General features: G+C 36.1%; 4 protein-coding genes across 9 annotated transcripts; 2 read left to right on the forward strand and 2 right to left on the reverse strand.

Moving 5' to 3' along the window:
- The first annotated feature begins 411 nt into the window (after positions 1–411).
- LOC129872893 (protein SWEETIE) lies at positions 412–34,970 on the forward strand. Of its 2 annotated transcripts, none has more exons than XM_055947842.1 (48): positions 412–773; positions 2,194–2,401; positions 2,902–3,008; positions 4,544–4,780; positions 4,884–4,976; positions 5,189–5,273; positions 6,042–6,106; positions 6,615–6,719; positions 7,631–7,720; positions 7,836–7,916; positions 9,589–9,657; positions 10,289–10,414; positions 12,397–12,500; positions 13,906–14,038; positions 14,110–14,216; positions 17,301–17,411; positions 17,510–17,677; positions 17,829–17,915; positions 18,096–18,189; positions 18,331–18,399; positions 18,484–18,606; positions 18,693–18,761; positions 18,851–18,955; positions 19,121–19,209; positions 19,567–19,723; positions 20,427–20,576; positions 21,422–21,471; positions 21,678–21,777; positions 21,884–21,940; positions 23,789–23,856; positions 24,414–24,507; positions 24,884–25,107; positions 26,364–26,508; positions 26,604–26,672; positions 27,487–27,540; positions 27,695–27,781; positions 27,865–27,993; positions 28,100–28,303; positions 29,075–29,530; positions 30,169–30,234; positions 30,584–30,681; positions 30,772–30,862; positions 30,989–31,124; positions 31,631–31,941; positions 32,009–32,143; positions 32,277–32,435; positions 32,508–32,633; positions 33,192–34,970. In XM_055947842.1, the coding sequence occupies exons 1-48, from the start codon at positions 609–611 to the stop codon at positions 34,662–34,664; spliced, it is 7,329 nt and encodes a 2,442-aa protein (XP_055803817.1). In that variant the 5' UTR covers positions 412–608; the 3' UTR covers positions 34,665–34,970. The 2 variants fall into 2 exon arrangements, with proteins under 2 accessions (XP_055803817.1, XP_055803818.1); XM_055947843.1 differs by having other exon boundaries at positions 4,884–4,973.
- A 557-nt stretch (positions 34,971–35,527) lies between these two features.
- LOC129872320 (NADPH-dependent diflavin oxidoreductase 1) lies at positions 35,528–44,767 on the forward strand. 3 transcript variants are annotated; one of them, XM_055947269.1, is made up of 12 exons: positions 35,528–35,799; positions 35,945–36,022; positions 36,171–36,275; positions 37,998–38,089; positions 39,273–39,457; positions 40,153–40,247; positions 40,765–40,839; positions 40,920–41,030; positions 42,345–42,482; positions 42,702–42,821; positions 43,514–43,730; positions 43,822–44,767. In XM_055947269.1, the coding sequence occupies exons 1-12, from the start codon at positions 35,659–35,661 to the stop codon at positions 44,349–44,351; spliced, it is 1,887 nt and encodes a 628-aa protein (XP_055803244.1). In that variant the 5' UTR covers positions 35,528–35,658; the 3' UTR covers positions 44,352–44,767. The 3 variants fall into 3 exon arrangements, with proteins under 3 accessions (XP_055803244.1, XP_055803246.1, XP_055803245.1); XM_055947271.1 differs by lacking the exons at positions 35,528–35,799; positions 35,945–36,022; positions 36,171–36,275; ... (4 more) ...; positions 40,920–41,030; positions 42,345–42,482 and adding an exon at positions 42,959–43,026 and having other exon boundaries at positions 42,803–42,821; XM_055947270.1 differs by lacking the exons at positions 35,528–35,799; positions 35,945–36,022; positions 36,171–36,275; ... (5 more) ...; positions 42,345–42,482; positions 42,702–42,821 and adding an exon at positions 42,948–43,026.
- A 303-nt stretch (positions 44,768–45,070) lies between these two features.
- Positions 45,071–47,138, reverse strand: LOC129872321 (uncharacterized). The gene is made up of 5 exons (XM_055947272.1): positions 46,688–47,138; positions 46,475–46,578; positions 46,207–46,378; positions 45,956–46,118; positions 45,071–45,838 (listed from the first exon to the last, which is right to left on the reverse strand). Exons 1-5 carry the CDS (start codon positions 46,856–46,858, stop codon positions 45,822–45,824), a joined length of 627 nt encoding a protein of 208 aa, XP_055803247.1. The 5' UTR covers positions 46,859–47,138; the 3' UTR covers positions 45,071–45,821.
- A 739-nt stretch (positions 47,139–47,877) lies between these two features.
- On the reverse strand, positions 47,878–53,560 carry LOC129873235 (ubiquitin receptor RAD23d-like). 3 transcript variants are annotated; one of them, XM_055948284.1, is made up of 13 exons: positions 53,317–53,417; positions 52,816–52,872; positions 52,560–52,721; positions 52,381–52,434; positions 51,907–51,983; positions 51,757–51,813; positions 51,482–51,659; positions 49,212–49,379; positions 49,066–49,131; positions 48,946–48,993; positions 48,755–48,861; positions 48,492–48,570; positions 47,878–48,195 (listed from the first exon to the last, which is right to left on the reverse strand). In XM_055948284.1, exons 2-13 carry the CDS (start codon positions 52,816–52,818, stop codon positions 48,079–48,081), a joined length of 1,116 nt encoding a protein of 371 aa, XP_055804259.1. In that variant the 5' UTR covers positions 52,819–52,872; positions 53,317–53,417; the 3' UTR covers positions 47,878–48,078. The 3 variants fall into 3 exon arrangements, with proteins under 3 accessions (XP_055804259.1, XP_055804258.1, XP_055804260.1); XM_055948283.1 differs by lacking the exon at positions 52,816–52,872 and having other exon boundaries at positions 53,317–53,553; XM_055948285.1 differs by lacking the exon at positions 52,816–52,872 and having other exon boundaries at positions 48,132–48,249; positions 53,317–53,560.
- Between the last annotated feature and the right edge of the window lie 1,852 nt (positions 53,561–55,412).

Below are 55,412 nucleotides of genomic sequence, written 5' to 3' on the forward strand. Positions count from 1 at the left end.
GGTTCAATTTGAGTAAATAGTTTCACAATTGATCTATTTTGTGTAATTTTTCCTTTTTAAAAAATATTAGAATAATAAAAACATTCTTGAAAAAATTATAGAAATAAAAAAATAAATTAAAATAAATATATATATAAATATAAATAAAAGAAGAATTTTAAAAAGTTTCATGTTATTAATTACACCAATTCCTTATCCTCCATTATGAATTGAAGAGTGTAATTACTCTCCTTCAATTACACCAAATTCATCTCTTACCAATTAATAAATTGATCTATCAAATATTTCAAAAAATATAACTATATCCAATTACACAAAATCTCAATTACATTGTGATTCTTTAAACCGGCCTAAATAAAAAAATTGAATCGACTTAGCACACTATAAATTACAATTTCTATATGCGTGTGTGGGGTATAGCACTCTATAAATTACCTCTTACAGAGACGCTTTGAAAACCCGATCGACCGGACCGCTGTTGAAATATCACTTTCTCCTCCCTTCGCCATAGCCTTTCCCTTTCCATCTCTTTGCTACTAAAAATTTAATTTTTCCGATTCAAATGAGGAGAACTGTGTGCTTTCTAAAACCCTAAAGATTTGCTTACAATGGCGAAGAATTTTGTGAGAGATGACGTGCCACTATCAAGATTTGGAGTCTTGGTGGCGCAGTTGGAATCAATAGTCGCCTCAGCTGCTCACAAGTCTCCCGACCCTCTCCTCTGTTTTGATCTTCTTTCTGATCTCATCTCCGCCATTGCCGAAGAGTCCAAGGTTACTCTCCTTTAGATCTTGATTGACTGTCGTAAAACTCACGCTAGTTCTATTGAGAAATCTTTTAACTAATCTTGTCTTGAATTCTATATATAAAAGGTTTGTAAGAAAACCCATCAATCTTGTCTTAACTAATAACAGAATTTTCTTGGTTGAGAAAATGCGAAGCACTCGGGGTATTAGGATATCCTAGCCAATCTTAGTCAGTGTATTTCTCACTTCGCCTTTAGATCTTGATGGACTGGATACAGTTCATATTGTCGTAAAACTCACGCTAGTTCTATTAAGAAGTCTTTTAACTTCTCTTTTATGTTCCTAGTCTCAGCCCACTAATCTTGTCTTGAATTCTATATATAAAAGGTTTGTGAAAAAACCTATCATTCTTGTCTTAACTAAATAACAGAATTTTCTTGGTTGAGAAAATGCGAAGCACTTGGGGCATTAGGACATCCTAGCCAATCTTAGTCAGTGTATTTCTCAATTCGCCCTTAGATCTTGATTGACTGGATAGTGGATACAGTTCACATTGTCGTATTCACAGTTCTGTTAATCTTATGTTTACTTACAACAGAAATATTTTAACTTCTCTGTACTTACCTAGTCTCAGCCCACTAATCTTGTCTTAAACTCTCCATATAAAAGGTTTTTGAAAAAACCTATTAATCTTATCTTAACTAATAACAGAATTTTCCTAGGTGATTGTATTGCTTATCGAGGTTGACAATTCTGGGAAAATGCTAACCACTTGGGGCTGTTTGGTTGGGGGTGCTGCGTTCTATTTCGTACTTGAAGTGAAATTAGAATATCCTTGCCAATCTTAGTGTTTTCATCAAAGAAGCACATGTAATGTTTCCCCTTTCAAAGATGACGTAGAACTAAATTTTGAAAGGGCAGCAGTAGATGTTTCCATATATTTGGCCTTTTCCTGAGTACTATGTAAATCTGCTATTTATCTGTCAAATAGCAATACGTGAAATAATCAATCTATCAAGTAGGTACTGATTTGATATGTATGTAATATATATCTTTGGCATACGTATTTATATATCTCACTTATCAAAATTTTCTCTCCTTCTTGGTTGTTGATTGGAGAAAGTATTGAAAAACACGAAAATGGTGATTTACTTGTAGAAGTATAGAAAGAAGGGAGTACGTACAAAGGGTTTAATCTGTATTAATCCATTGTTGACCAATATGGAGGGAATGGGTTTCTTCTTGATTTTTCGCTCAAATTTCCTCCACAAGATGTAATGAATGTATAACTTGGTCTAATTTGAACTCATTGTTTAATTAATTTCAAAATTTCTTTGAATCGTTGTTGATCCAGTTTAACATGATATAGATTTGGTTTTGTGAGATGGGGCGTGTGTGAAGGGGGGGGGGGTTGGATTAATGGATACCTAAAGTTGTAAAATTTCAGGATTCTATACTGCTTTGTCAAAGGAAATGTGAGGATGCACTTTACTCTCTACTTGTGCTAGGCGCAAGGAAACCGGTGCGTCATTTGGCCTCAGTGGCAATGGCAAGGATTATACAAAAGGGTGATAGTATTTCAATATATTCCAGGGCTAGCAGTTTGCAGGGATTTCTCTCTGATGGAAAGAAGAGTGAGCCTCAACGAATCGCGGGTGCGTCAATAGTCACTAAAACTTTGATTTCAATTGTTTATGCTTTAGTTCATTAATATTTTGCACTTTGAAATTGGGATCATTTATTGCAATACAAATTCTCTTTTTATTTATTATCTGGTGGTTGTAGTTTCATAGCATTGAATAGTTTATCTTTGTATCAAAAAAAAGCATTGAATAGTTTATCCAGAATTCCATATTAGTTTTGTTGTAACTAGTCACCCAAATATGCCCATGTTATCTTGTGCTGGTGAAGTCGAGTTTTATTAAGTCAACAATCCAATAACTACTATCTTATATGGAATAGGATCGATTTTTCTGTGTCTTTGTTTTCAGATTGCATCTTGATTTCCTTGTTTTAATTAATATGTAGGATCTATGCCTTGTGATGTTATTTTCTTGATATGCATTATGAGATTTCCTTAGTTATTTTTCTTGATTTGCATTATGAGATTTCCTTCAGTATGTAAGAGTTGCTATACTGAGTCACTGTATTTTAGGTGCTGCCGAGTGCTTGGGAGAATTGTATCACTTTTTTGGGAGACGAATCACTTCAGGATTGCTTGAAACAACCACAATTGTCTCAAAACTACTGAAGTTCAATGAGGTACTGACATTTCCTTATAATTCATTGTCCATCCAAAGTACGTGCTCATGCATGAATCTCTTTGTTTAGGGATAGAAATTTGCTAGCTTATTTTTCAATACAATCTAGTTAACTTCCTCAGAATGTGTGAGTAACGCATTTTAATTAATGTTGTTCCGTTGGTTGTGTACCTTGATTTGGGTCCTTTCAGAGAGATACTGGTGAAATTGGGTTTTGAAATTGCTGTCCCTTTAAAACAATTGGGTACGAAAGAAAAGCTGACCACCTCCCAAAAGTTGTTTTTTGCTTTTGATAAATCCAGCTTCAATCAAATTATAATTTCCATTGCAGATCGTTGAGTAAATGAGTAGTTGAAAGTTAGTATATACGGTAAAGATATGGCACATGGGCCTAACTCAACCCCAAAAGCTAGCTCATGAGGGAAGAATTGTCCAAGTCCATATAAGGAGTCCAATTTTCCATCCCTCGAGAATTCTTAACACTTCCCCGCACGCCCAGACCTTAACCGAAGCGTGGACACTATAATATGTGGGCCCAATATCGGTTAATAAAGAATTGGGATGGATCTGACTCTGAAACTATGTGAGAAATATAGGAGAAAAATATTATTGAATTATGTATCTACATTATTATACAAAGACCCTATTTATAGAAACTACAATACAATCCTTACCAAATAGGATACTATTTACTATTTCTATTCCTATTACTGTTCCTATTCCTATTCCTATAATAAGTAGGATTATATATACCTATTCCTATTCTAACATATACTATTACTGTAATGGGCTTGAGACATGAGTTGATCAGGTACGATACACAGTAGATGAGCTTCCTATGGTTTCTGGAGTTGACATCAGTGGGCATTTTGTGTAACGAATGCACTAGATTATGAAGTCCAGTAATGTTGCAGATTTTGCTATTTAAAGTTTTATTGTATTTGTCCTAACTGTTATACTTTGGGCTTGTCATCAAATTTAGAGCCTGTGGTTATGATTACTTTGAAGTCTTACTATATCCTTAATATTATGACCTGCATGGACCACTTAAAAACACCATTTCTCCTTCTCAAACAAAAAAGAATATAAATAAATCCTTAGGTTATGGCTATGATGCACTTTATAATGTCCAACCTAGGATTAGTTTTAGGACTGGTGACTGGTGTGCCCTTGTGGGAGATTGAGATATGTGAACTGTCATTATAGGCTAAGGGAGCTGAAAAGAGTTTGGTTGATTTATGGAGAGCTCTTGGGTATTTTGCTTTGGTGCGTAATAGGTGCTGTATGCCTTTTACTTTTTTAATCAGTTGATATTATCAAAGTTTTTGAATAATAATTTAATTGACACACTAAAGAATTTCTGGCTGAACCTCTGAAGGTCTGTCCATATGTTGCACAAAATCTTCTATTCTTTTTCCTTCAAGTTCACGTTTAGCTTTTCAAACGTTTGACTTAGAAAAAAAACCAACGTATGAAGAGAAATCGGTTGAGCATTTCAAACTTGGTGTTATCTTATATAACCACTTGCTCATTCAGGACTTTGTTAGAGAAGAAGCTTTACAGATGCTTCAAAATGCTTTGGAAGGCTCTGGTGGAGGTGCTGCTGCCTCAGCATATACTGATGCATTTCGTATCATTATGCGAACTGGGATCGTGGACAAATCATCTATCGTTAGAGTAGCTGCAGCTAGATGTCTAAAAGCATTTGCGAGCATCGGAGGGCCAGGATTAGGGGTTGGAGAACTTGATAATGCTTCTTCTTCTTGTGTCAAGGTTGCTGAATTTCTCTTCTCCTTTGAATTTCCCATTTTAATTGGAATGCTTCTTCTCACCCTATTGGAAGTAAAAACTGAATCTCTAACTTTGTATTTTGCAGGCCCTTGAAGATCCTATATCGTCTGTAAGGGATGCATTTGCCGAAGCTTTGGGAGCATTGCTTGGTCTTGGGATGAATCCTGACGCACAGGTTGTAAGTGATTTTTGATAAAGTAATATGATTTCATTAAAACAAGGAAAATGATATAATAAAAACAGAAATGTACCAAGACAATGGAACCCAGAAAAAGAAGGAAACAAAATCTGGGTAAAAAGAAACCCTCGAATTGGAGAAGGAGATAAATACATTCTAAGTGCTTTTAAAAGATCTATATTGCTTGTTCTCACTTTGCTTATGCTCATTAGGTACAACCAAGGGGAAAAAATCATTTTACTCCCAAGAAACTTGATGGGGGTTTAGAGAGACACTTAACTTTGCCTTTTGTAAAAGGTACATATAACATCTTCCCCATATCCTTTTCAGTTAAACTGTAATATATATGTTTCAATTGTCAGGAAAATCATTGCAGTGAATTTAAGTCTTAAAACACATCAATAATTGGGATCAGAATGTGGAAAGGTCGCATGTGCTCCTGATTTAGAACGTTAAACGTAATATATACTGGTGTCTCCTTTTCTTTCTGCAGCTCTCCCTGAGAGGATTGATTGTCTTATAGAAACACAACTATTTTTGATCAGAAGTTGTAATTTTTTCAAATTTTAGTAAAAAAGTCTATTAAAATTCGATTTCAAACAAGAAATAGAGAGTTTCCTTCTCGTTGCGGTTTTGCTCATCTTTCATAAATAATAACAATTGAGCATTGGCGAAGTTGATTGTCCTGTCCATTGTAATGATGAGTGGATCTGTCTAGGTCAAACAACAGTATCTTATTAGTTGCAAATCCATAATTAAAGGAGATTCCTACTTGGACCAATCCATCGTTTCTGAAACATCTTTTTTAGCTGTCTTTGAAAAATCTTTTTTAGCTGTCTGATAAATAAAGTAATTCACATTGAAAAGTCAGATTTAACATCTCCATGCTTGATTTCTTAGTCCTATGTTTGCAAAGTGTAACTTGACATGTTTGTCTCTCCTCCTTTCCGCATAATTATTATTGCTTCATGATTCTTTGTTTCAGTTCTTGTATTGCTTTTTGCTTAAAAATCCTGGGAAGATTTACAATGATTTCTCAGTCTTTGATTAGTTGATAAATTGCAGCTAGTGGGCCTCGGGCGAAAGTTCTGCGAGTTGGCTTAACCTTGTCGTGGGTTTCTTTTCTCCAGGTAGCAATGAATCAATAAATCCTCTATTATATTTGAACTTTCTTTCCCTCGCTCCTCCTGGGATAGTGGATAAACAATTTGTACTGTTTTGGAATATCAAATTTACATATGCACGTGGATGTCTGTCCAAGTTTTTATATGTGAATATTTTGTAGTCATCAAGGAAGCCATTGTCCTCTTTTGATATAAATAGGGTGAATGTCCCACCTCCTCTATAACTGAAGCTGGGAAAAGGAGGGCAAAATTTGTCTTATAAAAGTTTTGTGCAGATATAATGTATTGACATTGTACTTTATCAAATGTAGAGACTGACTTTGTATCTTTTGTCTAGAAAAACAAAACTTTTCTGTTGATGTGCCTATTTTTTTTTTTATATCTTAGCTCCTTGGTGCAATCTCTATGATACAATCTTTTATTACAGACCCCCTCCTCCCCCAAACTAAAAACAAGAAGAATTTAATGCGAATTATGTTAGCAGAACATACCATTGATGAGTTCCTCTTTTCAGGCAATCCGCTTGAAGTATCTTCACCCTGATACTGAGCTTGAAAAGCACATCTTTCAAGTGATGGACATGCTTCGTGCTGATAGTTTGTTTGATGCTCAAGCACTGGTATGTAGTCCATTTTTACTCCAAAAAATTTTCATTCAATTGTGGCATATTTATTTAACTAGTTGGTCACTGGTCTCATTGCTATATTTTCTTTTTGTCTGCTGCTGAAGTGAAAGAGATTGTTTGTTCCACTCCAGGAAGCAAATAATGAAGTGTTTAATGTCTAATTGCTAATGTACAACAAATTTTGGTTATAGCCCTCCCCTCAGCCCCTCACCCTGTTTTTATTTATTTGCACTAGATTACTATTCATAATAATGCATTCATACTGTTTCTGGATGAGAATTCTCATCATTATGTTAAATGAGCTAAGAATGCTCAAGATCAACAATTCTTCACAGCTTCTGAAAATTACTATGGATGTTAGTATATGAAATAAGATTTTTATATGTAAGATGACTGAAGCCTAGATCTAAGTTGATAATTCTGGAAATCTGATCATTGCATGCTCTTTGTGTGACTTGAATTGGATGGATATAAAAGTCAATCAAAAGGGTTATGGATATCCATGGACATTCTAAATTGATTTGTAAACAGAATAAAATCTATGCCATGATACTACATATTATCTCTTAAAAGAGTAAAAGACATGTTTTTAAATAAAAGGTTGCTCAGATACCAACTTTTCTCTAGTCTCACCAACTCCCAATAGCTAATGAACTTTGAAGCATGATGTTTTGTTTGTTAAAAAAAGCTGAATGGAAGTGTGAACGACCACCAAAAGGTAAGTTCCTAAAATCTTATCTCAAAATGCCAAAAAATGAGACTGGTGTCTATTCAGCTTGTTTGAAATTGGTCCTTACCATAATTTTATTGCAGTGTTTTGTCATCTTCATTGCTTTGTAATATATGTTTTTTCGATTTAAAGATTTTGACTCAATGTCCTAACTAGTTTAATTGATTAATTGAAGGCCTGCATTTTATACATCCTTCGAGTGGGCATAACTGATCAAATGAGCGAACCTACACAGAGAGGCCTGTTGGTTATTTTGGGCAAACAGGTTTGTCCCAGTGATTTTTTTTGTGAAAATTTTGTGTTGAAGTTCTTGTTGGTATTTTGGTGGATCTTCTGCAGTGTGTTGTCACCTGATATACTCTGACAGTTGCTTTCTGCAGCTTCAATCTCCTGATGCTACTCCTTCCATGCGAGTTGCTGCTTTGCGAACAATGTCGTATGCTTTGAAAACTCTAGGGGAGGTGAAGGACAGTATTCTCTGCTTTGCATATGTTTATCTGTTATTTGCCCACTTTATTAAACACATGATCATTTGCTTGGTCTACTTACTATCTCTGGTTTGGGATTCTATGCAGCCTGATTTTCTTTGATTGGTGTATTAAAGACTGGAAACTTGTACCACCTATGACCTTTTGACATTTTTGCACTCATGGGATCATTTTTTATTGACAAGTAATTAAACCTTTTATTGCCAGAAAATGAGAAATCATGTTTACAAGTGGTACACTAGATCTACAGAGAAAATATTGTTTTTACATACTTAATCCGATCATCTACAAGTGCAGTGTCATGTGTAGTCTAGGTGAAAACCTGTAAAGTCATTTGCAATTGCATAGTAGATCCTTCTTCTCCTTCAAGAACTATTGGATCTCATTGGCATCATGTTGTATTATCTGACAGCACAAGGTAGGGAATGCCCTTCATGAAAAAATCTATATTCCTACGAGCATTCATCAATGCTTTTCTTCTTTCTAATGCGTCTATTTACACATGTTTTTTTTACTAATAACATGTACTATTCATCAATACTTTAGCCAATCTTTCACATCAGGAACCTTTGATCCTTTATCTCCAGTCTCAACTGTACTTAATAGAACATGATTAGATTCCTGAGTTCACCACAATATGCTGTTTGTGGAATATAACTCGCTGTGGTCAATATTATATGGGTCAGTAAGCTCACAGCAGGGTTGGGATTGATGACGATATCCAAGAATTAGACTGAGGAAATTGTGGATAGAGTTATTTTTCTTGCATCTGTTTATATGCACAATTAGAGTGAATGAACTTTTTATTTGTATTAGTAGCTTTTCTTCTTCAATATGTGATGTACATTTCAACAGCTGTGCTCAATCCAAATGAGTAGGGGTGCATGGCAGCTTATGTACAAATGTTAACATTAGTTTACTGAATTCAAAAAGTAATGAGACCTCAAGTTAATCTCTATACTTTTTAAGTCCGAATACGTAGACCAACACGTGAACTTGTCCGGATTTTCATCTAGGAACCTATGACCTATTGAACACCTGTTTTATGCTCAAACTGTGCCTATTGTGTTTTATCACTTTATGCATCATTTGATAGATTATTACCAGAGTTACGAGGTTGTTGCTTTAACAAATACTTCTAGAGTCCAGGGAAATGTAAATAGTTCTCACTGCTAAAGGGTCTCATGGAAAATAAGAGAATGAACTTGAAGGGTAATGTATTTTACCTTCCACATTAGCTATTCCACGAGGTTTATCTGATAGTTAATTAAGTTCTTTAGCATTGGGAGGTTATGAGGACTTAATTTTGCTATGTGTGAGTGGGAATTTCATTTTAACCTACTAACCTGTGCTTGAAAACTAAAATATTTTGAGCAAGAGTCTGCCAGCTGATGCTATTACTTGGCTTGACTTGGCTGATATTAATCTATATACTTCTTCAACAGGGTTGAAGCAGGGAGCTGATAGGTCTTTGAGTTTCTGTTTCTAGAACGAATTGATTTGAGCTTATTGCTTTACTCATTGAAATTAATGTTTGCCTCTGCATACGTTTTTTCTCCAAAGAAGCTTTTGGTCTATGATAAGTCTGTTTAGATTGCTTTGTAGAAGTAGTGATTGGTTAGTAATTGGTATGCCCATTATGCAGGTTCCTGCCGAATTTAAGGAAGTTCTTGATAACACAGTTGTTTCTGCAGTTTCCCATCATGCACCATTGGTAAGCTTCTACTAGGTTGGTATGAGGCTTCCTTGATATGGGAATAAATACTAGCATGTTTCAAGACTTGAGTTTGCAAGGACGAACACATAAAGAGAATCTATAAATTAGGTGCCATAAGCTGTTGTGTCTAACAAAGTTTGCAGTTTATTTTAATTTTTGCAGAAATGACTCTTGTTTCTATCTTGGTGCTAAATAGGTGTAAGTTCTTTTTATGATAAATAAGAAAAATGTTATTGCTTGAGAAAACCAGCACTAAGATTGCACGCACATGGTACTAGGTTAGATCCAGGTATGTACGAGTCACACATATGCCAGTTAGAGGTGTGTATTTGGTCACTTGTTATATTATGATCTCTTTCTTGTCTTTGGTGGCAACGTTAGGGGGCTATCGATATATTTCACCTATTTACAATATTCTTGACACATCTCACGGGCTAGCTTTTGAGGTTGAGTTAGGCCCATTAGTGAAGGATGGAAGAGATCCTGTTTATGCCTTTGGACTTGTAATATATGTTTATATACTTCCAAGTTGGAACACCCAATGTCTTTTATTGAGGCCATCATTCCTTAGTTCATAGGTGGTCTAGCTGCTAATCGTCTTCTGACTCTTTGATTATTGCTTTACTAGGTGCGTGTTGAGGCTGCTTTGACCTTGCGTGCATTAGCTGAGGTTGATCCTACATGTATTGGTGGTTTGATTTCTTATGCGATAACAATGCTTGGAGCAGTTAGAGAAAATATTTCATTTGAAAAGGTAAAGCCAAAACAGATGCATACTGCTCAATTCTCTAGTTTTTCCTGGCTCTATCAGCTGGGTTTAATTTTGCATTTCTCAGTTCTTTTGGTTGTCATGATGTTTGTATCTGTTCAACATTTTTATCCAATTGCTCCAAACTGCACGCTTTGGTGGAAATAGGTTATGCATGTCTTGTCAAACTGTTATTATGGACCATACACTAGGCCAGCCAACCACATCGCTTAATGTAAAGACGTCAGTCTCCAATTTTCTGGAAATGGAACTTAGGTTGGTTGGTCTTCTTTTCTTAATAATGAAGTCTTGGTTCACCTATTAATTATTGTTCTTCTGTGTATACATCCTGTGCTTCATTTCTCTCTCTCTCTCTCTCTCTCTATATATATATATATATATATATATATATATATATATATATGTAACTTTAATATTTTCTTCCATTCCTCTAATGTAATATGCAAGTCAATTTAACATTTTGAACTCTATTTCCATTCAAATATCTTTGAAATAAAATGAAGATAGTGACAATGTTTGTTAGAAGTGTTACCGAGCCTATATGGGTTTTAGTTCTCTGTGGTGCTTACTTAATGGTTCTCGTGTTATCATTTCTACAGCATATCACTCTATTTTTACATATTCAAGATCCTATGCAGAAACTGCATCTTTTCAATGCTCGTGGTGCCTTCTTACTTACTTATAAACAACAACATACCCAGTGTAATTATAAAGACCAGGTTATAGTTTTCTGTCTGGATGGTTGGCTTGAAAAATAAGGAGGAAACAAGAATAAAATAATAAGGTTAATGCATCTCTCAGTCTGATTATGAAATTCTGGCTTGTTGTTTCCATTCACTTCCTTCTCTTACCATCGTAAGCCATGGACCCTTAAGATTCCACCCGAACATGGTCCTCATCTTTGTTGTTGTAGGTAGTAATGATAAACTTACATGTATCTTTGGATTGAACAAACCTTTCAGCATATAATTCAACTATTTGCTGTTTCGAATTAAAACATAGCATAATGGATATATATGTTGTCACATTTCGACTCCGAAGTACTGAACAGAATAAAAAACATTTGAACTCTGGAATCTGTTTGGGCGGTTATCAATAATTGCTACTTTTTCACTGTTTTTTGTTTTGTTTTGTGATTTTTATTGTATGAAAGAGGTAAAACTTTTGGGGCTGCTCAGCTCACTTGGGAGATTTTTTTTGAGAAGACTGTAGTAAGGTTTAGCTGCCCTTTTTTGGATGTCTTACTGTCTTTGGTTGTATTCTCTATTTTTTGCTTAAAGGATCTCTCCCTTCTCAATGATAAATGGGCTGAAGTGTGTCGTGGGATTAGGGAAAAAACTTTTTGTTTGATTATGTCGCTAAGGAGTCTGTCTTTCTGATATTACATTCTTCTCCATCTTCTGGAGAATTAGGTTTTCTCCTATAACTAGGTGAATTTGATGGAATTCCTTTCTTGCCTAAACTAAAAGATTCCACTGCTCAGAATCCAGATGAATTGTCCAATTAAAAAGAAATTCCAGAAGGGTTTTTGCTGCTTCTATTCTGGAAGAGTGGTAGAAGTTTTGTGTGTGCTAGTGATTCATTTATCATCGTCATCTCTCCTTTAGTATTACTATTTCTTGGGGATGAAATTATACTTCTATTGCTACTATAGTAAAGCCCGGTATACAAGAAGTATACGAAGTGTGGAGGACCTTGTAGGAAAATATGGTTATGCAAATGATATCCCATCATCTACACTAATAAGAATCTCGTAGGTGCATAAAAATTGGCCAAAAACCAAAACAAAGCATCAGTTGCAGTAATTCCTTTTTCCACTCCTTCAAAAGCTCTCCTATTCCTTTCTCTCAAAGGAGCTATGCCCCATGCCTGACATTTTCTCTCCTTCTCCTGAAGCCCAGTTGTGCATCGCATTCTATTACAGGGACTAGTCGGTTTGATGGTCTATTTTTCCGTGTGATTTACAGGGAACTAATCTTAAGTATGAGCTGGAGTGTCTAGATGGTCAGGCTGCGGTTTTAGCAGCATTGGTGTCTATTTCTCCAAACTTACCTCTTGGTTATCCATCTCGGTAATGACTTCCTCCATTTTTGTCTAAGCTTTACAGCACCCCCCCCCCACACACACACACAAAAAAAAAACCTTCTACACTGCCATGCTAGTTATGATTGATTAGTTTTAGTTATGTATGTTTCTTCAGTTTGCAAAATCTCTGGAAGTTATGCCTTTGTTTCCTTACTTATTAGCATATCTGCCTTTGTCTCGTCCTTATAATACGAGCTTCCAATTTATAAATGCCTTGGGAAATTTTGTATAGTCCTAACTCCTAGAATGCTCCAATGCACAACTTCAGATTTTCTTCAATAGTTCTTTGAATTGCTGTTTGGTTTGTGTACATCTGAAATGGGAGTAGGCTAGCAGTGGAAGTCTCAATACTTTTTATAGATTAGTCATCCATGAATGAACAACTAGTCTGGCCTTATATTGAAAACTTTGTAGTTCATGATCTTCGTTAAGTAGTGGAATATTTTGGGATTATTAGAACACTTCTGAAGATATTTTTGCAAACATATTGCTATAGAATTGGATTATGTCATTTCAAACCTGAACCATTGTTTAAGGGCGTTAATAGGTTTGTCCGGTATAAGTGAGAAGATTTATTTGACAGGAAACAATATTTAACACCTATTGGAGGGCATCCTTTTAAATCTTTGTATTGCTGGAAATTTGACTGAAAACAATATTTAGCAGAGCTTTTGGGTTGGTAGAGTCTGAGGTTTGTTCCATTGAGGAGTAGCCTCTGGTCCCTTATTATCTTTTTGTAGATTCTTTACTTTTTGGTATGCCCATTGTATATGACCAGATTTTTGGCCATGTTTATGAATGAAAATGCTTTTACTTTATAAAAAACAATATTTAGCAGATTGGCTATTTTTTTTTAAAAAAAATATGTAGCAGATCTTGTTAAGCATACATGTCGGCTGTAGATTAGTTAATTCCTCAGTGAGCTCTCGTTTTCAATTTGTATCTGTACCCAGCTGTCATTGAAATTTGAGATACGTAGATTTACTTTGTTGAGGCATGCATGTTGATCTGAAGAACAATGGGTAACAGTTGTATCATTGTCTTGGTTGTCCCGCGTTTACAATGTTACTAAGCTGTATATTTCCTCGAACTTTGGTCTGCTGTGTTTTTCTTCCCGAAATCCTTTTCTCTATGAACAACCTGTTTCTGTCATTCTGGTATTGTGCATCAGAAGCAACACTTACTGGTAAATAGTATCTGAAAAACGGATTTGACAGGATTATAGATTTTCCCCCTTCATTTTTCATCATTTCTGTTGCTAGGGCTGTTATTTCAGCTTCCTTATCTTTCCCGTTAAATGCATTTTCTATAGTTGGTAGAAGTATCATCTAATCATTTCCTTTCATGCTTTTTTTTATCTTATCTTATTTTTTCTTTGGGACCTTATGCAGGTTGCCCAGATCAGTACTTGAACTATCTAAGAAAATGATAATGGAATCAAGTCGGAATCCTATAGCAGCAGCCATTGAGAAGGAGGCTGGGTGGATGCTCTTGTCCTCACTGCTTGCGTGCATGCCAAAAGAGGTACAGTAATTGGTTTTGTAGGTACAATTTCTCCTCTTTTGTTTCTCATGGTGCTATTTCATTTGATGCAGGAACTTGAGGATCAAGTTTTTGATATTCTTTCTTTATGGGCTTCTGCATTCCAAGGAAATCCAGAACGCCATATCAGTGAAACAAAAGATCTCCAATCTAACATAAGGTTAGATATGTAAAACTTATAGACATTGATCTATTACAATTTGAAGAGAACTTATACATGGCATGTTAGATATGTTAAATTATATTAATTTATTTTAAATTATATTAATTTGACATACCTAACCTGCCATCTGTAAATAACATATCTAACCTGCCAAGTGTAATTTTTCCTCAAAAAAAAAACAAAGATATTTTGGTAGGATTTTCGGAAAAATTACATCTGGGTAATGAAACGGTGACCTTGTGTGCATATCTACTGTGCAATATCATTTTAGTCAGCCTAGAATCTATATTTTTGATGAGCCAGTATCACAACTCTGACCCACATTGGATGGATGGTTACAATAACTAAGAGTGATATATAGTCATGCTCTATTGAGACAAATAATCATCTATAACTGTAAGTGCTGCATATGGCCAGAAAAAAATGATAAAAAATGAACTTCTGTTATAAAACAAACCAAACTTAGCAAATTAATAAGAAGGAGAGACAGTAAAAGAAAGAGAGAGTTGAGAGAATTCTTTAGTCTGTGTTGGTGCGTTTCATTTCATAGATTTAATGCCCTTTTATTGGCAAATTTTACAGAAAAAACGGCGAGCTACAGTGCAAAACGAGTGAAAGTAGGTCTCATGGACATCTACTTTTGACTTCTTTTCCAACATTCTCCCTTGGATGTTCATATACAAAAGAAAATTCTAGTGAAAGAATAAATATCCTGAACACCCATAGATGTTGTGTCTTGTTAAAACCTTACTAGAAAAAATTCAGTGAGAAAAAGCCTAATGAAAGAAAAAGAGTACACATATCTGATAATATGTCTTGAGTGCTGCCTCATTAAAAACCTTACTAGGAAAACCCAGTGGGACAAAACCTTGGTTAAGGGAAAAAGAGTACATCACGTATTTTACTCCTCCTGATGAAAACTTTATTTGATATTTTGAAGACGACGCATTCCAATCTTATATCTTAACTTCTCAAAAGTTGATGTTGGTAATGCCTTTGTGAATAAATCTGCAAGATTATCACTCGAACGAATTTGTTGTAAATCAATATCACCATTCTTCTGGAGATCATGTGTGAAGAATAATTTTGGTGAATATGTTTCTTTATAGTTGACCCCGAGTCTTTGAGAGAATCCTTGTGCAATAAGGTGTGCCTTGTATCTTACAATTTCATTTCTCTTATTTCGTTTTCGCACAAAAACCCATTTATAGCCAACTAGTTTTACACTTTCAGGGGTTTGGACTACAAGTCCAAAAACCTCACGTTTAGCAAGTGAGTCTAATTCTGATTGAATTGTCTTTTGCCACTTTGGCCAATCACATTTACGTCGACATTCTTCAAGGATGCCTGATATAGCTGAACCAGACATTTTGATGACCGGCATGTCCGTGACCAGTGCCCATACCTCTACATCTATGACATATACTTTCTGAATTTTTCTTTGGTATAGCTTCTTGCTTTTCATTCTATTTTTTATATTACTGATCATTTCTCGGTACCAGTTGAGCATCATGATTATAATTTTTTTTTGACCACGACCACAATCACGATCACGACTGTGGCCATGACCTCTTTCTCGTTGGTTATAGTTTGCCTGATTCACTTCAGGGAGTGGCAAAGAACCAACGGACCGACTATCATGATTTTTCATTAACGGTTCGTTGTGACGTTCAGCAATAAGAAGGTGATAAAGTAGTTCAGAATATTTTTTAAAATCTTTTTTCGCGATATTGCTGCTGCTGGAGCATATTCGCGGGTGGAAATGTGGAGTATGTCTTTTCAAGTTTGTCTTGCTCAGTGATATCTTCTCTGCATAAATTTAACCATGCTATAATTCTAAACAAGGCAGAATTATATTCAGTTATATTTTTAAAATTCATTAATATCAAATTGAGCCACTCATGATGTGCCTGTGGAGGGATGACCAACTTCAATTGTCATATCTTTTAAATTTTATCACACTTTAAAGGGGTCTTTTAATGTGAGGTAATATAATTTTAACCCCTCGTCAAGATGGTGGTGGAGAAATATCATGGTTTTGGCACGGTCTTGACTAGATGCCATATTGTGATCTTTGATGGTCTCTGCCAGACCCATCGATTCTAGGTGTATTTCGGCATCTAGTGCCCATGATGAGTAGCCTTTTCTAGATATATCAAGATCAACAAATTCAAGTTTATAGATATTCACATTTTAAGAAAATAAAATTCTTACCCATTTGTTACCTTTTTAAAATAGCTCAAAGTGATGGAGGCTCGTGCTGATAACGTGTTATAAAACAAACTAAACTTAACAAATTAATAAGAAGGAGAGACAGTAAAAGAAAGAGAGAGTTGAGAGAATTCTTTAGTCTGTGTTGGTGCGTTTCATTTCATAGATTTAATGCCCATGGACATTCACTTTTGACTTCTTTTCCAACAACTTCAAGATTGAAGAATTCATATTTGTTTTGTAGGAGATACCAAACAATGAATCTTCCTTGTAAGTGTGTCACTGGCCCTTGAGATTTCTTGGTTATCAAAAAAGATTTTTTAGTTACTTTGAATTCATGCAAACTTAGCAAATAGAAGAACACAATGTAAGCTAAGTACCTGTATAGCTGATACCAACTAGCTTTCTTAGGTTTGGATGTTATTGACACACTAGCATTATCCATGAGTCTTCAATTTTGGCTGGAGGTTGTATTGCATTGTAGAAATAGGTGTGAAATTCAAAGAATCCCTACTTCGAGAGAATCTCTAATTTGTTCTTAAAGGCAATTGAGTTGTGAATGAAACAGGCCTAAATGCAGTGAAATGGACATTGACGATTTATATATTTTACCCACCTAATTGTTGAAATATGTTTGTGAGGAGACAGATAATATATAACACTCTACTGGGTATACATTAATATAATTTCTACACTTCGGTCTCGTTTTGTTCTTCATTGCAGCATTGTGTACTTTATAAAAGATGTTCAAGCAAATATCACTTTTTGTTGCTGTACAATTTTATTTCATAAAACTTTCATATAGTTTTGTGAAGTCTGCAACTGTTTATGACTTTGTGAAGATCTTTTTTTAAAATTTTTTATTTGTAGTGTATGGTCTGCTGCAGTGGATGCATTGACAGCATTCATAAATAGTTTCGTCTCTTCTGGTGCTGTGAACAAGGGGATCTTACTTGAACCAGTTTTGCTATACCTTAGTAGGTAATGATACATGTGAAAGAAGCATTTTTTTATATATGTTTTCTGCATGATAAGTCTTATGCAGCTGTCACTTACGTTTGAGGAATTTGCTAACACAGGGCTTTATCATATATATTGCTGTTGGCAGCCAAAGACCAAATGACTTTCAAACAGGCATCAGACATTTTTATCATCAAGACACTAATAGCCTATCAGTCAATTTCAGATCCAACTGTATATCGAAGAGACCATGCACGTCTTATTCAGATATGCGCAACTCCTTATAGGTGAATGTTTGATCCAGCTCATCAGCTGTGACACAGCTATGTATTTCCCTAGCAGGGTCATTCCATTCCTTTTCTACTAGGGCATGTATGTTCCTCTCTTCTTTTTATTTTTTGGAAGAGCTACTTCATTATTTTTTTCTTTTTGGGACAGGGAAGCTTCCAAATGTGAGGAAAGTTCATGCTTGAGGATGCTGTTAGACAAAAGAGATGCTTGGCTGGGTCCTTGGAACCCTGGCAGGTACTTAGCACTAAAACTTCTTTCTATGGTTCATTTATTATTTCTGGGGGAGTAACTTTGTTTTCTCAATCATGGTATGGCTAATGATGTGCACATCATACCAAATGTTGTCTCCTTCTGACTTGGTAGTTATAACTCAATGTACAAATTAGTCATTCATCTTGTTGATTGTTCAACCAGGGATTTGTTTGAGGATGAACTTCGCTCATTTCAAGGTGGAAAAGATGGTCTCGCACCATGTGTATGGGCTAACGAGCTTCCGAGCTTTCCTAAGGTAAAGAACTTTATTGAAGAGGTTGACTTTTTAGGAAAAAATATGATTTGCTTGATGCCGTACAACTTCAGAAGCCATGAAGAGGTCCCCCCCCCCCCCCCGTTTGATATCCATTACTAATACATGTTACTGATCATGAAGCCGGAGACTATAAGCAAAATGTTAGTAAATCAGAAGCTCCTCTGTTTTGGCAACATATTTGCTTCTGAGGTAAGCGAATATGGTTGATACATTGGCGAAGTAGATATGGAGGCATTGGTAGCTTGCAACTTAGTATGTCATTGTTCCTCTCAGGATGTTGGGGGAATGCTCTCACTCCTAGAAATGGTTGAGCAGTGTCTGAGAGCTGGAAAGAAACAAGCTTGGCATGCTACCAGCATTACAAACATATGTGTGGGCCTGCTATCTGGCCTGAAGGTGATCTAAATATTTAGACTTTTTCTGGCTAATCTGGAGTTTTTCATTCCTTACATCTGCTTCTCTTGTGCTTGCCTTCCTCACAGGCCTTGCTTGCTTTACGTCCTGAACCCTTACCATTAGAAGTACTTGGTTTGGCACAGTCTATATTTCAGGTTCTTCACTATTTTTAATGTTATTTTGGTGCTATTGCCTTTCTTTACCCTTTTCAGTGTTTCTTAGCTTTAGATGTTTACCTTGACAGAGCACTCTGGCTGAGGGTGACATCTGTGCTTCTCAACGCAGAGCATCATCTGAAGGACTTGGTCTATTAGCTCGTCTAGGAAATGATGTGTTTACTGCCAGATTGGTTGGTTCCATTTGTATTTTTCATAACCTCCTGGTTCTAGGACAGCTTTCTGAGTTGCATCTAGTAGTGTCATGCAACAACTAGTGTTATTGAATCCCTAAGAAGCTCAATTATCCATGAGTGCCCATCTTTTGTTGTCATTTTAACTGTTACGTATCACTGCAGACCAGAGTTCTCCTTGGTGATATAAATTCAGCTGTAGATTCGAACTATGCTGGTTCGGTTGCTCTGTCACTTGGTTGCATTCATCGCAGGTAAGCTGGGTTATGCAGCTTAGTATTTACCTTTCTTGCATGAGCATTTCTTCGACAACTACTGTTTACTTTCTTTCTCCCCTTCCCTCCAAAGAACAGATCTTTGATGTTGGTAATTGTGCTGAATGTTTCAACTATAAATGCACCATAATTCTGATTGTCCATGAGCAGCAAATCAAATTGATGTGCAAAGCAGTATTTAAGGTGAAAAAAGGTGTAAAGGCAATGGCTTATTGTCTGATTATAATGCATTCTCAAAAATAAAATTATCTTCCTGCGCTTAAAGTGTCTGAGTATGCTGTTTGAATTGTTTCTTGTTAGTTATCGAAGTCCTCATTCTATTGATCCTTCTTACAGCGCAGGGGGAATTGCATTGTCAAGTTTGGTTCCTGCTACTGTTAATTCACTTTCTTCTCTGGCTAAAAGTTCAAACACTGGCTTACAAATTTGGTCTTTGCATGGTCTACTGTTGACTGTGGAGGCGGCTGGATTATCCTATGTTTCTCATGTTCAGGTATCCATATTCTCTGAATATGATGCATTGGTGTCTCTATGAGCATCAGTTATCCACATTCTTTGATTTTCATGGCTAACATTAGTTATCCATCATCTGATTTATCGGATGTCAGAAGTATCTCTTGAATAAAGTGATAAATGCTAGAAGCTCTCAAACTTCAGCCAGCTGCTTAAGGCTCTCTCTTGAGGATGTTACTTATCAAGAAACTAATTATCATGTTGGATCTAGTGGAAGAAGTCAAGATTTACAGTTTTGAAGAAGGGACCATTGGCTATCAACAAACGTGTTTTGTTAATAAATCCATTAAGATTTATTTGGCTACCTTCATTCAGAGACACATCTATTGTTCATTCTACTATTTATTGCCATGTTATCCAGAGCATTTTGTGTCATCTTGAGATTTGTGAGTGGCGATCATCCTTCCTCGTTGTTCCTCCTATTGAAGTCCGATCAGGATGAATTTTTGATTCAGCAATTTTCTTGAGTTCACTGTTAGGCCTTTAAAGCTTCTCTGCCTGATATGTTATAATTTCCATTTTTACTAGCCATTTTGATTTTTGATGTTCTCATTGCGGCAAGAGGTTACCCTCTGATGTGATAAGCAAGAAAGGCTAGATTTGTTATTTGGCACCTCTAGGTTCTAAATTCTAATTCAACTTTTTGTTTAAGCCTGAAGTTTCCGATCTTCATTTACTTTCAGGCGACACTTAGCCTAGCCATGGATATTCTGTTGTCAAATGAGATTGGTTCGACTAACCTGCAGCAGGCAGTGGGCCGCCTTATAAATGCTATTGTTGCTGTCCTTGGTCCTGAACTTTCCCCTGACAGCATTTTTTTCTCGCGCTGCAAGGTTAGTCAATTCAATTATAAGCTTAAATCTGTATTACTGATCTATATAAAAGACACCAGCAATACCTAAAGAAAACAAAAGTGCAAGAACTTCCCGAAACTCACATGCATATGCTAGAAAGCTAGTTTTGTGTTAAGCAAACTTTCTGAGATTTGGAAAAAAACTTTCTGAGATCAATTAGTTTCTGGAATTGAGAAATGTATACGTCATTTCTATACTACCTTTTTATGGTCTCATATGTGCAACTATGTATATTGTATTTATAGATGAAAGGATCACATCGTGGTTACAATTGCATCGTAAGTCTCCAGACATTCGTCAAACTCATCATGTTTTTGAAGTTTCTTTTTATGTAGTCAAATTTAACTGAGGCAAATATCAGATTCATAATGTAGTATTTGTTATGAAATCAATATTTACAATTTCAATCATGTTCTGGCATATTTCATTGTGTTATTGAAAATCTACCAAAAGTTGGATCGCTAGACAAAATGACCTATTAACACGCATTCTTTAAACATACATAGAGGTCTTTAATTTTTTTTTTATTACAAGGTTAGGAACCGTGTTTTCATGTCACTGATCACTATCACTGTTATGATATCCATAACAATTTATCTATAGGTGTAAAATATTTTCCATGGGTAACACATGCAAGGAATAGATATTCTACTCCATATTGGGTTTGTTAGCATATAGATCTTTCAATATTTTGAAGTGGCTTTTTTACTTCAGTAGCACCAAATCTTTTTTGTTTACTAGATTTTTTTTTTTGAACTTGTTTTGTTTACTAGATTTCTAATTTTACTTTTCCAGTTTCATTCTAATCATGTGTTTTCCATCAGTCTGTCATTGCAGAGGTCAGCTCTCGGCAAGAGACTGCAACACTTTATGAGTATGGCCTCTTGTTATTCATATATTTTGTCCCCTTTTTGAATCTATAAACCAAATAAGAAGCAATAGTTTTGAGGCCGGTGTGGTTTAGGTCTCAGGGGCACATGAAAGTTCATTTGACTACACCTGCTTCATCTAGCTTTGTAATTTTCATGTGGATTTTCTTGAGTGTTTGGAATTTATTTTCTTTTTCTTGTTAATTTGAAGGAATGTCCGATTCACTCAGCAGCTAGTTCTTTTTGCACCACAAGCTGTTACTGTGCATTACAATGTGCAAACACTGCTCCCAACTCTATCCTCAAGACAGGTAGTGCTTTCTCTCCCATGAAAAAATGGGTGGGTGGTTCTGGAATTGACTCCTTTCTTAGATAATTTTGTGAGTACTGATATTAGCTGAATTTCATATTCAACAGCCAACACTGCGACGTTTAGCTCTATCCACTCTGAGACATCTCATTGAAAAGGATCCAGTAAGTAATTTGACTGTGGCCTCTATGTGTCATCCTGTGCTTTAGATATTTTGGTGCCTTAAGGCTAGGTTTTGCAAGTTGTCAAGGACATGGACGGAACTAAAACAGTTTTTATGCTTTAAACCTCTTTGTTGTTTGCTAAATAGCTTACTCTATACTAATCAAAACAGGCTAATATTCAAGAATCAAATTAATTGTTTAAACTCTAGTAACAAAACTTCTCTGTTAAAATCTATGTTAAACAGGAAAATGTTGTTATAAGCAATAAAATATACTTCATCATAAGCTAAATACTTGAAAAATCCTTCAAGAGAAAAACATCAGCATCTAATGGGGTTCAGATCCCTTTAGCCCTATCCAAGGTATATATCCTATGTATGAAACTATAAACACCAAGAGATTGCAAGTATTCATTGACAAAATCCAGAGAATAGGTGAAAGGAATGAGAACATTTGCGTAATAACAAGGTTAATCTTCTTCTTCAAACTTTCATCTCCTCTTTTGGAGATACCCTTTACTTTCTCCTCAGCATATGGCTCTTGAAGCATGCATTGTACATTCTCTTAGCATCCTTAAATAGTTCCTCAAGAATCCCGTCAGAAGTAGGAACATTTTTAATCAGAAGAAGCCTTCTTTTTCTGCTGAACTATGGTGCATGTGTGGCCGTTACTAGCACATATAAGCTGGCATGTGTGGCCGTTACTAGCACGTATGAGCTGGCCTTCTATGCACCTTCTGGGTATATTCTGGTGCAGCTTCATTGTCATTCTTTAGTCTTGACATAGCCTTAGTACTTGAACGCTTTTGCAGCACAGCTGCACTAACATTGGAATTTGTGTTATTTTGCTCGCGCAGCTGCAGAAATCTATCAATGCAGCTGCGCTGAGCTATTTTCGCTTCCTCCTTTTTTTCATTCATGATCATTTCTGGAATTGAGTCAAGTGTGTTATCTTACCAGGACGGCAGGACCTATCAAAAGCAAGTAAAAGTGTGAGTAAATAAATAGTTACCTCAAGACAAGTAAACAATAAGAGATTTAACTGATTGAGTCGATATATAATCAACTTAATTCCAGAGAGAGAAACAAGAAAGCTTTTGAGTGAGAGTGGAGTCGAGTTTCTCCAAGTTGAGTAGTAGTCTCTGTTCCCTTATTTTCTTTTGGTGCACCCTGAGAGTTCCCGGTTGTATAGATGATTGGATGTTTGTAGACAATCATATCTTTTTATAGATGCTTTACCTTTTGGTATAACCCTTGTATATACGGCCAATTTGACCATGTTTCCACCAATGTATTTACCTGAGAAAAAAAAATCAACTCATCAACCTGCCCTTCCTTCTTCCTCTTCTTTCTACCAATACATGTTTCCGCCCTTCCCAACTCCTAATCTTTAAACTTTTCCCCTGTCTCTGATCTGAGGGCAATCCCCTTCCTGCTTCTCCCTGGTCATTTCCGCATACCCCTTCCTGTATCTAGAAGAGCCCATTGAAATCATCAGTCAAGTTAATATGCTTCCAACGTTTTGGATCTTGGTTGAAATCCTGATGTGCCTGTTATGTAGGCTTTGCTGAGTACTTCTGATGACTTCTTTCATTTTCAACATTCAACTGGTAAGAAAAATGCTCCCACAATTTTTTCCGCATGGAAAACACAACATGTGAAAATCATACTGCTAAGAATACACTCTTCAAATGAGAAATGTAATGTGTACTCGAGAAGATTTTATGAAGGACAATAAATATATATAGAAATTTCTGAAGATCTAATTTCAATTCACTTCTATAGCTTCCAAGTTCCGAATATGTCTGCTTTTCACTATATCTTAATACAGATGCTTGATTATATGCAGGGGTCCATCATGAATGAACATATAGAAGATACATTGTTCCATATGCTGGATGAGGAAACTGATGCTGAGTAAGTTGATTTATGCCTACACAAGCTGGTCCTAAACCTTATCTCCCTTGATGTTCTCTAATTTGGTGATTGCTTCCTCTCTCTCAGTTTGTTTGGGTTGGCTTATTGATTTTAGGTCTAGCATCTGGCATTACTTTCTTTTTTAGGATATGAGTTGTAGATTCAGATACAAGGACAACAAAACCAGCTTCCAAATATTTTAAGTGCAATTTTTGAGAAAATTGTAATCAAAGAAATAATAGTTGACTCCCAAAATATGGATAGTATCTTAAACTGGAATTAAGGGAGTAGCTATTTGAATGAGACTAATTTTTATAACCATGCATCTTCTGTCTTTACCCAATGAAAGTGCTTGCTGTATTCTTTTTTTTGTTGCTGGATTTGCCTCTTCGAGTGCTCTATACTAATCTATCTGGACAGATTTACATTTGTTTTCTTGTTTGCTATACCTTTTTGCTTAATTGTCTTAGCTTTTTGCCCTTTACCTGTAAGTTGATGCTTTCAAATTTGTGTGTACTAATCTTGCGCCCTACTTAGAATTCTTTCAACTTTTGCAGGATTGGAAGCTTAGCACGAACTACAGTTATGAGATTGCTTTATGCATCATGTCCATCACGGCCATCACAATGGCTATCAATTTGCCGCAACATGGTAATTTTTTACCCTATTGCCCACTGATTCTTGTAATCTGGCCAGCATCTTCCAGAACTAGTTAAGCTATTCTAAAAATTAAAAGAGTGCAGTCATCAGATGAAACCATTTTACTTATTTAAAATTAGCTAGACTGAACTGGGTAAATTGATTCTTCGAAACTCCTCTATTAAATATTTATGATCTTATTGAAGGACTACGTTGCAAGTTAGATCAGTTATTATATGACTGTTTGTAATTCACAGCCCTGTTTCAAGCATTTATGCTCTCTATTAAAAATTTCTGTCACATGGCTTGTTAAGCTTTCTTTCTTGTTTTTTCTAATGTTTTACGCTGGTGATCAAAATGCTTCACTGAAATTATTTATGGTGCCTAGATTCTTTCGTCATCCTCAAGAGTGATCAGCACAAGTGACAGTTCACAAAATGATTCTTCAAGTGGTTTGGATGGTAACACTAGACTGAATACTGGAGATGATGATGAGAACATGGTGTCGAGCTCCCAAAACCAAAGCTTTCAAGGTTATGGAAGCAATCATTCCATTGTCTATCCTCCTAGGGACAAACACCTCAGATATCGAACAAGAGTTTTTGCTGCAGAGTGAGTGTTGCTTCCCTGGTCTATCGTGACTAATGTTAAGCTTATTCCTCTCTCTGAGCAATTTTGGTTTTATGCTCCCCTCTTAGTTTCCTGGCACTGCAGCTATCCTGTATGCCATTTGTAAGCATTTTCTTCTGACATCATCTCGATCTTCCTTGTTCCCTGCAACCCATTCAAACTCGCATAATCAGCCAACGGAGTTGTTATGAACAATATAAAACAATCCCAAAAAGGACAATGAAATGTCAAGAACAGAGACGGTAAATCATTAATGCCAAAGAAGCAGAGGAAATGAAATAAATGGTATTTATGGAAGGCATCTATCTTCTGCAATTGTGGTGTCCAACATTACCACTATAGGTTGCTAGTTAGATAGTATTGAAGTTCTTTACATTCAGTGCCCACTTTAAATGTGTTTTTTCAAATGAAAGTTGTTGTCACCTTGTTAAGATTACACAAATTTTAATGTCATCCTGCTGTACCTAATTATTACCTTATCCTTTGTCTTCCTTGTCTGTGTGGATATATAGCTATACTGTTCTTCTGGAAAAGCAGCACACATGATCTTTTTTTGTACACTGGAAAGAACTAAACTAAAATCTTTCAAAAGGTACATTGCTTAAATCTGCAAGGAACAAAACTCCACATCCTTCAACACATCTTCCCAAACCAGCAGCTCTTGTTCATTCTGTGACCTTCACTCAAATCTGCACATTGATTAGCCTCTCTCCATATGTGTATGTATTTGTCTTGGTGGTTTCTAGCAAGAATCTGCAATCTGCAATAATAGCCCTAAAAAGTTGATATTGTATGTCATCTTCTTTTATGAGTTTGACAATAAAAAGGCAGTATGTTTGCACTTGTAACTCTTGATACCCCAGTTCTTTATGCTGCAACCAAAATGAGGCTAAAGGCAACAACAATAAGTGTAGTTAACTAGTTCAGTTAACCAAATAAGTGTTTCACCAAATAAGTGTAATGATGCAAGTTCATACAATGTTCTCCAGATCCGCAAGCTTATCTGCTCTCCAAATATACAGTTAAAATAGAATCCTCTCTTAGTTCCAGTTTTATAGGCTGTCCCTAGTCCTTATTCTTCTTTTGGCTCTCGCTTTGTTATCTTTCTGGGAGAGAATCTTTTCCTTTATATTAGTGCACATCTTTTCTCCAAATCACTTTGTCTTGTTCAGAAAATTGTTTTGTTTGTTATTCTCCGACATAATGTATCCTTCTGAATAATCTTCTCTGGATTTTAGGTGTTTGAGTCATCTTCCTGCAGCAGTTGGAAAGAATCCAGTGCATTTTGACATAGCTTTGGCAAGACAGCAGCCTGCCAGTGGATCGACTTCTGGAGACTGGCTGGTTCTTCAATTGCAAGAACTAGTTTCACTTGCTTATCAGGTGCTAAACTTGAAATCAACCCTTGTTGCACTTATGCTATTAAAATCAGCTTTGGTGAGGGAAATAAATTGGTTCTCTCCCATTACCTCTTACAGATCAGCACAATTCAGTTTGAGAACATGCGGCCAGTTGGTGTGACCCTTCTGAGTACTATTATTGACAAGGTATTGATTTAATGCTCATTCAATTATTCGGCTAGACTTTTCACTTATGGTCATTTCAAATGGTGTAGCATTATCTATTAGGCCATAGCCTGTAAGTTTGGCGTTCAAGTTTTATCATTGGTAAGTCCATATATATAAACTACAACAGTTTGATGCCTTTTATCTCTATATTTCAGATTTAATAGACCATTGCTAAACAAATAAAAGTAATATACTTTCTCTTGCTTGAACAATCATCGCTTATGCTCAAAAAATAACAAGATGGAATTTCAGGACAACACCTAAGTTTATAGAAATCAGATGCCCGCTAGAGGGCAATACTCAAATTGCTAGCTTCGAAACACGGTGTGAAGAATGTGGAGAAAGAAGAGATTTGGGAAACGTATTGCTTGATTATTTCCTCAAGCATGTTAGGATTTAATTAATTTTTATAAGAGATCCGGAAAAGGAAAAGAAAATAACTCATAATCCTTGATTACACAATTACAGGGATTATAAACATTTTGTCTTTTACAAGGAATAGATTGTCGCACGTTAGCATTCTTAATGCTTGTCTTCATGTTGGAGCGTACATATTGTGTGCTCCCAACTTGTCATAAATGTACTTAATTCTGGAGTCACAGTGATTTATTGGAACATCTACGAATTGATCATTGGAGTTGACAAAGCCCGTCAGTATGCACCTGACTTTTGAGGCTGAATAAAATAACATACGTTTATATTTTCGGTTCTTTCACGAAACACTGGATTCAAAGAAATGTGTATTGCTGTTTGTTGTCACATATCAACTTCATGCTGTTACTATAATTTTCAGTTTGGAACATTGGACCCTGAGCTACCTGGTCACCTTCTTCTGGAACAGTATCAGGTAAGTCCTTGGATCATTCTTTTAGTTTTATCCTGCTTAGCAACTAGGATCTTCCTAATTATCTTAAATAACCAAGTTTCAAGGCACAATCAAGATGATGCAAAATCCTTACTGATATTAGCTCAACTAACCTAGTTATGTCACTATCATTCAGGCCCAATTAGTTTCTGCAGTTCGAACTGCATTGGACTCGTCCTCTGGTCCTGTCCTATTGGAAGCAGGCTTGCAGCTCGCCACAAAGGTTGTTGAATACTGAGATGCATGCATCTACTGGTGTTATTTAATTACTGTAAGTTTAAACGGGACCATGTGTGAATATTGCAGATATTGACATGTAAAATTGTTAGCCGGGATCAACTTGCTGTAAAACGGATATTTTCATTGATTTCACGTCCTCTAAATGAATTCAATGACCTTTACTATCCATCCTTTGCAGAATGGGTCTCGTGTAAGGTTGGTTCTCTCACGTCCAAAATATTTTAAATTTCTTTAGGATAGCCAAATTTCTGAACGACTGTTTGCTCTTATCTCTAACCTATTTATCAATGTGTCTTTCCAGATTAAAGTGAGACTCCTTACAGCACATGCCTCTCTGAAATGTTACACCTTTGCATTCTTGAAAAATCAACAAAAGGAGATTAATGATGAATATTTAGCTTTATTGCCTCTTTTCTCTGAGAGTTCAAAAATTCTTGGAATTTACTGGCTCTGTCTTCTGAAGGACTACAGCTATATTAGGACTCAGTCATTTCCTAAAGAAAATGTGAGCTCATAGTTCAATATATATGTTTCTGTCTTTTATAACTGATCCTTCTTTCACTCATGAGGGTGTAGGACTCTAAGCTTGCGTTTGGACGTGCGATATGAAGTCATGATTTCAGATCAGCGTTTGGACATGCGATTTCGGATCATGATTTCAAATCCCAAATTCTCCAAAAAAAACATGATTTGGGATTCAAAATCATGATTTCAATTTTTTATTTTAATATATATAATTTGATTCAGGAGTTTATGTTTTGTAAAATAAGACCCATCATTTTAAATTTTGCAAAAAAAGGACTCATGCTCGCTGTGAAGAGATTGTCTGTACGGTGTGAAAGGGTTATATTAAAGAATAACGAATTACTGTTGTTGTTGACTAGTGGATCTTTATTAAATTATGTGTATTTGTAAGTTTGTAATTGCAAACATTTATTTCTAAAAGGAACATGGAGATATTCAACTTATCAATGTGGCGCCTTAGGATATTCCATAATTTGTGAACTATGATTTGCTCATTTGGGAAGATTGTATAAGAATTGAGAAATTTTGATAGTCAAACCTTGTGGGGTTCATGTTTATGGGAAAAAATACAACTTACTCCATAATTGCATGTCCAAACAAAAACTTCAACTTCAGCTTCAGCTTCAAATCAATTTGATTTCAAATCATGATTTAATATCGCATGTCCAAATGGCCCTTAAAGTAATTGCTCTCTCTCTCTCTTCTAATTCTGGCAATTTCTTACCCATGTTCCAATATGCGCTACATGCAGTGGAAACCATTTCTTGATGGGATTCAGTCTACACTAGTTTCAACTAAGTTGCTAGCATGTCTGGAAGAAGCTTGGCCACTGATCGTGCAAGCGGTGGCATTAGATGCAGTTCCTTCGAACACTTACATAAAAGGATCCTCAGAAACTGAAAACCAGTCTATTACAGACTTAATTTCGGGTTATAGCATGGTTAATTTGGGTTCAGAAGAATTTCGATTTTTGTGGGGCTTTGCTCTTCTTCTTCTATTTCAGGGGCAAGATTCGGTTCTTGGTGAATCTAGGCTACATATTGGTTCTGTCAATACCATATTAAGTGGTGGCTTTGTTAGTGATGAAGTAAAGTCAATTGCTTTGGAGTTGTGCGAAGTTGCTCTGCCTGTGTTTCAAGTCCTGTTAGCAGAGAGATTCTTTAGTGTAGGATTTCTCACTATGGATTCCTGTCAAGAACTGCTGCAGGTACTTTCAGTGTCTTGTTATTCATGCTAAGTCACTCTAATGTAATTTGATTGTCTGTTCTGTCGGATTCACATTATGGATGTTATATTTCTTGGGTGTGCATTTTAAGGTTCTCTAGACATCAAATAATCAACTATGCAAAACCTAACATAGAGTGTAATTATTGCCATTGATCAATTTGTTTCTTCTTAGAGAATATCCATGTTCTGATTCTTCAGTTTTTGACATTCTAATTCTGAACCTTGATTATCATCAACCTTGAAATGCTAGCTTCTGCGATTGAATCTTGAAATTTTCTGATGTGTTTTATTTGTGGGTTTGTGCATTATGGAGCCACCAGAGCTCTACCTGATTAAATAAATGGAGCCACCAGACATTTGGAGTTCCTATTACCCGTTGTTATCAAGCTAGAGAGTATGCATTACTAGAAGAAATCATCCTTCATTTCCTTTTTATCGTCTCTGATGCAGTTTTTTTTTTGTGTGTGGGGGAGGGGGGGGGGGGTCTTAGGGAAGTGCTAAATTGTTGTTTTAGTGAAAAAGAAGGGAAATTTTGTACACTAGGAGATGCAGGAAGTGTTAGGTTAGATATTCTCATTTACGAAGTCTAATCAAAGCTCAAAATTTAATTGGATGCAGGTTTGCTTTTTCTCCATGTTTGTTGAAGATACATGGGACAATTTTGCTATCTCTATTTTATCACAGGTAAAATCCCATTTCATGTCATGATCATGCTATTACTTTCAAGATGTAGGTAACGAAGGGTCTCTCCATCAATTTAAATGAAATTAATATGTATCCTGGTTTTATGTTTGTTGCCTTTTTCTGCATTGCTTATGATTTTCCATTTATGTGCGGCCTTTTGGTTGTCATATATAATATCTTTCCTGTAACCTAAAGGACTCGATGCTGGTAAGTTCTTCTATGGTTTTATTTGAATGTATTTTCTTATAGTAGATGCAGGCACATATTCCAATTGCTTATTTATATGTGCATAAGATCCCCAGAAAGATCTGTCCTTTGAACTTCTTGTTTCTTTCGGTTGGTTTGGCAGATTGTGCAGAACTGCCCTATGGATTTCCTGAAGACCGAAAGTTTTGTGTGTTTAGTATCAGAACTTTATTTGGCGCTTCTTTTTAAATCCTTCACAAGGTACCACTTCTTTTCAATTATATCAAATTACCTTATCCATGAAACAGTAACAAAAAGTAATTTTGAACTAACTTGCTTTCTTTTTGTCAGTGCAACTTCTCAATACCATTCAAGCTGGGACGATATTGTTTCTGTCTTACTTGCCACAGCACCAACACTTCTAAAAAAATATGAGCCAAAGGTGGGTATCATGTTTTACAGACAGTTCCTTTTGATCTCTAGTAAATATTTTTAAGCTTCTACTGCTTCGACATCTCAATTTTTCATCCGTTGAGAGTTGATCTTTTTTTTTACGGTTTTCATGCAGATGGGTTTGAAATCAATTTTGGCTTTTCTTTTGGTTGGTTACAAGTGCATTGAAAGGGCTTCAACCGAAATTTCTCTTTCAAGAGTTCATGATTTTGTCCAATGTCTAACTTCTGTGATGAAAACATATGTTACTGGTAAGCAATTCTCATAAGGAGCATTCAGGTCCTTCCTCTTTAGATTATTAAGCTCTAAAGAAAGCTTTTGAGCTTGTTTCAATTAGTATCTTGTTCAGTCCGGTACTAATAATTAACTCTTTCCACCAGTGTATGGAGTCAGTTTATTTTATGTTTGTGTTTCTTTTGCGTTATGTAAAAATCAATCAAAAATGCCTTGATCCCAAATTGGTCGGGGTCAGCTATACGACTCCTCTATACCCATTTCACTCTATTCAGGTTCTTGTCAATCCAGCAGTAAATAATTTGTCAGTTAATGCAAATTAGGCTCCAAACTAGAGAACCTTCAAATCTGGAAATTCTTGGAAACATGAAAAAAACTGTTCTTGAGCCAAATTGTGAGCTCCAGGTTAGATTGCATAATCTAGAGAAAGTGCAGTTTGTCCATTTATTAATTTCCAATCGTGAAGTAGTCCACAATAACTTATTTATCATACTTGAGTGATGGTTATTTGCTTCAAATACAGATATCTCTGAACTTGGAAATGATAGCGTTGGTTACTTGATGACAATAACAAGAACTTGTCTGACTGCGAGTGTTATTTTGGCTGACAATTGCACTAAAGGAATTCATCAGCTTGAGAATAAGAGGTCCAACTTACATAAACTGCTGCTGTTGAAGCTTGCTCTCTCTCTTGAACAGACTACATCATTTGCTAAACTAGCTTTTGAAATTCAACTTCTCGAAGAAAACCAAGGATGTAAGCCAGTATTTTATGCCATGGTATGCAATGCCACCCAGTGCTTCAGGAGTGCTCTTACTGATTCTGACATTCAGGTAAGAAGATTTTATTTCAAATGATGATTTTGTTCACTGGTTAGCGAACATAATTTGTCTACTGCAGGTCCAAGCAATCGGGTTGCAAATACTGAAAGGTGTGCTATCAAGGAAAATCAATTCGGAGTTTTACTCTTTCCTTGTATTCTTTGTTGGGGAACTTGTTGAAGACCTTGGATCTGTAATCCAGAAACTCTTTAAGGTAGCCAAAGTTCAGTTTTACATATTTTCCACGTGCAGAAGTTATATTCTTGTTTTTGGCGCCAGGGGCTGGGGTGGACTATAGATTTGAATTTCGCTTCTTACAGAACCTGATGGTTTTCTGTTGGTGGCAGACACCTATGAACAGGGAAGTGGTGGCTATTGCTGGGGAGTGTTTGAAGGTTTTAATGCTTCTTCAGACACTCTCAAGAACTAATGAGTGTCAGAAATGCCTAATGAATCTGTTTTTGGAAGCTGTTCTCCTCTGTACAACCTCAGAGAATTCTTCTCAGGTTCTGCTATATATGAAACTTATGTTTGCTTCGTTTGCCTTCACTGGCTGATGGTTCTTGTTTACATTGTAGGAAGCACGTGATTTGAAGATCACAGCTATAAAATTGGTTACACAACTGGCTCAACTCCCTGACTCATCTGCTTGTATCAAGGAGGTCTTACTGACAATGCCCATGATGAGAAGACAACAATTGCAGGTGATAACTTTATTATAAATATGAGAAATATGTGTTCTTTCTTGATGCTCTCTAGTTCTTCTGATTTAGTAATATTGACAAGTAAGGTCACTGTAGAGGTTAAGAACCTTGTACTACTTACATACCTTGTTTTTAGTATTAATTAAATGTTATAGTAGTTCGATTCTTTTTGTGGACAAAACTTCAGATCATGGCTTAAATTTGTTGGCTTAAATGAATTTGAAACTTGATTGGAATACTGTCATATTTGAAAGTGCATCGAACATTTTCTGATGCTTTAAATCAGTAGTTGCACAGAGATTGTTGCAAGGGAGTTCTTCTCTTATGTAGGGTGCACCAGCCCTTTCTCTTCTTTTGGGATTTTGACTGCGAAATCCGGCATTTAAGGTTTGAGCTGGAGACTTTTTCCTCTCTCTAACATTAAAGTCTGGCAGTAAACTATGGCTTTAAAGGATTTTATAGTTTTATGCATGTATTGAGTGGCTCAATATGAGTAAATACAGTTTTGGTTAGCAGAAACCAAAAAGATATTCATAGTATTGAATGTTATGCTTGCAGGATATAATACTTTCTTCTGTGATGCAAGACCAGAACCAGAAACAAGTCAATTCCACTGGACCATCTTTTAGTATCAAGTTGCCTGCAAAAATCGAGGAATGTAGAAAAGAGGAAAATATCGTTTCAGCTGCTTGCAGAGAAGAGGTGGAGGACAATTCAGAGGAAGAGGAAGAAGATGATTGGGATACTTTTCAGTCTTTTCCTTCTACTAACGAAGTTGATCCTACTAAAACTGATTTCCAGGACTCTCGATCAATTGAAAACACAATTTCAGATGGTGGCTTTAAGGGAGAATCCATTTCTGTACCACAGGATGAGGTAGAAGAAACTACTGCTGCAATTTCAGGTGGTGGCTTCAAGGGAGAAACTATTTCAATACCTGAGGATGACGTAGGAGGAATTACTGTTGAAAATCGAATGGCTAGTGACAATGAGACTCTGTCAGGCAATGCCGATAGCAGCAACCAGACACAGGATCTTAATGGTTCCCAAGATGGCTTCCATGATGACAAGTTATCTGATGCTCACCACATGGAGAAGGATAGAGCAGTTTTACACCACGATGATGTGATCTTGCCTGATTCTCAGTTTGAGGTAGGAAAAGGCACTGAAACATATGAAAATTTGGAGGTCCAAAAGAGAACGGGTGGCAATTTGTCTTCTGAACTGGGGGAACATGCTGAAGATGTAAAAGCACATGATTCCTCTTATGATGATCATCATAGAAGTAGAGCGGAATCTAGTGAAACAAATGAAGGTGCTTTGCCGAATCTTCAACCTGCTGAAATACAAAGCATGGCACTTGATGATCGCAATGAGGAAATGAAAGAACAAACTACACTTGATGATCACCATGAGGATGAGGAGATGAGAGACATAACGTCACTCAAGGATCACCATGACCGGATCGATTTGGAAGACACAGCCTCACTCAAGGATCACCATGAGGAGAAGGATTTGAAAGACATAACCTCATTCATGGATCACCATGAGGAGAGAAAAGCAGAAAACGAAGACCAACGTTCTAATATAGATTTGTCTGAGCAGTCTCCTAAAAAAATAGAACAAACTACACTTGATGATCACCATGAGCGGATCGATTTGAAAGACACAACCTTACACAAGGATCACCATGAGGAGAAGGATTTGAAAGATATAACCTCATTCATGGATCACCATGAGGAGAGAAAAGCAGAAAACGAAGAGCTACGTTCTGATATAGATTTGTCTGAGCAGTCTCCTAAAAATTTAGAACAAACTACACTTGATGATCACCATGAGAAGAAGGATATGAGAGACATAACCTCAGTCAAGGATCACCATGAGAAGGATATGAAAGACACAACCTCACTCAAGGATCACGATGAAGAGAGAAAAGCAGAAAACGAAGACCAGCGTTCTAATATAGATCTGTCTGAGCAATCTCCTAAAAATTTAGAAGGTGACGAACTAGTCAGCCTCGACAAAAAATGATGACCACGTTAAATTGCCTCCAAAAGTCCAGGCTCTTTTGACCCTATGTGATTAGCAAGAAACAGTTGAAGCCTTTAATGGCACAGTAGGCTGTACATTGAAGTTAAAATACTGGGACACCAAAATTAGGAAAGGTCACCACAATAGATTTATGTAAAGTCAGTATTATTGTTGACAATGTTTGGCAATTTTTGTTGAAGATAGAAAAACTGTTTTAGTGCTGTGTGAGGTTAACGTATTTTCATTGTAAAGATAATTCTTCTCCATGAATGTACTGCAGAGTGCTATGCATTGTGTATGAGCTAATGATTTTGCTAAAGATAGATAAGAGATGCAGCTTAAGCTTTGTATATGCCATAAAACTCAATTGATATAGCTGTGTGTTTTACCTTAGGTAGTTAAAACACGAGACGATTATTTCCACCATATTTAAGGAAATTTTTTAACTTATCAACCTAATCTCTTGAATAACTGTAGACTCAAATAACCCTTTTGACTCTGGTAAAACGGAAGATGACTACAATATATGGCTAAGAATTGAATGAAAACTCAAGTACTTCAGTGGTTCTTTTGGAATTTAATCATCTCTTAAGACGTAATTATGACTTGTTTAATATTTTAGACGTGATGTTTTCCTAAAATTGTTTTAGACGTAATTTAAAATGCTTGATTAATTCTTTTGGGATTAATCAGATTTTCTAAAATATTCAAAAATTGGATGTCTTTGTTGCATAAAATCAGATATCAATTGGACAAAAAGGAAGAGGAAAGTGGAAGTTCTATTAAATAAAATTTAATGAATTTTTTAAAGTACTGTATAATAAATAAATAAATAAAAGCACTAAACTAATACCACTACTACTGAATAAAATTGGGTTTAGCGCGGCTTCCCATTATATGACGGCGCCCGTAAACACTAATACGCTGTCGTTCCGTTAGTATCTTCTTTGAATTCCAAAGACTCCATTTCAATTGCAGTAACAAATCAACGGTGATGGAGGAGAAGCCAAAGAAGCTATTGATTTTATATGCATCTGAGACTGGTAATGCCATAGACGCCGCTGAGCGTCTTGGCCGTGAAGCTGAGCGCAGAGGATGCCCCGTCTTGTTGCTCTCTGTTGATGATTTTGACCCTGTAATTCTTCTTTCCCCTCCTTATTGCTTCAGAAACAATTACGCCTCAATTTTAAACTAGTTAAAATCAGTATTTATTTAGATTATTTTTAGCTGATTGTGGTTAATGACTTGTGTTTGATTGGTTATTCATTCTTTTTTATTAGAGTTCTCTACCGGACCAGGAAATTGTAATCTTTGTGGTCTCAACTACAGGTCAAGGGGACAACCCAGATTCTATTAAGGTTTGTTTGTTTGTTATCGCCGTTAAGCTTCTCGTGTGTTTATCTATGTCCATGATATTTGATGTTTCAAGTAACACCTGGAGGTATGTCTCTACATATTTCTAACTTCTTCTTCTTCTTTTTTTTCGTTTTCTTATCTTTCTTGTAGGTGTTTTGGAAGTTTCTCTTGCAAAGGAATCTTACCCAGAGTTGGCTTAGTAGAGTCAACTATGCTGTGTTTGGTTTGGGTGATTCGAGCTACCAGAAATATAATGTACATACTTGGCTCTACCTAATAACTGTTTTTCATGGTCTAGCTGCTAATTTTGCATAAGATCAAAAGCAACTCAGTCTGATTTGAAGATTTATTTTAATTGGTTCAGTTCATCGATGTCTACAATTTCAATTTGAAAGGTGTCCCATAGCACAAAGTCTAGATATGGGAATCATGTAACTGTTATGCAGTTATGCCCTTCTCCTAAACAATACAAAACCATGAGTAGAACCAACGTCATTAGCTTTTGTGACTTAATAACGGATCAAAAGTCTATTCACTAATGTAAGGAGAATAATTTATAACAGAAAAATGGTAGATGACTAATATTTTATTCCTTCACCAAATTACTAACTGTCACCAGCAATACATTCATTTCAAACAGCTGAAACCCGTAACTAATATATTGGAAGAGAATGGTAAAGCACTGAATGGAACAGAGAAGTCGAAAAATGATTTGCCAAAAGTTGACTAGGCTTTTGTGTTTCAACATGTTTTGATTGTTACTACATAGGAGGAATGGGGGGCATTTAATCTGCTATGTACAGCCTTTAAATATTTGCATTGCCCATGCATACAACAAGAATATGCTTTGCCATTTTCATCTCCTCAATGGCTAGAGACAGCCATTTTCATTTCCTCGATAAATAGGGACAGAATAATAGTACTAGTCATTTGGCAAATCCCATATGTGCTGACCACTCTGATTAGCAAACAGGAAACGAAGTTACTTAGACAAATCTTTTTTGTCTATAACCTCAGACCAATCAATCGAATATTAATCAATACGTAATCGATCGAACACTACTTGAAAACAGCCCTTCTGCTCCAAAATGGACTGTTCCAAATGTTCCCATTGGTGTGCATCCAGTAGGAATTGAACCTACAAATTTGCTAATTATGAGTTAGGCGCTTTAGCCATTCAGCCATGGATGCAAAAAGACTCAGCGAGTGGAATACCTATCCTCAGCTATGCAAGAACTTTACCAATGTAGTCATATAGGGCCAGATTCTGGAGTGAATCCAGTGACCCAGGCCTTAGTCCTACGACATAGAGCTTATTGTGGAACTTCAAAATCAAATCTAGATCAAAAAGATTATATTTTCAGCAACCAACAGACTTCCATGCTTGGTGCAATCCTCATACTTTAATGTGCTTGAGAGACTTAGAGGTGGACAGTGTTTCTTCTTAGAATGAATATCCTCTTTACAATTCTTATTTAACTGTGCACCACTAGTTTATGTTGAAAAAAGTGGAAATAAGGGGGAAAAAGAAAGAAAACATGATGTTAGGATACCTCAACTTCACTGACATAGTAGCCCAAGAACTGTGGAAAGAGGATGGTACGCTGAGGAGAAATGATAATAGCAGAAAGAAAACCCCTAAGGTTTAATCTTCCTACTTTTCTTTTTTTAAAACTCTTTTTACTCCTCCAGCTTTTCTGAAATATAACTCTGGTCTGTGTCTTAATGGTGTTTTAGGCTTATCAGTTAAGTAATTGAAATTACTTTACAACTTTGTCTTTCCATAAGAGATATTTAGTCTCTTTATAACAAAGATAGGTAGTGATCCTGGTCAATATTTGTGCTTTATGTTTCTGGATGATTTTATGTTTGTCGTCTGATTTGTTTCCCTAGCAAATATTTAATCTAGAAAATTTTAGCTTTATGCAATTATGTATTCCATCTTTGAATGTTGATGTATGTAATTTATTGCTGCAGTTCGTTGCAAAGAAACTTGACAAAAGACTTGCAGATCTTGGTGCGACAGCAGTGGTGGAAAGAGGTCTGGGAGATGATCAGCACCCTTCAGGGTATTGTTATGTTTTAATCTTGTAGAGGAATAGTAGATTTATTTTGCCTGATCATCTGCAGTGATTCCTGCATGAAGATCTGGCCTTCTTCACTGTAAATGCACACATTATGTTGTAGATTGGTTGAATCAGGAAACCACTCATAATGAAATAGGGTCTAAATTTCATCACTTTTCCTGTTTTGCCTGTCCTTTTCTTCTGATGTTTCATCATCTTTTGTTTTTTTGTTCTTCTTTTGCCCTTTTTTCTGTGGAGAATGCAAGGATTATAATGTACTTCCCTAAGATGGCACTGACCATTCTTTACAGGTATAGCAAAAAGCAAAAGTACTCCCTTCTATTCCTGTAGGAATTCCAATTCCATTAGTGCTAACAGTAATTCAGCCTCCTCTATGAATTCCTTACACCAAAAGTAAAACAAAATTAGTAGCGATAAAAAAAAATTATACAATTAAACTTGATCTTTTGGATTGAGTTAAACGCTATCTTTAAAGTCCCTTTTTAAACTAATTCAAAGCACCTTTCTGTTTCCTTCTGTCAAAACGATTCACCAGATGCATGTTGTTTCATCGTCTTTTGCAGTTGTTAAGAATGAGACTCTAATGTGATATACAGGATGATTATTTGTCCATTAATTTAACTAAACCACTGGGATTGAATGGCATTAAATTTCTTCAATCTAATTCTTCAGGAGACAGATCTAAAATAATTTACATGTTAGGATCTTGAATCTTCCTAGTTTCGTAGTAAATGGTAATTTAAGAATGCAGAAGTTTTTGCTCTCTAGGTGATTGAAGTTGAGTTCATGTTCTGAAGCTTCTTTTCTTTAGGACTAAAATGGCTTTACTGCTTTGACAAGGCTCACCAACTTATGTTGAGTGCTCCTCTTTCCTCTTTTCTTCTAAAATTTCTTCAAATACTCGGGCAATTTTAGGTTAGAGGGGGAGGGATGTTGGAGAGGATAGAGGGGCGGTTCATTATCCACCAGGTTCCGAAGATGAAAAGAGCGGATTTATCAGTTATCATAAAAAAAAAAATTAGGAACATCTCTTTGTCTATCACCTCATGTCTGTTCACTTTAGCATGCCATTCATCTGGTTATCATGGGCACCCTGAAGAATGTCTTGTTATTTAGAAGCTATTCTATTCAAAGATCCAATCGATGCATCAATTTCTTTTTGCAGGTATGAAGGTGCTCTGGATCCTTGGATGTCCACCTTGTGGAAAGCATTATACCAAAAAGAACCAAAATTATTCCCTAAAGGTCCAGAATTAATGACTTCAAATATGAGTTTGATGGATCAACCTAAAGTACAGATTACATATCATGATGTTGCTGAAGGGACTTTTAACTTTTCATCCATCCCAGGTAACTTACTAAATTGTACTTCGAGGAATCAACATCCATTTCAAACTTCAGGTCATTGATTGGACCTCTTTTGTTGAGAACCATATTATGGTATAGGTTCTCTTTTTTGGTGTATGGCTTGTATACTTGGTTCCACAATTGTAAATAAAATTGTTTACCTTATCAAAAAAAAAACAGTGCATGAAAGCATTTATAAGCCTGGATTTATGGAGAAACTTTCCCTTAAAGGGAAAGATCAATATATATATCTCTAAAACCTTGAACAATACAAAAGAGAACTCACACATAAGTAGTTTTTTTTTTGAAACGTAGAACTCATACGTAAGTTTGTGTAGTTTAATCTGGGAAATTCCTATACGTTCTCTTCTATTTGATAACTTTTTCTATTCTAAATCAGTAAGAAAAAAAATGAAAATAAGGACCTCCGGATTCTATTTATAGAAAAAAATAGAAATCTTTAAAGAATTTCTAATTAAAGAAGAAATAAGATAAGTAATTAATTTCGAATTCTCCGCCCTTCAATCAGGACCATCATGAGATTTTTACTTGTTATCCTGTCACTCTTAAGCTTTGGAAAATCATTTTCTTGCTATCATTTTGATGCATGAGTGCATCTAAGTATTGTTCCTTGTGCTTTTCACAATTTGTTTTTTTTTAATATGCTGGAATAGTGATAAAACCTGTGAAATTTGCAGATGTCAAGCTTCTTGAGATGCAGATTGAGAGCACACGCTTCATACTGCCAGGAAAACTTTCTGGAAAGTACAGCCCCGAGTGCTTCTTAAAAATGGTACACGATTTCTATATACATTTCTTTAGATATCTGTCAGTGCAGCACTGGAGCTGTCACCTGTGGAAGTTGAATAGCTCCTGCTCCTGAAACAGGGATTTTGGTTGTGGATTCACTTGTGATTCTTACCAAGCAAAAGTGATTGTAACAAATTGATAGTGTCTCTCTAGAAGAGTAGCATATATACTGAGCATCTCTGAGCTCCAACAGAAATGACATTTAATTGATGTCATCCTTGAACATATCATAATTAGTGTCATTCAATTGAGGAACTTTATTTTTTTCATTAAGAAAGAATTCTGAACCACTACATCAACAAGATATATAATTGTTTTTCCTTCTAAGAAGTGCTTACTGCAGAAATATGGCACCAAAACCCCACTAAAAAGAAGATGTTGCCTCCACTAGTTTGAATATATAACTCTCTCTCTCTCTCTCTCTCTCTCTCTCTCTTCAATGGTGATGGTTGTGATGTAGGCATTGATATACTCTCTCTTTTTTCACTATATTGATGTAGGTTAAAAATGATCCATTAAGTAAAGCTGGCTGTGGGAAAGATGTCCGCCATTTTGAATTTGAAGCTGTTTCATCTGTAAGAGCTGTACATTCTAATCTCTCTTTTACTCCTTTCACCTCCTATGATCCTTTTGATGATTTCCTTTGTGATCTCAGACTATTGAGTATGAGGTTGGTGATGTTGTTCATATTCTTCCTGGCCAAGATGCTGCAGCTGTTGATGCTTTCATAAAGCGCTGTAATTTGAACCCTGAATCATATATCCGAGTATGTACTTGTCTACTTTCTTGACTCTCTTGCTGTCACTAGGACCTTGCTCCTTCAAATCTTCCTCCTAGACATTATATTGTGTTCATGCATCTTTGAAGGTATTTATTGTGTAATTTTTCATGAAATGTGGTTAGCATGATTTACCCATGTTAATATGGGTCTATTATCACGTGGATTGCAAGTATTCTGAAATGCTAAGTGCAACTCAAAGGAAAAGTGTACAAGTATTGTAAAGGATTTGGTATATGGTAGACAAGGGAGCAATGCCCTAGTGGTAAAGACCCTGCACCTCTAATTTGGGATTAAATTAACCAAGGGGGCAAGTTGGAAGGACCATTACTGGGCTCCTAAGTAGTGCATTTGGGGCTGCAGTTTACCATATCAAGAAAGAACAAAAATAAGGAGTTAAAACATCAATTAATTAAAGAGATACAATTACAGCTTAAGGCATAAGTACACCCCTAAACTAAGGTCGAATTTCCAGTTACACAAACTTTGTGGGGGTTCTATTACCCCTTGAACTTTTTTAAAGCAGAATAAATAACAGTGTATTCTGTGGATCACTGTGCCAGCATGTATTCTGTGGGCTGCGTGGAAAGGAAGGAATTTGAGGTGTTTGAAGACAAGTCTGCATCTGTGCATAGACTAAATAACTCCCTCTGTAGTTTATCTTTTGGGGGTTATATGAAGATTGTATGTGACAGATACTTTACTTGACTTCCTAAGTGCCATATGAGGAGTGAGTACCTGTCCCTTCTTATGCTACTTTGCTAATAAAATTTGACTTCAAAAATTTCAGTGAGATGGAACCTTTTTAAAGTTGAAGAAATCAGAAATAGATAGGTAAGCAGCAGCACAAACTATTACAATACAGGCACCACCAAGACCTCCCTTGTAGGAGAGCTAGGAGGGGGGGAATGTATTAGCACTTCTTGTACAGGTACGGGGCATCATATCCAAAATTAGGTTAGATCACTTCAACTTCTAGGATAAGTTCCTGGGCATCAGAACCATGGTCTTGTAAATAAAAGCATTGAAGTAGCTTAAGTTCATTTGCTTTGGATGACTTAATGAGAACATGTATACAAATCTGTTCTAAAATATGGAATTTGAGATCTATCGTCTCTTTTCTTTTCTCCCTTCTTTGTGGTGAGATTAGGGTTTGCAAATGTTATCACTTGATCAATTGAAAAGGCTAATTTTATTCCTTTTTTTGGGGTAATTAATAGGATTTTATTAGTAAAGTCATAGTTAAATCTCAAAGAAAGGAACTCTTTAATTCTTATATTACTATATGTACATTTTTTTCAGGTTCAGCCTAAAGATAATAAAGAAAATGAACAAAGTCATGATTTGAGAAATACATTGAAGGTCCCTGTAAGATTGAAAACTTTTGTGGAACTGGCAATGGATGTTGCATCAGCTTCCCCAAGAAGATATTTCTTTGAGGTAAGACATGGAATGCCTGAATTTCTTATGTGTTCTTACAAGTTATATTCCATGACATTGTATAATTAATATCTTCTGTTGTGTCTTTGTTATGTGCCTGGACTTCACTGATGCATCTTGTGTTCATCTTCTTTGTGCTGCTTGTAGAATAGCATGTTATGCATGATCACCACATGTCATAGTAATTTGATAACTCATTTGGATCATTGGCTTCTTCAGGTTATGAGTTATTTTGCCACTGCCGAACATGAGAAGGAGAGGCTTCAGTACTTTGCCTCACCAGAAGGAAGGGATGATCTTTATGACTACAATCAGAGGGAACGAAGAACTGTACTGGAGGTGATGAAAATATTTCCTCTCTTTGTGTAGATTAATGAAGTTGCCTGGTAGTGCTCATTGGCATTTTCCACTTACTGTTGGGTTCTTCAGTAATATGGTTTCTCTTATGGTAGATTTTTGTTTCATGTAATATATAGGTACTATAGTTTAAGAAGACATACTAAGAAGCAAGAAGTTGGCCTAGTTCTTTTGGAAGCAAAAACTGGTTAGCCAACATTAACCCTGTCATACATTCACATTACAGCATCTTGATTGTCAAATTAGAAAATAGCTCGATTGTTTTTTGGTCTAGTAACTAATCAGACTCTAAATGTGAAATCTAGAAATGAGCACATCTTCCGCTAGTCCCTTTAGTTGCAAGCAACGAAAACTTGATATTTTAGTTAGGTAGCCAACATTATTTTTAGCTGAAGTATGGGATAAAGAGCTACAGACTACACGTTTTCGTTTTGGAAAACATGGAGGCACTTGGTCTTTCTCCTAGAATGATCCTTCTATTAAATAATAAATAATAAGGCCTTTTCACGCAAGCTGGCCCATCCTTATAAAAGAAATGCCCGTTTATGGTTAGCTTATCGATTCACGGACGATCACTTTTTGATTTGGAAGTGAATTATAAAAATGTTTCTGCTGTTAATGCCTCATTTTCTTACACTATTTGATATTTTTCTACTTTCCATACTGTATTGCAGGTATTGGATGATTTTCCATCCGTTCAGATGCCGTTTGAATGGTTGGTTCAGTTGGTACCTCCACTAAAAACTAGGGCTTTTTCCATCTCTTCTTCTCACTCAGCTCATCCAAATCAAGTGCATTTAACAGTTAGTGTGGTGGCGTGGACAACACCTTATAAGAGGAAGCGCACAGGTCTTTGCTCGCCATGGCTAGCTGAACTTGATCCTCAAAAAAGTACGGTTATTGGAGTAATTTGTAATTACAATGCCTAATTCATTTACCTCTTGTAACTCTTTGATGATGGTTTTTGGATTATGTTAAACAGGTGTCCTCATACCAGCATGGTTTCAAAAAGGTTCTCTTCCTTCCCCTCCACCTTCACTACCTCTCATTCTAGTTGGACCTGGCACAGGATGTGCACCTTTTCGTGGGTTTGTGGAGGAAAGAGCCCTTCAGAGTCAATCCGGTCCAACTGCTCCCATTCTTTTCTTCTTTGGTTGTAGAAATGAAGATAATGACTTCTTATACCGAGATTTTTGGTTGTTCCATTCACAAAAGGGTGGAGTCCTTTCTGAAGAAAAAGGTGGTGGCTTTTTTGCTGCCTTCTCCAGAAACCAGCAACAGAAGGTTTATGTGCAGCATAAAATGAGAGAAGCAAGCTTTAAGATATGGAATCTATTAACCGAGGGGGCAGCTGTGTATGTCGCAGGCTCTGCCAATAAAATGCCTTCTGATGTGCTGTTGGCATTTGAAGAAATTGTATCTAAAGAAGGCGGGGTTCCAAAGGACACTGCAGTGAGGTGGCTTAGGGCATTGGAAAAGGCAGGCAAGTATCATGTTGAGGCATGGTCTTGACCGCTGCTTGGTATCTTTTCCATCTTCACCTTAAAATCTAGGGATGAGGAGCCAAAAATCCGTGCCCTTTTCAGCCAAGTTATTTCTACATGATTCATATTTACCATATTCATTCGCGGAATTTGTATCTAGTATTCACAAAAAAGTTGGTGGCTCTATCGACAGAACAGAGTGCATCAGAAGGAAGTCTCGCTCGATCATTGCCTAGGACAATTTCTCTCGTCATTTGGGGAGGACTTTTATCTGCTTGTCAGAAAAAGTTCAATTGGAGCTGTAAATCCAGAGCGACCCCTTATATGGTGCAACATTTGTGTTGGGAATTGAATTCATGTGAAGTTACGGATTTTTGAGATGTAGCATTTCTTTTTATTTTATCCCAAAATAAACAGAAAAGGCAAGTATGGCAATTTTTTCAAGTAGCATGATTAATTTCTTTAGCATGAAAAGAAATTTACGTATTTGGCTATTACTGATTGATTAACCTTTTCTTCAAGCTTATACAGCTTCGAATATAGATATAAAAGTAAACTGATTAAGGCGCATTCGTTTTTAATAATCAGCATGATGATTGATGATCAAGAAGTTATAATTTAAACGGTAATGTTACAAGATCAAATCTAGTGACACTGACTTGTTATCCAGTTGAGTTCCCTAATCCTGTTAACTATGCAAAATGGAAATGTTAAGGCACTCCTGGCAAAGAGTGTAGCTCCCATCACTTATAACTAGAGATCTTGATTCTAACTTGGGAAAAAAAACTTGGTAGGGAGCACTTCAAACCCTTGTATGGATCTTAGGAATTAGTTACAGACCACTATAGGTATAAGGGACTTATTTAAAGGGGAACTTCATCTAAATATCATGGAATAAGAAATCCTATTCGTAGAGATTTTGTAACTACTCCAATAATGAAAAGTTTGACACAATGGAGCATAATTGGAAAAAAAAAAACGAATATTGAAGAATCGTAGGGAGCGCAAGTTATTTATAAGTGGGAATCTAATAAATGCAGTACCTCATGTTTTGTGCAGAACATATGTGATTGTTTACTGATCTACATCTACCTACCTATATGTTTTCTGTCTACATAAATGATCTGGGTAAACAAAAAGCTAAGAGCTCCCCACCCCCAACATACACACACAAGCAAATTCCTAGCTAAGAAAAGAATATGAAGAAAGCTAGGCACTCGATGCAGTATTAATGAGTAAGATAACAGTTACATGATTCCCTGAATAGCTTCTGTCACATGCAGCTTCTCTATCGCTGTTTTCCTAGCGAATATGTTATGGTTGCATGATTGCAAAGATGCTTGTCAGTCAACCATGCCTTAATAATGCTTTTCCCTTATTAGGCTTAGATAGATCCAAACAATTCTTGCTTAGTAGTGCTGCTGCTGATAGGAAAAGCATCAGGCATTATGTACTGACTACCCTCCAATTTGATCACTGAATCTGCTTCTATGCCTTGTTAAGATCCCTCTTCATCTGTAATGGTAAGAAATGTCATGCCATTTGAAGTTTCAATCTTTTTTTAATGTGAATTAAGAATCTGAAGTTTCACTCACAAGCAGTGATTGCCATTAAAAATAGTCAAGAAAATACCTTTAGCACATCCATTTTCGCTGTTAACCTCTGGCTTTGATTCTGATATCTGACAAGTCTCATCCTTTACACACAAATTGATACCACAATCAGCAGCAATATCATTAAGCATATCGCGTCTTTTCCCTGAACCCGTGTGCCATTTTGATAGCTTAGGTATCATCTGGTGAAATTTTCATGATCAGACAAGTTTGAGAAGTCATGAATCTCCGTCAATTTTAGGGAAGAGAGAATAAATTCAACTGTCCTACCTTTGGCTGCACGCTACAATTATTTCTTAATTCAACACATTGAGACGCAAATTCATTCCCATATCTTGAGGTGAAAATCTCACGAAGTTCATGCAGCTCTGGGAATTCTCCCCATCTTGAAGCTGCATAAATCAAGCTTGAGATTGCCTCTGCTAGCTCCTCAGGACATTCCCTGTTTAAACATTCGCGGGCATATTGTATCAGAGAGATGTTCCAATTTAGCTAGTTGCAAATTTCGATAAGATATATACAAGCAAGTAGTACTCACCCTTTAGTTTTTATGAGCACCCTTTTTTCTATTAGGAGATGACAATACCTTTCCATCATTAAAAGTGCATCTACAGTGTTCTGTTCCTTGATAACAAATTCGACCTGTTAATGGTGAAAATGATCAGAAGTTGAATTGCTTGAAAGGAGGAGAATGGAATTAAGGTAGAAGAGAAAAGAGGAATAAAAGGGAGTATATATCGTGGAAACTTACTCGATGAAGAGCATCTTCATGGCGACCAAGATGTAGTAGTTGAGTAACATCAGAAAGGGCAAGTGAGCACCTAACCTGGTGTTGTTTTTTCAGAATGGAAATCCTTGAGATGGCAAGGTTAGCCAGTGTTGTAACTTTTGATGCCTTGAATTTTCTTCCAAATAGTCCCATGTTTGTTTTCAATTTATCAAGTGTCTAGAGAGCTTGCTACTTACTAGAAACTGGAGTGAAATCTTGTTTATATATACACACGCACATACATGCAATTGAAGAAGAAGTCAAGTTGAAGAGAAGCAATTGAAGTTGACAAATTAATTTCTTAATTCCCTTTGTTTGCTAACGTGTTAGACTCAATTATTTCAACCTTTGAAGTTGTCAACAACTCCATTCAATTCATGAATGCTTGATGGCTGTCGTGGAACATGTCATTTTCCATTTTAACCAATTCTTTGAATCGCTGGAGTTCCATTTGCCAAATTGTTAAAAAGGACTGGGTAGTGCTGAAACAGACCTGGCAGCCTTTTTACACTTTCTCCTGTTTACCATTTGATAAAGACGTTTTCCTGTTGATTAATCAGTCCAACAGCTATTTTGTGTTGACTTTTTCAACATGCTCGGTTTGGTTCTTTTTCACTTTTTTCTTGCTTCACTTGACAGATGAATGTCGTAGAAATTTATTTATGGTTACGACATAGTTCATTGAGTTGACGCTTCTAGATCTCCACCCCTCCCCCACCCACCAAGGGGCAACCAAAGAAATTGTACAAACTCTTTCTATTGTGAATAAAGTTTAACCAGGTTTTAACTACTAATTTTTAATGCATAGCCGAAAATTTAACCAGGTTTTTTTAAAAAATTAACCACTAATGTTCTCCTTGGCACTTTAGGGAAATGCTATTTATATACGAGAGATGACTTCATCTGTTTAAGGGGGAATAAATTTTCGTACACCTCCCCTCCCCCCCCCCCCCCTTGCCCTAGAAATGAAGAAATAATGATCTTAGAGGTTTCATGTCCAGCAAATTAGCCGTCAGACAAGGTATACTTTTTTCAACTAGGGATATTAAGTTCACATTCTGTAAATTAAACACAAAAGACACCTACAAGGCAAGAAATTGATTTGGCAACTGCGTGGCCATAGCCACCACCCAACTCGATAAAAAAAGGAGGAGGAGGAATGAAGAAAGAACTTGCAGGGACGATTTGACTGATATAATATGATCCATTATACAAAAGGGGCCGAGTATCAAGGCTAGCCGCTGCAAATGAGGAAATAAAATGTACTCCACATGGCAAGATATATAGGAGGTCGCTCAGTTTTTAAATGAGGAGAAGCAAAATAACTATAATGGAAACTATAACAGGTCAAATAGCATTATGGTCTATCCATGTCAATCGTCAAACTCATGCATGTGATCTAATAGATAGTTTGCAGCCAGCTCCTCATCTTTGTTGCAGGCAAAGTATACTTCCAATACTAAAGCTCGATCAAACCCCATAGCTTCAAGCTGCCAAAACAATATCACCAACCACAGTTGACAAGTGCAAGAAAATTATGTCAGCTGACAAAAAAAAAACAAGCAGAACTGGTCCATCAGCATTTTCAGATATCAAAGTAAAAGCATTCAAATTAAACCATCAATAATTGCAAATGCAATGCCTCCGCCTCCTCTCAAAATGATTGTGTCGTAATCCAAAATCCAACTTATTAATGTAGCGTCAAAATATTTGCAATCTATTATGAATAAACTCTATCACAGAACACTTTATTTGATACAAGCTACAGGACAAATAAATAACTTACACGTTCAATAGCCTCCCGCTCTTCAGGTGTAACAGTCACAGCTTGTGGTATTGCTCCTGCGGTCTGCCCTAACACATTCCTGATACATCGTATAATGAGAAAATCAGTCTCTCATACAGACACAAGATGGTAAAGAAAGGATCTAGAATAGATAGAGTCAGACACATAAAACCAGCTCTTAAATGCAGTTCAATCAAATGCACTTTTAGTAGAAAAATAAATTTGTCCCAAATCAAAAGAAGAAGAAGAGCAAATGTTCTTACCCCTCCCCTTCAACAGGTTCATTGATGAGGCGCAGGAAGTCAGGTTGATGTTCTTGAATAAGCCGCATCAATTGCGGATTTTGCTTACCCAACTCCTGGAGCATAGGCTGCAGATAAACAAACATCATGTTCTAGCATGTCTGAAAATGCTAGACGCAAACAAACTGATCATAGCATATAATATCCCATACCTGCAATATTTGCGGATTGGCTTGCACCATTGCTCGAAGGGCCTGGAACTATTAATGGAGAAGTACAAAATTATGCTTTCAAACTTATAAAATCTAACTTGCAGAAAGCATATAACCCACCTGTGGACTATTGCGTAGAAAATCCAAATTTCCAACAGCAGCACTTGAGCCCACATTTGTTAGGCCCTGATTGGGTAAATACAAAATTTAGGATAATGTCACAACAAATAACTAGGCAAATTTAACTTTCCTGGTATATTTACTACCTGAGGGAACAGATCTAAAGGATTAGCATTTGGTCCACTGGAAGGAACTGGTGGTTGTGAAGCCTCCTGAGCTGAAGGGTTTACAGCCTGTCCACTGGCAGGAGCAGTAACGGCAGGAGCAGCAGGTACACGGGCAACAGGTGGAATTTCGGCTTGTTCAGGAATACCCTGAAAGGAATTAATGTGCTTTCAGTATAGGTCAAAGATGCACCACAGAAATTAAAAGAACATACCCGTGTCTACCTTAATAAGACTACAAACAGGGATCATATAATTATATTTTCTTACTTCATGTATCAGTCCCATTTCCTAAGCAAAACAGGTTTAAATGGATATGAAACTCTATGGATGAATAAACTATAAGGGGTCGTTTGGTAGAGTGTATTAAAATAATGCTAAATAGAATGTATTAGTAATGCTTATATTAGTTATGCTTGCATTAATTATAGATAAAATATTTCTTATGCATTGTTTGGTTTAGTGTAATTAAAATAGCATGCATTGCCTAAAAATATTTATTTACAAAAATATCCTCAACAATTATGGTGGAAAAGATGTTAAAAAAAATTTGAAAAAATTTTTGAAGGGTAATTGGGTCTTTAATCATGTTAATGCATGCATTAAATCCCCTTGCATTACTAATGCCTAGAAATCTATGGTATTAGTAATACAAACCTTAATACACAATAGCGTGTATAGCTAATGCACATAACATGAAAAAGTGTATCAAACAAGGTACTACTAATACACCTAATTAATGCATGCATTAATTTTGCTAATACAATCTACCAAACGACTCCTAAAGGCAATCAATGCACAAGGTTTAAGAGTGCATGTTTTGGGTGACCTGGAAAGAAACGTAACAGGGGGGCATTTGAGAAGCAGGAAAAAATTCAATGCTACACAATAAGAACATTTTGCCATTTTATGTGTATGCATGGAGCACACAGCAAGCAAACCCATGTTTATACAGATGACTGGATGGGAATTTAAGAAGCTGGTTTTTTACAATGAACTCTCTCTCTAGTATACAGCTTGTAAACCGGGGCTTTCAACAAATGCCCCTTTTGTAAATAAAGCTACTCTGTATGTTTCATTTATATGAGACTTCCAGGATTGGGAGGCGAATGAGTTTCAAAGGTTGCTACCTTAAATGCACCAGCATTGTGAGCCAGTTGACAGACCCAATTCAATGAGATGGAAGTTGGGGAACAACGGCATGTTCTCTGTCAAGTCTTTTTATGAGAAGCTTTTGGTGAGGGCGGAGGAGGCTTTTCCTGTAAAGTCGATCAGAATTCCGGAGGTGCTGAGGAAGGTGTGTGTTTTCACATGGTTAGTGATTAAAAGGGTGATCCTGACGGCAGAAAACCTTGGGGGAGAAAAGGTCATTTACATTAGTTGGTGTTATTTATGCAAGGACGCGGGCGAAAATGTAGATCACCACCTTCTACTTCATTGCAGCATGGCCACGAGACTGGTGGGATATGTTCAGTTGATTTGGTATGTCTTGGGTGATGTCAAGGTCTCTGAAGGACCTGTTGTTTTGCTGGAAGAAGTAGGAGAAAGTGCCGGGCGTGGGATATTATTCCTCTGGCTTTGATGTGGATTATTTGGGGGGGGGGGGGGGGGGATAGGAGGGCTTTTGAAGGGGTAGAAATGAATTTTGAACAGTTGAGGAGTAGTCTTCGATCCCTCATGTAGTTCCGGGATGTATAGAGGAGTGAGTGTATTTTGTAGAGAACCATGTCGTTTTGTAGGTTCTTTACTTTTTGGTATACTTGTTGTATACTGCCGATTTTGGCCTTGTGATTAATGAAATTGTTTACCTGATCCAAAAAAAGTTAATACACTCCTCATTTTAGGACGCTGTGAAATGTTCACACACTGTTCCATTTCTATCCATCTTTCACAACTTCCACAAATTCAAATCCATCAAGTATTCTATTTCCCGACACCAACTTGTATGAGACTGAGACACAGTTGTTCTTACGTTTTATTTCACAACCAAAGATTGTGCTGGATCTGTAGAATATAGATATACTTTTTCTTACCGAACTTAATTTTTACCTAACACTGCTATTTTCTTCCACTGCGACTAATATATTACATAAATCAAATGAATATCTTAAATTCCATGTCCAGTCAAGCACCTGCACCGCCAACGTAGCATAAATTTAAATTTACCTCGTAACAAAATCTAACCAGGATTGAGGTGCAAAAAAAAGGAACACAAAAAAGGATCTCAAAAGCAAAGCTAGCTGCAGACTCACAGAATACAAGTAATCAACAGCTCTCTCTGGATTATTATATGCAGCACGCAAAGCACGCACAACTGTATCCCTATCCCAGCTTCCACCACCCATATCAAGAATTTGTTGAACTGTGGCCTCCAAGTTACTTCCAGCAACAAGGTTTGATGCTGCTTGGTCATACACATCTGTTACAGAACTGTTTGACAGAAAGGAGTAATACTCATTAAAAACAAGATAATGATGAATATAATCAATAGCCAATTCCCTAAACCAAGCATGTCATATGTATTCACCTAGCAGCAGCAGGCACAGGGGCAGGAGTAGGAGCAGACTCAGAAGCAGATTGTGGACTGCAGACAAAACAAATCTTAAGACTAAGCCAACAAAAATTCAAGTAAATCCGACCAGTGAGGAAAACAAAGATACCAGGAGGAGAAACTTACGGTGCAGCACTTGCAGCAGTAGCTTGAGGTGCTGTTATCGTCCCTCTAGCTTGGTCAGTGGAACCAGCAGGTTGTGCCTAGCCATACAGATCGATATCAGCTCTCAAAATCTTGATAAACATAACCATCTTTCAATTTTTCAAATAAAATATTGTTACACTTGCTACGCAAGAATGGCATGTGAAATGATACTCTACAAGAGAATGAAAATATGTCCATTCCATAAGGCATTCTTCCTGCAATAAATTATGTTACAAAAATTACTTAAAACCTTATTAAAAAAAGGACGTAAATGTAGTCTCAACTCTCGAGCATCAAACCAGGGGTGAACATCGCCATACCAGCCAATGGATAGAAGTGCATAAATGCATCTAAAACGAAGAAATATTTTATTCTGAAAGCAAAGAGCAAGGTGGCGGTGGTGCAAGCAAGTAAGAGAACAACCTGAACCTATGAAGGTAATTAAGCTCTCACCGTATTTGAAGGAGCTGCTGGTATAGATGAGGTTCCAGTTGATGAGACCTTATTCTACAATGACCACGAAAATATGGACAGTACCAGCATTAGACAAGATGTAAAAAGACACGTTCACACAACTCAGAGCCAAACAATAGAAAAACCTATTGCTCAGCACATGCTTGTACAGTTGATACCTTGGAAAGCATAATGACCACAAAACTATTTTCAGCAACTTTGTTTTCTTCAAGCGTCGTAGTGTCCTTGAGAACTTTACCCTGATGGATAAGCATCTGTTGTGCAGCAGGGTAGACATCTTGCCCCTGAACTGATTCTATGTTTTTCTTCACATCCGCAACCTGAATAATTAGCCATATTGGTACATCAGCTTCTGCAGAAAAGGAAAAAAAAAAGCATGGAGAAGGGGAAGAGGGAGGAAGGAGGGAACATTACCATAGAATGAATAATGCAGCTTCTAATTCATTGGATAATGGCCTAACTTGTGTGCAACTAGTCCAAGTAACGGTGGCCAGTATGCAAAATCGCACAGAAAGCATTTTTACGACACCAGAAGCAAGTAATTGATAGTTGAGTACTGTAGTACTTGCAGTGCAGCAATTAAATTAAAACTACTAAATAGCAAACAAATTATCCGTGTAACACCAAATTGAGTACTATTTCAAGCAGTCACATAAGGATATCCCGAGAAAAATTAATAAGCAGCATTAACACGTATACTAAAGAGCATAACTTGACCTCGAACAAAAACAGATACACATTCAGAATATCTAAAGTAACCCCCTAAAACCACATGAGCTGCCACTCAAAACCCTAATCAGACTCCAATGCAGCTAGAGCCATTCAATTTGATACACACATTAGATTGCACGTGAATAAGCATATTCAAGCAGCACATGCGATTGAAAGATAAGAGAAAAAAAGGTTGTTGGTTACGTTATCTTCTGGTTTTACTTCGATCTCGAAGTGCGTGCCTTTCAAAGTCTTCACAAAAATCTTCATCTTCAAGCTCTTGTTTACCCGTTACTCTACTTTTTATGGAACCAGCAAATGAATATTCCAGCCGTCGCCGGCGGAACGCTCTGAGAGAGCAGAAAATTCTGAAGTCGGAGTCACAGTGAAAAACCGCAACTAATGTATCTGACGTAATCTATATAACCTTAGGAAAGGCAACTATTTCGTGACCCGACAGGTCTTTGACAGCACACATTCGAACAATAATATGATGCCACGTAAGGGGAAATTACCGCAGGTTCTCAGACGTATTTATATCTCCGACTTCAGCTTGAAACACGAACATTTGAGTTTTTAAAATTTGAAGACTTTTACGCCTGTTATTTATAAAATGTTTTTAAAATTATGTGTGGAAGTTTTAAAAAATAATTTGAGTCAGTTTTAAAAAGGCACAATATATAAATATACTATTCAAGTGGAATTTATGCCTTTTAATTTTGAATACGCACAAATATGTATTTAAATTTGTATAAAATTAAACAAGTAGATATACGCGTCATTTATGGTATAATGCACGTAAGATGCCACATAGGATATGAAATTATCATGTAGGACGAATATGTTTATTTTTTAAATTTTATATAAATTTAAGTGTCTATTTGTACACACTTATCGATAGAAAATATGTTTGGTGAGAGAATTGTATATCTTTCTTCGACGTCTTCAAGGATATTTATAAATAAGAGAACTAACCGATGAATAGTAGGTCTAGGATGAAGCTTTAATGACTTTTCTCGTTATTACCGTTCTAAATATCCTGCACCATTGAATATGAAAGAGTGGTTTTATTCTTCATTCCTTCTCTTATCATATTTGTATGTTTATAACTTCTGCTTCTTCTAGGTTTTGACTCTTGATTGATGCATGTGGGCTAATCTTCTTTTCTTATGTGTGTTGTGTGATTTATAATTACTTCATTTCTTTATTGATCTCTTCTGATACCCTTTAAGTTCTTTCTTTCCTTGCATGTCATGTGTGATTGTTGCTTCCTTTCTCAATTGGTGAATGTTGTCATCGTGAAAAATAAATTTAGACACTTTAGTATCAAATGAAGCTACTTAATACGTTATTGAATTAGCTTACAATATAATTTGTCGTTATTATGACAAAATATTATCAGATACAATATCTTAAATCATATCATATTTTTAAATTCTTATCAGTACAAAAATTGCTCATAATACAATCATAAATATAATGATAAAAGCTCACTTATTTTAGCAAATAACGTGTATAGTTATGATTAGTAGGAGAAATATTGCTAATTTTTGTGCATTTTTCTTTGTGATTATTAAATTAATTAAATATTTAAATTCGTTTTGGTGGAATGTTCATCTCAATGATTAGACATTTTAACACAAAAAAAAGTATACGAAATTAGAAGTAACATAACATAAATTGCATAAATGGGAGAAAATCACACTGAGTGAAAATCTTATAATATAACAACAACAACAAACCCAGTATAATTTCACCGTGTGGGGTCTGGAAAGGGTAGAGTATATGCAGATCTAACCCCCACCTTGAAAGATAGGGTGGTTGTTTCCGAAATTCTTATAATATCTTCTCTCAAAATAAAATATTATGAATTTTATAGGAAATTGAATAAGATAGATTATCCAGATTAATTTATATGGTATAATAAGATAGAAATATTGATTGTTCATCTTGTATTTGATAGGAAGAATTACATATCAAATTATTATATCATCACTTTTAAATTTCTCATATGAATCCTCTATAAAAGTCAAACAACCTCTCCCCTCAAAATAAAATATTATGAATTTTATGAAAAATTAATAAGATCAATTATTGAGATTAATTTACATAATATAATAGGATAGAAATATTGATTTTTCATTTTGTGTTTTGGTTGAAAGAATTACCTAACAAATTATTATGTCACTTTTAAATTGTTTAGACGCAATCCTCTATAATAGTCAACAATGGAAATTACATAGCAAAATAAAAACAAAAATTTTATGACCGTTGAGTGCATAATCCTGATTGTTTATCCT

The sequence above is a fragment of the Solanum dulcamara genome, chromosome 11 (genome assembly GCF_947179165.1).
Source record: "Solanum dulcamara chromosome 11, daSolDulc1.2, whole genome shotgun sequence".
NCBI lineage: Eukaryota > Viridiplantae > Streptophyta > Magnoliopsida > Solanales > Solanaceae > Solanum > Solanum dulcamara.

What these genes read in the sequence shown, in the direction of transcription:
- LOC129872893 (XM_055947842.1), top strand. Translation starts at nt 609, where the DNA reads ATGGCGAAGAATTTTGTGAGAGATGACGTGCCACTATCAAGATTTGGA. An exon ending in CCTATGTTTCTCATGTTCAG is followed by an intron (nt 19,724 to 20,426) that starts GTATCCATATTC and finishes ATTTACTTTCAG; the next exon opens with GCGACACTTAGCCTAGCCAT. An exon ending in TTACTGATTCTGACATTCAG is followed by an intron (nt 31,942 to 32,008) that starts GTAAGAAGATTT and finishes TGTCTACTGCAG; the next exon opens with GTCCAAGCAATCGGGTTGCA.
- LOC129873235 (XM_055948283.1), bottom strand. Translation starts at nt 53,382, where the DNA reads ATGAAGATTTTTGTGAAGACTTTGAAAGGCACGCACTTCGAGATCGAA. An exon ending in CCTGTGCCTGCTGCTGCTAG is followed by an intron (nt 51,660 to 51,756) that starts GTGAATACATAT and finishes TCTGTCAAACAG; the next exon opens with TTCTGTAACAGATGTGTATG. An exon ending in CTGTTGATTACTTGTATTCT is followed by an intron (nt 49,380 to 51,481) that starts GTGAGTCTGCAG and finishes AATTCCTTTCAG; the next exon opens with GGTATTCCTGAACAAGCCGA.
- LOC129872320 (XM_055947269.1), top strand. Translation starts at nt 35,659, where the DNA reads ATGGAGGAGAAGCCAAAGAAGCTATTGATTTTATATGCATCTGAGACT. An exon ending in ACAACCCAGATTCTATTAAG is followed by an intron (nt 36,023 to 36,170) that starts GTTTGTTTGTTT and finishes TCTTTCTTGTAG; the next exon opens with GTGTTTTGGAAGTTTCTCTT. An exon ending in TGAACTTGATCCTCAAAAAA is followed by an intron (nt 43,731 to 43,821) that starts GTACGGTTATTG and finishes TATGTTAAACAG; the next exon opens with GTGTCCTCATACCAGCATGG.
- LOC129872321 (XM_055947272.1), bottom strand. Translation starts at nt 46,858, where the DNA reads ATGGGACTATTTGGAAGAAAATTCAAGGCATCAAAAGTTACAACACTG. An exon ending in GTGCTCATAAAAACTAAAGG is followed by an intron (nt 46,379 to 46,474) that starts GTGAGTACTACT and finishes ATGTTTAAACAG; the next exon opens with GGAATGTCCTGAGGAGCTAG. An exon ending in ATTGTAGCGTGCAGCCAAAG is followed by an intron (nt 46,119 to 46,206) that starts GTAGGACAGTTG and finishes AAATTTCACCAG; the next exon opens with ATGATACCTAAGCTATCAAA.